This window comes from Podarcis raffonei, chromosome 7, assembly GCF_027172205.1.
Source record: "Podarcis raffonei isolate rPodRaf1 chromosome 7, rPodRaf1.pri, whole genome shotgun sequence".
NCBI lineage: Eukaryota > Metazoa > Chordata > Lepidosauria > Squamata > Lacertidae > Podarcis > Podarcis raffonei.
Window position 1 is genome coordinate 80,657,109 of NC_070608.1, and position 54,486 is coordinate 80,711,594.

General features: G+C 41.5%; 1 protein-coding gene across 4 annotated transcripts; it reads right to left on the bottom strand.

The window, feature by feature from the left end:
* Positions 1-2,933: 2,933 nt before the first annotated feature.
* ANKRD33B (ankyrin repeat domain 33B) lies at positions 2,934-35,552 on the bottom strand. Of its 4 annotated transcripts, none has more exons than XM_053397166.1 (4): positions 34,634-35,552; positions 16,850-16,979; positions 8,847-8,987; positions 2,934-3,885 (listed from the first exon to the last, which is right to left on the bottom strand). In XM_053397166.1, exons 1-4 carry the CDS (start codon positions 35,132-35,134, stop codon positions 3,032-3,034), a joined length of 1,626 nt encoding a protein of 541 aa, XP_053253141.1. In that variant the 5' UTR covers positions 35,135-35,552; the 3' UTR covers positions 2,934-3,031. The 4 variants fall into 4 exon arrangements, with proteins under 4 accessions (XP_053253141.1, XP_053253142.1, XP_053253144.1 ...); XM_053397167.1 differs by having other exon boundaries at positions 2,934-3,864; positions 34,634-35,549; XM_053397169.1 differs by lacking the exon at positions 8,847-8,987 and having other exon boundaries at positions 2,934-3,864.
* Positions 35,553-54,486: the final 18,934 nt, after the last annotated feature.

Sequence of the window (54,486 nt, forward strand, 5' to 3'; positions counted from 1 at the left end):
ATACATTTGGCTTTAAATGAGAACTGAATCAAATCTATACCCTGCCAGCAAGTAAATTCATTGAACTCAGTAGGGTTTATTTCTGAGAATGGCTATGTTTGCACTTTAAGTTCAGTGGTGGTGTTCAACAGAATTTTTGCATGTACTAAAAATGCCTTGAGCTTCTTAGAAGAAGCACCATTCCCCCAATTTCTGGTGTTCAGGAAATGAGTGCAGCTTCTTATAAAGCAAAAATGGCACTGCCCACACGCAAGCTGGGAATGTATCAGCAGGTATAGGGGTCTGCAGAAGAAGAAAACATATTTAGGAAGAAGTCGGGAGGGATTCAATAGATGGTCAAATGTTCAGTGGCCACAGCATGCTGACTGGCTGTTGAGAGTTAAAAAAATAAATAAAAATGGTGTGGCTAAGGAACGTGACAGCTGGATCCTGAACAGGGAGCACATCACGTTGCAAATTTTGCTGCAGATCTGTTTCAGAATACAGAAGTGGGAGAACCTAAAGTTGAGCATAATCTTGAAAAATAACTGGGGAGGATCCTCAGAAATGTTGCATTTTGTGAAATTAACCCAATTCGTAGTATTTACACTTTTTATAAATAAACAGTGAAATCTCATTCAATACAAAATATATAATTTCAGACCATTTTGTTTCTATTAACATATCTTTCAGAAGAAATGCTTTACAAACATTTTATTCATAAAGTTGGTTTTCTACAAAATGCCCTGAGATTTTTGCATCCTTTCAATGTTTTTTTTTTTTTTTTGGTTTTTTAAAATTTCATTACAATGTCCATATTTTCTTAAAAGCAAGCATCAAGCTAAAGCCCTTTACTTTAGTGTGGGGGATGGGGAGATCATAATACACTTGTACAAAATCCGTAGACTTGTCTTTTCACTTATCCCCAAGCCAGTGCTTATGAAATCTATTTTTAATATTAGTTTCCCTTGCAAACATACTCTGTAGCTTAATACTCTTTTATGTATAGAAAAATGTCTGATATCCAGACTAACTCTCCCTTCTTGGAGCTTAATCCCATTACCCCTTTTGTGGGTCATCTGTTTTCCACCCCAAGAAAACTACCTTTTCCATATTTTAAACCTGTTCACAGATTCTCTAAATCTTTCCTTACATTTCTTGACGTATACCGTATTTTTCGCCCTATAGGATGCACCGGCCCATAGGACGCACCTAGATTTGGGGGGGGGGGAATAAAGGGAAAAAAATTATTTCCCCCCCCAAGCGCGGGGCTGGGGCGGGGGAAGCCCGAGCTTCCCCCGACCCCAGCCCCCAGAACGGGTCCCAGAGGGAGGGCGATCACCAGTTTTCATTGCCTCCTCGATCAGGCGAGGGTGACTGGGGAGCCATATTTGCAACTTTGTAGTCCTCATGAACGCGCCCTTTCTCTCTCCCTCTCATCCTCCCCTCCCCAGATGCTGCGAAGCTCAGGCATAGTTTTTGGGAGGGTAGGGGGAGTTTGCATTCAATACAAGGGTTGGAGGATGGGTGGGGGGCTTAAACCCTCCGATATAGCGAAGAGGGCAAGGAAGCTGGCGGCCGAAGCAGCCCCTGATGGAGCCACCATCCTCACACAATCACAAGATACACAAAAAGGCGGGCGAAAGGAAGCGGGGGTTGCTGACTGGTTGAGTTACCCCCCTTTTCCTCGGGGCTGGACTTGGGATGTTGTTCTGCTTCTGCCTCTAAATAAAGCTGAAACTTTGTCCGAGTGAGGAAGACGTTGGAGCTGCATTTTGTAAAGTCTCCCAGCCTCACCCGGGCGATTTCCAGGGCTCCGTTTCCCCCCCTGGTGCCCATTTGCAACAGAAGAAAACACTTCAGCCTGTGTAAGGTTGGGGCGGTGGGGGGAGGGAGAGAACTTGAGGCGCTGCATCCTTCCCGCCCCGTCGCCCAAGGAGAAATGAAGGTTGCCCGTTTCGAAGGCTGGTCTTCGTGGGGATAGATTTGGGCGGCTTCTACTCTGCGTAAAGACGATGGCTAAGGAACCGGAGTGCGAGCTCTCATCTCCCCCTCCCATTCTTTTGCAAGAACTCGCCTGTGTCTGGGGAAGCAAGTGCCCCCCCCACCCTCTTTAAAGATGTTTTCCTCCGCTAACGCGGGGGTGGGGGCATTTACGTAAGGTTTTAAAATCATAACGCAGTTTGGTTCCACCGTGCTGGTGGCAGTAGTGGGGGAAATGGATCTGTCACCTGCCTCCTTTCGCCCCCATCTCCCTTACTGCCCCTGCCTCGGAAGCAGCAGCAGCAGCAGCTGCAGCTCTCTGCAATTTCGGGGCCCTAGACAAGCGCAAGAACCTGACCTGCAGATTTATGTAACGTGCTCTTTAAACTTTAAAAGAAAGAAGTCTGGAAAGGGGGGGGCGCTTTTTATGGCACACACACCGGCGCAGTTCTGCTTCTCCCTCTCCGTCATGGGTGTTGACTAAGGCTTGTGCGGGCAGACGCGTCTCTGGCCGCGGGCGTGTTTGTGTGTGCACTCGTGGGGACGCCGGAGCCGCCTGCTTGTGGGTCGGGAGCTCCGTTGGAAGAGCGCACTCCTCGGTCTCTCTCTCTCTCTCTACCTCCGCCCCGCCTCTCTGCCTAACTTGGGTCTCCTCGCTGGCACTGGCCACACACACTCACTCCGAAGTAGGACACGGCGCCATTTCCCCCCCGCCATCGAACTGCAAAGGAGATAAGAGGCTGGGTTGGGAAGCGGAGCTTGCCGGGCTTGGGGGATAGCTTCCTGAAGCCTGGAGAGTGAGAGGGGTCGGTGCGCACCGACCCCTCTCGCTCTCCAGGCTTCAGCGAAAGCCTGCATTTGCCCCATAGGACGCACACACATTTTCCCTTCATTTTTGGAGGGGGAAAAGTGCGTCCTATAGGGCGAAAAATACAGTATACACTTTACCATATCAGTTGCTCTCTAGATGATTTATTCTCCTTTAAATTGTGTCATTCAGCTGGCCCCAATACAGCAACTTGACTTTTCTATTGATCTCAGTAGTGCTATCATGAGTCTCAGCCTCAGTTCAAGTCTTGCTTTTCACGGGAGACCCTTGCTTCTGTTTCTGAGCTGCTTCTGCTTTTTTCTTTTCTTCTTCCTCTGCCTTCTTTCTTTCTTCCTTCAGCTCTTTATACCTCCACTTAGGAATCTGCAGATAAGCCCCATCACCGGCGCTGCTTTTTCGTCTGACTTTCTCTGGCTGGAAAGTAGGTGGAGGTGCCTTGTTGATTCGGACTTTGGGGATGACAAATCCTGGGCGCACACTGCTCCTTCTCAACAAGTGTAGTGGCAGCAAGCTTGATTTCCTTGGAACCACAATGCTAACCTGAGGTACATTTAGACTGAAAGGCTGGAGGCTGGCTCGCCTTTCCTTCTTTTTGGAGACTAACATAACTCTGGAGTTCTGAAACAGCTTCTCATAGCTGTTAAAATGGTCTTTGCTATCCATAGATTTGATTTCCTTGGCTCTTTGTTTCCTAAAGATCTCTTGTACAGCAGGCCTGCGTTTCCCTATGCCAGGCGGACTTCCAGGGCATACGGTCCTACAAGCTATGGCAACAAAAGAGCTCCTTAGACTTGTCGTCACCCGAACCATATGATCAAGGACACCATCATCTTCAGGGCCTTTGAAACCTCTGGAAGCTATTATTGATCTGACGCCTTCCGAGATCTTTTGCAAACAGGTCTTTGGCTCTGCAGCCTTGGCAAGAAGTTCTTTCAACTTTGGCCATTCTAGCTCATAGTGGTCACAAAATTGCTCAGCACATGGCTTGTCCATAAGTCTTTGCATAAGATAGGCAGATTCTATTCTTCCTGTGAAACATGCCCATTCCTGAGATGTGAATCCACGGCCTGGGTCTGTGGCATAAATGTTTGCCCCTCAAAGGAGAGAGAGAGAGAGAGCGTGTTAGTTTTTTTAAAAAATGCAGCTGACCACATTATATAGGTAAAGCTAAGCATATCCTGAATTTTGTAAGATATTGCGTTAGGAAACTCTAAAACCTTAGCTGCTTGACAACTCTATTTTGACTGTCAGTTAATATTTTGATAAAACAACCCAATTTTACTTTGTTTTTTTAGCTACACAAATTATTTAGATATTTGCTGCTCAGTACAGAATTGTAGTGAGAGCCAGCAGATATTGTTATGACCCCATAGCTACACCATCAGTGATGTTTAACATGTGTCATCATCACAACACAAGTAATAAGTGCTGCTTGACCTTGCATTTCATTGTCTCACTGAGTTGGAGTTTTAAAAAACACTGTATCAGTCTCAAAAGTCTTAATGAAGTACAGTTTTGTGATAATCTCTGAGGTATTTTAAATATTTGTTTAATTCAAATCGCCAGTAAAGAATGTTGTGGAAGTGTGTATTGGGAATGAATGGTTTTTCTAAGTTTTCTTCCTAGAAAAACATGATTCTACCATACATACGCTTCTCACATTAAACTTAAACTTCCATTTATCTTATTTTGTTACAGCCCATGGCAGGGGTGGTAACCTTTTGTAGACTAAGGGCCACATTACTCTGCATAAAACTGTTTGTGGCCCCATATTAGTGGGCATGGCTAGATCCAAGCTATTTCCTGTAGATACAAATACAGTCGTACCTTGGTTCTCAAATGGAATCCATTCCAGAAGTCCATTTGATTTTTGAAAACCAAGGCGCAGCTTCCGATTGGCTGCAGCAGCTTCCTGCATTCCATTGGAAGCCACGTCAGACGTTTGGCTTCCAAAAAATGTTCGCAAACCAGAACACTCATTTCTGGGTTTGTGGCGTTTGGCAGCCAAAACGTTTGAGTCACAAGGCGTTCAAGAACCAAGGTACAACTGTACCATAATTAAATAAGTGTATCTCCACTCAAGTTTCTCCTTTACTTTTCTTCAGCCTTTTATTTTTCAACATTTGTTTTCAGCATTTGTTTTTAACATTTGTTAAATGATATTGCGTACTACATTTTAATCTGTCCTGTCTCTGAAAAAGGCAAAAGGACCTCTGTAATCACAGAAGAATGCAAATAGTGTCAATGCCTAGTTGAACAGCAAAATTTCACATACAGCTATTTAAAACCTCAAACTTCAAAATGCAGTTACATCCCCAAAACTGCATGCATGCTATTGCAAAATGCATGGATTATTATTATTTCTATATTTGCAAGGAACAAAAGTCTGCTGAGAAGTGTTTCCCTCTGTGATGATCTTATTGCAAAGGAACTGCGATTGACATAACATCAAACCCACCCCAGAGGGCCAGATGAAATTTGGCTGTGGTCACATTTGTCTACACATACTCAGTTTTAAATCATTTTATATTACATTTGCACTTGCATTTGAAAGCAGAGTATCTCTAAATGTAGCAAATTACAGGTGTAGGGTTTGCAACAGATAGATATACAATTAATAGAAGGACTGCAATTCAGAAAAAGAATAGTATCTAAGGGAGTCTTGCTCATATGCTCCTTTCCCCCCCCCCCCCGCCTGCCATGTAAACTGTACACCACAGTCAGCTCCAAAAATGGACTGGAAGGGGGAATGGCCAGGAGACTCGGAATATTAGGTCTACAATGGACCTTTCATTTTGCAGATGAAAGCAAAATTACACATACTAAACAGCCAACAAAAAAGTACCAGTAAAAAACAAACAAAAGCTATTGAAAGGACAAATGGAAGAGATGTGAATAGTGTTTGCTGACAATTCCAGCACACCAGATGGCACAGCCAGAAACCCAAATCTGTGGATTTAGGCTAATCTCATGAATGGTTAAGAGGTTAATTTGAGATTACATCTGACCAGAATAAGTCAGTGAAAGGTATATCTATCTGAAACCATCCAATGCCAGACAGGAAACGGAGGAAAGGTGATAGGAAAATGTGGTTTGCTGACCCCTCCTTATCTCTACCCTTATACTGGCAAATACTAAGGCACACTACTCTATATTCTGCTAAATAAAAAAAAGGTTGGCTTTTATGTGCATTTATGGCATTATGTATTCCTCCTCATGTAATTTTCTGCTGTTTTATCTCAGGCAAACGCAAAGTAGTTGACTGCTTTTCCTGCTCTAGGCATTGAAGTTTTGCTACTCCATGTGTGTACATTCCCAGCTGTTCTTAAGATTGTATTTCAGGATCAAGTGCACCAAAATTAGGCTGTTTACCTGTAATGATGGCCATCTGTGCAGTCACACTTGAGTGTAAAACATTTTCAGGAGTTTATAATATGTTAGTCAGGGGGTTAGTATTCCTGTCTCCTCCTTTCAGGGAGAAGGGTTGGCCTGAAACAGGTGAGGCAGATGCCTCCTGTTTGTTCCTTCAGCCTTGCCATGATGATTTTAACGAACTGACGGCACCAGCAGTGAAGAAGCTACATGAGCTGTGACTGCGCAGATGACCAATCAAATAATGCAATTTACTGGTAAGCAATCTCTCTCCAGTTGCACAGATGGGTGACTGGTAAGCTAGCATACCTTGGAGTGTGTGCTGGTACCACCACTGAAAGAGACTCTGAAGATAATATGAACATTTATCCCACGGAACACAAAGATTGAATCAAGTAATAAATAGTACTAATGGAATGAATGGTAGAAAAAATACAGAGCTTAGATAATGTTTTCTGTGTTATTGTTGTCGTAGGGCTAAGAAAAGAAATGAACGGAATACGGTATTCTCAGCTCTTGACTCCAGCATCCTCTCTGCCTAAATGGGGAAATTCTACCAGTAAAGCTCTAGATAGAAAATACTGAAGATTGTCTGTACAGTGACCACAAATAAGTCTTCTCTAATAGCTTGTCAAATTTTTGCTGTATGTTCTTTCTCAGGAAATCTATTTGGGATACAATATTTGCTTTAAACACTACTGAAGTATTGCAGTGACTTCTTTAAAACTAATCCCACATGAACATAAATGAGGTTAGGTACTTTGCTACCTGGGTCACACATGAATATTCAAGTCCTCCTTCCAAGTGTCATGGCATTCTATCAATCATTCTGAATTACATTGAGTCTGAAAATCAGCTTGTAAGAAACGTGTCCATCTCCACTTAGACCTGATTTTCCAGAGAGAAATCTAATATTACAAACAGGGTTTTTTTCAGAATAAGTAACCTGAACATCCCAGTCAGTTTGGAATATTAATATTCCATTAAATTAATACCGCTACACATATTGCAATATTATCTGCAAATGAAATATGCTTGAAGTATCTGAGCTGAGGTTTCCAGCAAAAACATCAGAAAAACTCCAAGTTTATAGGAACTTTTGGGCCCTTCTTTTTTAAAACGGCAATATTAACGTAGATGTTTCATAGCTTCATTTTTCGACTCATTTCAGTATGAGTAAATTGGTCACGTAATAGCCTACTCAGAAGTAAATCTTATTGAATGAATGGGGCTGACTCCCAAGAAAAGTGGGGTTAGGCTCTAGTTTTACAAATATTTCAAACAACTGCGGGAGTCCACAGCAACCTAACTAGCATAGGAGAAATTTGCAGCTGAGAATATTTGTGCAATTGCCTTTAGATGGGTTGAAATTGTGTATCTTACCATTTTACCATATGTTAAACCATATTTAACAAATGGGAGCCTTCAGGTATTTGAATAGAAGAACATATTTGTATCTCGTGTGAATTCCTGTTCTGTAATATTTGCTAAAAACAATGAATAATCACTGTGGTTTGCCCTGGCTTAGAGATACTCTCTCAAAATAAGGCCGCAATAGCTTAGCTCTGTTTCTCCTGAGCCTTTTGGCAATAAATCCATGTTTCATCCTCTTTAGCACTCTACAAGCTCCATTATTTCTTGCAATTGCTGAGCAGTCCTTAATCCATGAATTATTTCTAAATATAATGTCTGGCCAGTAGCTGCCATCCTGACAGCTTCCCTAAAATGAGCAGAAGTAATAGCCCATCTCCACATCACTTTGCTATGAACCCGTTTCCTGATAACCTGAAATACACAAAAAACACACTGGTCTCCATGAACTATTGAAATAACCCTGTGAATAAAAATTGTAAATTTTCAAGAGGTGTGTTTTTAGTTTTTTATTGTTATTGCAGATGTTTAGTAACACTGGCTTAATTATGTTGTATGCCCCCCTCAGCCCCCAGTTGGAAGAGTGATATAGAAATTTTAAAAAATAAGCAAGCGAGCCTGCTGCCAGATAAAGTCAACTTCAGAGGCTCTGCTCCATCCTTATGTAACATCAGAAGATGGGCACTCAATACAGTCTTTTGGTGGAACCAAAACTGTGGAATACCTTCTCTGTAGAGACATGCCAGGGCTCTTCTCTTTTAAGCTTCAGCTGATTGCTGAAGACTTTTCTTTTTTTCTATTTCAGGCTGCTTTTCATATAATTTTAGTATTCCAATTGTTACTCTCTGCTTTTAATTCAGCTGCTTTGTCTGCTTTTCCTATTGTGTTTTATGAAAGTTCTGTACTATGCAAACTTGTTTTTGCAAGGGTTAGTACAAATTCACTGGGTTATGCCTTCCATTTAAACTGAGTATGTAAACCCTGCAGGCACTGAAAGGAAATTTCAGCTGCCCTAGATCGTGTTTGGTACTGCTTTTGCAAAATATGGTAGAATATTCATGTTTATAAATAAATTGATGAATTTAGTTTACTTAATGAGATCCATTTGTAGAAAATTCAGTGGTGGAAAACAACAATAAGCAACAATGGTTTTGCATTTCTCTCTCCTTCTCTCTTTCTTTGTCCAACCTGTAATTAGAGTAGGTAGGGCTGCCAACAGAGTAAATATCAAGAACTGCAGTCCTTCATTTAGAAGTAGTCTTTACAGTAGTTCAAGGGAATGAGGATAATGAAGCATAGGATTTTTCTATACCTGCCAACATTAAAGCTCTGATGCATTCACTTCGGCCTTGCATTGCAGACTTCATGAGTGCAGTAAATCCAAAGACATTCCTTTTCTCAATATCAAGGCCAGGATAATAGTTTAATAAATACTGTGTAATAGTAATATGTCCTACAAAAAAAAAAGAATAAAAATATCAATACAAAAGTGTATTTTTTTCAAACTACTGTGAATTCTACTTGTTTTATTTTAACTCTCATATTCTGAAGCTTCAGGACAGATCACACACACTCCTCAGAGTCAAATAACCACTAAACTATCATCATCATCATCATCATCATCATCATCATCATCATCATCAAATTTATTATTTATACCTCACCCATCTGGCTGGGTTTCCCCAGCCACTCTGGGCGGCTCCCAACTGAATATTAAAAACACAATACAGCATTAAACATTAAAAACTTCCCTAAACAGGGCTGCCTTCAGATGTCTTTTAAAAGTAAGATAGTTGCTTATTGCCTTGACATCTGATGGGAGGGTGTTCCACAGGGCAGGTGCCACTACCGAGAACTATAAAATGCTATGGCTTGGTTCAATCCTAAAACAAGGAAGTTAACAAAATGGGTTTCACCCTCTCCTTCCCATACAGTCACTGGTGCTCCCTGAATATGTCTCTCTGAATGGTTGGCAAATACACATACAGATCAGTTACTTCTTTTCCTTAGAAATGAAAGCTATGCAAAATTTTGTTTGCAGTATATTAACCGAAATTTAATGGAAAGTTGATTTGGTCTATTATCCATATTCCCTATCCCTGCTCAGAAGGATAATTTAAGCTAATCATGGCAGAAGGTGGGTTCTAGGACGTAGTGTTCATACAATTTAGTGCCAAATAGATTAAAGCAGTACCTTTGAGTTATGCCTGGAAAGCTATAGGAAGCTAATTGAAACACTGGATAATGAATCTAGTTTCCTCCTAGCCACTCATTGCCATCACATGCAATTTCCAAATAATTACCAGTGGCAGGCCTACATAGAATGCTTGAGAGTTATAAATATGATTACATTAATGGTAATTTGTGAGAGTCTATGATAAGCGGAAATAATAGTTTAAAGATCTGTTGTTGCCTTGCCAGCCATAGGAGGGTTCAGTTTCCCAACTCTGCTGTAAAACCCTGATCGTTAAGCTTCTGCTATCCTGAACAAGCAACAGGACAGATTATGAACTAAAATGACTGACTGACTGACTGACTGACTAAATAAATAAATAAATAAATAAATAGACAGACACAGTATATATATTCTTAGAAATGCTTTTAGCAGACCATATCAGGCATAATCTCCAGCAGAAGGTCTGCCTGCTTTGCCAGTATCACTGAAATATGTAGAGTGGTAAAAATCTATCACAGGCTAAAATTATAGACGCTAGGGAGCTAACAGTCTGAAGACCAATTAAACCATCAAGCCCTTGTAATTGGACTGACAGAACAAGACAAACATCTAGTGCCATTATTGCTCATTCAGAACATTTCCCCCCACTTGTCATTTGTTGTATGATGGGTTGATGGTTTGTGTAATAATGTAGTCTGTCAGCCAGCTGCAACAACAACAACTTAATTACTGTAAGCTGTATTAAAAAAGTTCCCTCGTCTTATTTTGCAGTCCAGTTAAATATTCTGCAATACATGTCAGTCAGTTAAATTTATCCAAGAATGTTTATGAAGAAGTTTCATACAAGCAATTAAACAAAATCCATAGCAGAACATCTGGTACAGTTTTAATGATCAGTGGCTTCATGGCACCCAAACAAATCTACATATTCTAGAAGGAGGAGAGCTGCATGTTTATCTATTTAAGCAGCTTTAATTACACTCAGGTATTTTATGGACAGCTGTGCTCTTTGGTTGCCTCTTTCCTAACTGGAGCCCTTTTTTGGAGTCCTTCTACCTAGATAGCGACAGGGTACAATAATGCAAAATTATGAAAGAAGTGAAAATGTCAGGCATTCATTTGGAGTGGGTCTACTTGCCTTGTTCTTAGGGACGTTTCTGATTTGAACTTCTGATATTTTCCCGTCCTTATCATGTGCTCATGTCCTTTTAAATTGATCAGCAATGGGCTCTGCTGGAGATCCTTACCATTGTCTGATCACGCAACCCCAAACACTCTTAGGCCTACATAACTTCAGAACACTCCTAGACTTTCTAGGTAATTTAAAGTACAAAAATCAAGACATAGGCATGCCCAACTCCACAAAACCCCGTAGAGCAGATTCAAACAACCACTTTGGAAACTGCTTTTCCATCATTACTAATTTATATCACTGGTGCTCTCTGAGCACCAATGAGTCACTACAAATGGAAAAGCAGCCAAAATGTTTCTGCAGAAACCAGGCACCTGATCCTTACAAATAATAGCCTTTCAAAGGGATGCATTAAGTGCAAAGTCCTACTGCAATCCGTGGAAAATAACTTCATTTCTATAAAATGAATCTAGATTTTCCTTTCAAGGTATCTTTTCCCTCCTATTTCTCAGGTAAAGGGCTTCTGATAATAATTGTTCACAACTGCATTAAAACTATTTCATTACTGAGGTGCCCAGTATTGATGACATTCTGAACGTGCCCCTAACTGCTTAAGCTTCTGTTTACCTGAACTGAGACCTGTGCTAATTTCCTCATGGTAATAAAAGAAAAATCATGCCAAAAAAATTGAAAAAGCATGCCTCAGCAGACTCTCAGCCTTACTTTGCCACCTGCAAAATGGGTGGCAGCCCTTACAGAATTGTTAGAAATAGAATCTCTAACTAACAGAAAAGGCCTCACTATTTTTGAGTAAAACTGAGTAAAAGTTAGTAGCAGCATTTTCATAGTACATGCTTCAACATTAGAATTTGGGGGTTTAGATCACCGTGCCCTTCAGATGTTTTTGGGCTCCCGGCTCGCATCAGTCCCAGCCAACATGGCCATTGGCCAGGGATTATGGAAGCCGTAGTCCAACATCTGAAGGCCACCATTTTGGCCACCGCAGTGCAATTCATACATGTGCACTAAGGACATAAGGCTCAGGCTGTGTACACACCAATCCCTTTGTAGTACCAAAGCATACTTTTTGTCACTCTGGAATTGTTCATGGTTGTCCTCAGCATGCTGCTTTCAATCTTGATTGACTCTAAATCCTGCCATCCAGAAGGGTGGGTGGGTGTGGTTATCGGATAACCATTTGAAAAATCTCCATTGATTAGGTTATCAATGCCTTTCCCTCCCTGCATATGCCCTGGGTGAATGAAGAAGGGAAGGTGTGGAGACACTCCCCCATTGCTGGAACCACCTTCATCTGTTTTCAAATGAACACACTGTGGGGAAATGCAGAATCAATCTGCAATGAACTTTTATTTTGGAATGAACCAACCAGTTTTTCAAAATGCACTTTTCAGGAGCAAAAATATGCACTAGATCTAGATTGTGTGTGGACTACAAAGAAAAAGGAAGTACTCAGACTCTCACTGATTCTAAAATAAAATGTCATTCATATGCAGTCTCAGTCCTCCAGCTCAATATTTCACTTTGGGTAGTATTGAGCTAAACAGTTGTGCTAGAAATAGGATTAGAGCTAGTGCAATGGGATTTCCCTCCTTTTCTCCACCCCTCATGCATACCCCATGCCATACCCAAAGCTGTTCCAGAGGGTTGGGGAAACACCCAGAACAAATTTGGGGCCCAGAGGAAGAGGTTTTTTTCTGTTGCACAAGGATAAATCCTTGCGCTGACAAAACAACCTGCTTAACACTACTTTGAATACAGCCCTGGTAACCTTTTTAAAAAAAAGATTTGTTCTTTAGTCTGAATTCAGACACAAATGGTTGCACTATTCAGACTTGCAATTTCAGGTGCAGTTGCTAATTCAAGTTAATGGCAATCAGTTAACTCCATTTAAAAGCTCTTATAGAAAACATGAGGACACGGGTGGCGCTGTGGGTTAAACCTCAGCACCTAGGACTTGCCGATAGAATGGTCAGCGGTTTGAATCCCCGCTGCGGGGTGCGCTCCCGTTGCTTGGTCCCAGTGCCTGCCAAACTAGCAGTTCGAAAGCACCCCCAGGTGCAAGTAGATAAATAGAGACCGCTTACTAGCGGGAAGGTAAACGACGTTTCCGTGTGCGGCTCTGGCTCGCCAGAGCAGCGATGTCACGCTGGCGACGTGACCCGGAAGTGTCTCCGGACAGCGCTGGCCCCCGGCCTATAGAGTGAGATGAGCGCACAACCCCAGAGTCTGTCAAGACTGGCCCGTACTGGCAGGGGTACCTTTACCTTTACTATAGAAAACATAATCTTTATATAGCCTCACAGTTGAAGCAGCAGGAGAAATGCAAGATGCTAATAAGAATTTCTACTTTTATGAACTCTTAACATAAGCTATCTGGGCTAGGGGAAAAGATTGCCAATACAATGCACAATTAATTCAGAATGTTAATACTCCATGAAAAAGCTTAAACTTACAACTGCTTAGTGCTCTTTCAGTTGTGGGAGCAGTTGTAGACTCCTGAAAGCTGCCAACAAATGTAGCTATCTGGAAAAAGGGCAAGAGCACAGTAACTATAGGATAGAGGGATGGCTCTCCCATGCAACTGTAGCTGGTTAACAGAGAAAAAGTAGGAGGCCAGATCTGGACGTGGACTCAGCTGAAGTGTTCCTTTCATCAATATTGGATTCAAATGAGTTCTAGGTGCCTGTTCAGGAGCTTCTTCTTTATTAAGTTATAATTTAAGGTGGTAACAGTAAGCCTGAAATTATGTGTGCTAGGGATGTGTAACTGTGTGCTGTTTTCAAGACAGTTTAACAGTGGTATTAAGACCAGAGATGCAGAATTAAGTCAACAGAAAATAGCAATGTTAGGATTCTGGTAGATGGGGGAAGCAATCAATGTGACATGGAAATGGAATAGAAGAAACGACAGGCCACCCTCAAATTTTAAAGTGGTATGTTGAAAAAGAATCAGCTCTTAAAATCTATAAATAAATGCAACTTTAATTAAAATGCATAAATTCTTTATAAGGCTGTTTCAAATATATGTCTATTAATTAATAATAGGACTTTGGCAATTGTGAAAACATAGCTCCAATTCTGCCAGTAGTAAACTCTACAGGGCAACAAGATCATGACTGAAAGAAAAGTTTACTGTGAATGCGCCAATTTTTCCCACTTTCCCACATGGGAGAAGCGAACCACAATATGAAGTCAAGGGATGTTCTTGGCTTCCTGGTCATTGCTAATTTGAACAAAACAAACCATGATCGCCAGTTAAGCTAGGGATCATAGTTTGTTTCTAGAACCAAACAACAAAGATGGTGAGAACTCTCAACTGTGGCTTACTGCAGGGATGGGAAAGCTTTTTTCAGCTAAGGGCAATCTTACCTGAATGGAAAGCTGTCAGAGGCCACATTTTTAAAGTGGGCATGGCTTCTCGAGAACCCAGTCCCAGTCCCTTCTTTGCAGACTTCCCTTCCCTTACAGAGAAACATCTGTAACACACACCCATCTCCACTTCTCTTTCTCTCCACTCTTTGCCTGTCTATCTATTTCCTGTCTTTTACACACACTCTCACTGCCTTTTCTCTCGGGGGTCCCTTTCCAGATCCTCTCACCACTGATTAGCCACAACAATCACTTCACCCCAAATATTAAGCAGACAGAAAGCATCCTTTCTGCTTTTGTTCTTCTGCAAACCAGAGACAGCCACGCCTGGCAAGAAGCAGCACCAACCTTCCCCAGCAACAACCCTGAAAAGGCAGGAAGTCCTTAAAAAACAAAAACAAAACCCAACCTTGCTCCAAGGTGGCACCGACATGTCTTAGCAAGTCCATGAACATCCTCCCTCTCACCAGTCATGCTTGGAGCACGTTCAGGGACAATGGCTGTGGAGGACCGTGTGTAATATGTAGCCATTTCTGGATCCACACAGGAGTTAGGGCTGTTACCACAGGGTAGGATGGAACTCTGTCTGGTTGAGGGGCTTTGATTTGTTTGTTTGTTTAGTTTTGCCCCAAATTTACTGGTGGTTAATTGAATTGGGGGCTGGCTAGCCACTTAGGAAGGATTACCACACTACCACAGTCTTTGCTTGACTCTCCGTGCTTTGGTGGGTGGGTGTCGTCCCCCCCCCCCCAAGGAACAATCCTAGTAAATTGGATTGGGGGCTGGCAGGTGACTCTGGAAGGCTTGGTGGACTGGATCATGCATGCAGACCTAGCCCCAGCTTACTCAGTAATATGTGATCAAGGTCAATGTCATTTAGCTTTAGAAAAGAGGAAAATAACTCCATACAATTATAGGAAACTTCTTATATATCCTGTGGTCTACTTAGCCTCATTTTCTTTAGGGAGCAGTATCAGATACTGGCAGACAGTATCAAGCCAATGTCAACACTCTGGATTAATACTGAGCTCATTATAATTAAATATAAAGGTCAGAAAAGAGCAGCCTTAAATCTAATCCGTTAACAGGACAGATATATATCCTGGGTGGACACAACCCAAAGCAGGTTATACAATATCTGAGACCACCTAACTCTTGTTAAAAAGCCGTATCAGGCATTGGTTTTCTATAAAGGCAGCTGTGAAAACACACAAATACTTTTGTAGTAAAGAATTATAGCCACACAGTGCATTTAAAATGAAACAAAACAATTATCAGATAAGGTAAGAGTTTTTCATTTCATTTTTAAAAATGAATACAACTTAGTTAAAACACACATGTTCTGGTAATGGGATTCCAGAAAATAATTATGAATCATTATTCTGTATCAGCTCTAATATTTTTTTACAACAGCATTCAGTGATTCCCAAGAGGGAAGTAACTGCCATGCTTGCATTTCACCAAATATTTATTAAATTCAACATAACACATTTTTCATTACACTGTCTATAGGTTGTCAATAATTAGAATCTGTTGTCATTAATTTAATAATTTTAGCACAAACTATATTTAGTTTATAATTCTAAGCACCTCTTAAATAATATAACTAAAATGAATTTTCCCAGAATTTATCATTTCAAAGCTTCATGCTTCATTCTTTTGCCAATTCTGTATTGCACAGTATGATGAATTGAACATGATTACATTCCTGGTTTTTATTACAAAATAATATTTTAAAGCATCTGTGCTCAACCTAATATTTGTTGCACTCTTTCACTGAATTGAATAGGAAAGCTTTTGTATGCAGGACATAACATGATCTTGGGGGGGCTGAAGAGAGAGAGGGTTCAGAGCAGGGAAGCTGTGCTAGGCACCCTTTTGTGCTCATCAAACGTTTTCACTGATAGGCTTATCTGCAGCCCAAGTGTTGCTATGCTCTCATTACTTCTTCTTTTTCTAAGGCTGCAGCAACACAGTTGCCTTAGACTCTTCTGTATATTTGTCTGAATGCCAATTTTAAATTCTTTTTTTGTCAGCACAGCAATGGAAAAAGTATGATCAGGGTTCAGAGAACTGCTTGGGGTTAGAAAAGAAAAATAGAAAACCAAGAAAAGAGAAATAGAAAACAAAGTTGAATACCCTTCTTTAATGGAATAACTTCCTTAACAAGAATATTAGGAGGATGGATACCCTGCAACACTTTGTTGTAGCTCCCATTTGTAATATTATTACTACTTGGTCAGAAATAAAAGTGGACACTTTTTTTCACTAATATGGTAGCTTTAATGGTATACAGTAATAGAAGTAATAGAGAGTACATCATCTTCTCCCCATGAAAAGTATTAATCACTTCCAGAAGATTTAATCTAGTAAGCAGAGCCTGGTGTGCATTAAATTAATAATAGTGTCACTAATTATAGTGCTGAGCTGCATTAAAAGGGACAAGCTTCTCTGAAATGTACGGAAGAGGACAGAGCAGCAATACTTGCTGGGCTAGCCTAAAGACTCACATGGGGGGGGACCTGGCATTTGTTTGCTCAATGCAATCACAATAAATAAGCATTTACAATCATGAACTGTTGGACAAAAAAAATGAAATGAGGACCAAACCTCCTTACCTGCCTGGGCCGCTGTAATCAGAGCTGTGTTTCCTTCATTGTCCTGCCAGTTTACATCAATGTGAGGGCATTGTGCTAAGGCTATTACAATATCCACAAACCCTTGGTAACAGGCAACAATAAGGCCAGTCTATAAATAAAAAATAAGGTGGTGGTTAAAGGGAAGGAAGCTCAAGCACTTTGAACTCCAAATCTTATTTCACATTTTATTATTTTACATGAGGGCATTAATGTAAACTAAACACTTAGCAGTGGAACCAAGTGAACAAATCAGAATGCATTGATTATTATTATTTCTAATTTACTCCTAACATTTAAAATGTAGATTTCCTACTCCATGGAAGCAGCTAACAAATATATAAGTGCATAAGATTAAATTAATAAAAATAACTGTGGAAACTATTCAATAAAACAATGCAACAAAATGTGCAGAAAACAAAGCACCCAATCAAGGACAGGATAAAGCAGTGCTAGGAGGCAGATCTATAAGTGTCTAGCTCATGAAAGTGTAACTGGTCCCGTGTGTGTCCCCGTCCCCCCGCCACGGCCTTTCTACACTTTTTCTGAATAATTCTGTGTTTGGGCTTCCTAAGGAAGAGAGAAAGTCACATAACTAAAGAGCTTCTACATTTAGATATCCACAAAGTCAGGGCTGCAATAGAAATGTGGGGATGAGAGACTGCAATTCCGCCAAAGCTGATTGAACTATGTGTTTGATTCTGGGGGTAGTTTGCAGCATTTCCTCATGACCAGACAATTTTTGCTAATTACTTGAGGGCTAGTGATTATTATGACAATGATTATATAGTACTAGCACTACATGTCCTATCTTTTGATAATAGTCCTCAGAAGAGCCCTGTAAAAATAGGTGTAGCCTCGGAGAGCTGAGGCTAAAATACAGAGGCTACTTGTGAACTCATAAAGGTAAAGGGACCCCTGACCATTAGGTCCAGCCACAGATGACTCTGGGGTTGCGGCACTCATCTCACTTTACTGGCCAAGGGAGCCGGCGTACAGCTTCCAGGTCATGTGGCCAACATGACTAAGCCGCTTCTGACGAACCAGAGAAGTGCACAGAAACGCCGTTTACCTTCCCACTGCAGCAGTACCTATTTATCTACTTGTACTGGTGTGCTTTTAAACTGCTAGGTTGGCAGGAGCAGGGACCAAGCAACAGAAGCTCACCCTGTTGAAGGATTCAAACTGCCGACCTTCTGATTAGCAAGCCCAAGAGGCTCAGTGGTTTAACCCACAGTGCCACCCGCTTCCCACTGTGAACTCATAGGCCGAAGCAAATTGCTAAATGAGATGAAGGGCACAATCATGGGGAAATTCTCTTGTGCAAACACTTCTAAAATAAATGGGAGCTGCACAAAATACCATTCCCCATCGATTATGCCTGAAATGTGGAGCAATAATATCTTGCTGTGATGCTGTTACCTCCTAAATAATTATCTTCCTTCCCTCAGATGCATTTAGAAGAAGGTATTGGATAATCCACTGCTCTGTTCCACTTATCTCATGTAAGCAAAGGCAGGAGGCAGAAATAGGTCCCAGAAGGGAAGAGCTATAGTATAATGGAAGTTCTGTAACATTTTAGTTTCATCCCTGAAACGGTTCTACCCAACTACTTCTACTTGCACTAAGCACTAAGAATATATTTGCTGATTACTGTAACTCTCAGAAATGCAACTATATGCATTTAATTGATAGGGGACACTTAATCCACCGTGCACATTAGGTACTATTTATGACAGTAATTTATGGTAGCTTAGCTAAGCACTATGGTTTCTCTTTGCTGAGAAATTAATATGAACGTAAGAATAGCCCTGCTGGATTAGGTCAGTGGGCAATATAGTCCCACATCCTAGTCTCACAGTGGGCAACCTGAAAGCAGCACTCTCCCCTCTTGTGCTTTCCAGCTACAAGTATTTCCAAGTATATTGCCTATGGCTGTCATGCAATGTATAGCCATCGTGGACTGTTTGCCTGTGAATGTGTAACTGTCATGCAGCGCACACCCAATGCTCTCCCTACATATGTTATGTGTGCATGATTCTCAGTGCAGAGATAGAATCCATGTTTGGAAGCCTGCTTCTGGATACAGAATCCTCACTTCCAAATTTACATTTTTAAAAAGATATTTCAAAGAAGCAGAGCAGATTTGAAGGAAGTGCAGGGGCACATGGGAGGAAAGCCCCATTGCACTAGCAGAAGCCTTTGTGCTGGTTTCTGCTAGCACAATAGGTTAACTGAATCCAGGTCACTGTCCTTACATTTGAGCTGTATTGGAACAATAAATTAATATGGGGTACTTCCTTAGTTTAATTTACTAAATAAACATGGTAAATTAGATCATTCCCTAGGACATCACAAAATTTTCCACTGCAAAAAAATTTTTTTAAAAAAAATCTGATACAAATTTCCATAGGCAAATCAGTCTAATATGCAGCTTTCCCCTGAGAAAATGTTCCAGTTCATTTTTTTCCAGGAAATCCACATCACTAAAGAGCAGCCAGGTCACTAAATATTATATCACACAATTTAGCTTTTTTAAGGCTTTGTATTTGCTTCTAAAATCCATTAAAGTGGGGTACTGTTTAGAGTGTTTGGTTGGGAGGAGGGCATTGTTGCTGTTATTTAAATTATTCTTTGTATCTTTATTTTAGATCTTATCATGAATGTGGAAATCATTTTGATGTTTTATTTATTTTTATGACGACTTTTGTTATGTTTGTAATTATGCAATTTTGTTCATGTTGTAAACCGCCTTGTGCATGGTTTTAACTATGGAAGGGCTGCATACAAATAAAATGATAAATAATGCAAAAAAAAAAAGGCAAATAGCCTACAGCTGCAAGTGAAGTTTCCATGACAGCTTTTCCTGCTGGCCTTGAATCTGCTGAGATCGGTTAAAGGAGTATAAGCCACCTAGTTGCACCTGGCCAAAAAACATTCCGCTTCACCTTCAGCAGACGCTTTCTGTTAAGATAGGCATTTTTAACATACCTGTGAGAAGCAAAAGTGAACATGTCCTTGCACATAAATTTTGTTGTATGTGATGTCACTTTCCCTAAGAAACGTGGTTTATTTTTGTAGCCCAAAAGTTTCTCCCAAACTGTATATTCTCATACAAATTTTGGAAGGAATCCTTTAAACTTATGCTAATGCTAAAACTAATCACCATATCAGCCATCTTAGCAGATAATGCCATTTCCTGTCATCTGCATGTAGAAGCAACCACTACTCTATTCCTCCAAAATCTATTTTTAGCAAAGATTTAGATTACAGAGGATTAAGTATGAGATTTTCACAGAGAGAACACAGTCCAAAATCAAGCTTTAGTTACACCTGTGCAGACCCACTGATTGAGGGAGGGGAGGTGTTACCAGCACACATGAGGGTAAAATTAAAAAAACCAAAACACAGCAGCCTGGTTTGGATGATTGTTTGAAGTTTCATAAATCTGAATATGATCTTGTTTCATTTTCCTGGTTTGTTGACTCCCCAGTTAAGATGTAATGAGGAACCTGGGCTCGATACAGGCCAGTATCTTCATGCTATAGTCAGCTCACAACTCAAGGTGGGAATATCCTTTCCTGCACTTCTTTCACTTTGACAATATAAGCATCTTGACTTAGGCTGCTATATTGTTGTGCATCAACTACTTTAAAAACAACTTGTCTTGAATCACACACATGATCTGAAAGATTTATACGATCTCAGGAAAGCCAGAGTAGGGAGGGAACGTTCCAATCGAACCTTCACCAAGAGGACAGCAAGGAAAGACGAGTGGGGCGGCCTCGGCGGGATGAAGGAGGCCGCAAAAACCAAAACCTCAAGGAAGCCTGGGCAGAAAAATGGATACAGGAAGTCTGAAGGACCTTATTGGGATATACTGCAGGCTGCGCCCAGTCAGTGTGTCAGACCAAGAATGCTGCATAAAAGTGATCAATACTACAACAGTCAAGGTTCACCCACCAGATGGATACCGAATTTTCCGCAATGGGGAGTATGTATAAGGAGGTTCAATATTCATTCAAAGAGGTTTTTAATGTTGGCGGGTCTCAGAGACATGTGTTTGACGTTGCTAAACCTCTAGCGGATGATCTGATTCATGGGGGAAATGGTCTCCCTTTTACATACGGTGTCACTGGAAGTGGGAAAACCCACACCATGACTGGTTCTCCTGGTGGCGGTGGCCTGCTTCCTTGCTGCTTAGACTTGATCTTCAACAGCATAGGATCTCTGCAGGCCAAACAATATGTGTTCAAGCTGGATGATAAGAATGGGCTTGAGGTGCAGTGTGATGTTGATGCTTTACTTGAATGTCAGAAACTAGAAGCTTTTCAGACTCCAAAAACTCCATCTAGCAACTGGTGGCAAATTGACCCTGAAATAACTGATATGATCAATGTCCAAGACAACTGCAAAGTAGAAGAAGTTGATGAAGATAATGTTTACAGTGTGTTTGTCTCCAACACTGAGATCTGTAACAACTACATCTATGACCTTTTGGATGAAGGCCCATTTGACGCTATCAAACCAAAACTTCCCCAGTCCAAAAATTTCCACAAGGATCAGAAACCACAGCATGTACGTTGCAGGATGCACGGAGGTGGGAGTCAAATCCACGGAGGAAGCTTTTGAAGTCTTCTGAAGAGGCCAAAAGAAGAGGCACATTGCAAACACTCAATTGTGAATCCAGCCGTTTCCATAGTGTGTTCCTGATCAAACTGGCCCACAGGTGCCACTTGATGCCAGTGGGGATAATGTTCTACAGGACAGAGAGCTGATAACCTTGAGCTAGTTATATTTGGTTAACTTAGCAGGGAGTGGGAAAACAAACAGAACCAAAGTGGAAGGGAACAGACTATGGGAAGCACGGAATATTAATCAGTCCCTAATGATGCTGAGGACCTGTATTGAAGCTCTGCGGGAGAATCAAACTTATGGGACCAATAAGATATGGGACCTTACCGAGACTCTAAACTAACCCATCTCTTCAAGAACTACTTTGATGGAGAAGGCAAAGTGTGTATGACAGTCCTCTTGAATCCTTTTAAAATCAGTTTTCAGAGTTAATTTGAATGCACTCACTTTGTTTCTTGTATTTTCCAGAAAACACTTTAATGCTTTTATGAAAGTCATCAGTGTTTCTAATATGAACACGAAAAGGAATAATATTTTTTCTTGTATGGGCTGCCTAAATTATGACTTTATTTCATCCACTTTGTAGCTAATCAGCAAAACTGATCATGCCAGCAAGATTACAGTTCATCAAAAGACATTGATTTATGTTTAAATAAAATTGAATTCCAGTATTCAAAATCAGGTATTAATGTGTAACATTTTTTAATTTACTTAGGGTGGGGCTTACTTCTAAGAACACATATACAAGCGTCTCCTCACTTACACAGGGGTTACAATCCATTGCCCTAAAATCAATGGAAATATGATTTTGCATGTTTATTTGATTTATATTTAGTAAACAAAGCTTAAAAGATATATACAAGTATGCACCTCACCCAGCAGATGGTTGCCACTTTTTTGATGGGGAATAGATCCAAGAGCTCCCCCAGCCTACAGCAGTTGGTGGGCATTGCCAAAAGCTGATAACACTGGAGAAGTTAGTGTACAGAAGTATTTATTAAACCCAGTGTTGTGTATAAGGATTGCTGCAATTAATTTTGTACAGTTTAAATTGAGAATTTTTGTCTTCTTATTTTTCAATTTAAGTTCATCATTGGCCCTGAATTATTGCCTGTGGTCTGTTTATTTGCCAGTGGTACAGAAACAAATTATAATTTCTTCACAAATCTCTATATTTAGTTATATTTATATAAACATTCTTTTTGAAAACACCATACTTATCCAATCCTTTTTTGCATAATAGTAGTATTGTCATCTCAATAGCAGTCAAAATAAAACACTCCAAAATACAATATAAAACTGTTAAGGGTTACAAAAAAAATGTAAATATTGAAATGCTTTTGCATCTCTTAACACTGCTTTTTCAAATCATAAAATACACATGCAACATACCAATTTTGCTATAAAACTGCATGCTTAGTTTCAGATCTTGGTAATCTGCTGTATGTATTTCTTAAAGAGGTACGAATTTCCAAATTACTATATTATCTTACATTGTTCTGATTATTCTCCTGTGAATGATATTACTAATGGACAGAGCTGCTACTTTAAGATATGGTTTAAGCAAAATTTACTGAAATGTTTATTTAAAATCGTGCCAATCACTGAATAGGCGAGGCCAGAATTGTGGCTCAGTAATGGAACAACATGCATAAATGTGCAAAAGGTTCTCTATCTCTGTGAGCTCTCCATTCAATTTAAGGAATGTGGCTATTCTGAAAGTTACATGAACTTTGCATCTTTTACATCAGTGTTTCCCAAACTTGGGTCTCCAGCTGTTTTCAGACTACAGTTCCCATCATCCCTAACCACTGGTCTTGCTATCTAGGGATGATGGGAGTTGTAATTGAAAATCAGCAGGAGACCCAAGTTCAGGAAACACAATTTTAGATGAAAAGCTGGGTGGTAAGTTTAGAAATGTGTAGTATAGCCCTACTCGGATTTACTACTTCATTTTGCAGGTAGGAGTGGGAATCTGTATTTGAATGCTCCCCCTCACTAAAATATCAGCTGAAAGCTAGTTTCTTAGGGAGATGGTTCTAGCCTAGCCTTCCCTATTACGGTAGCTTTACCGAGAGAGGTGGGCAGCATTTGCACCTAAAACACTCTTTCTAAGCGGCATAATCACCCTTACCTGAGGGCAACACTGCATCATATTTTTGAACAGGTCATTTGACTCTATGCAAGCTTAAAACAGTAGACCATAGAGCAGAGCTTTCCAAACTTTTCATGTTGGTGGCACACTTTTCAGACATCCATCATTTCATGACACAGTAATCCAATTTTACAAGCAAACCAGAGGTTAAACTAATCCCTTTCCAGCCCCAGGAGGACCGTGGGGAGCATTCACGCGACACACTTACACACTGCGGCCTACACACTAGTGTGTCGTGACACACAGTTTGGAAAGCTCTGAGTGTAGAGAGCTGCAGGTGGAGAATGTCTGTGTGAGAACAGCAACACCTACCAGACATCTACTAAACAACTCAACTAATTATTACAACTCATTGAGAGAAACCCAGGGCAGTAAAACTTATGACCAGAGGAAAAGAAAAAGGCCCTGTAAGTCTCTTTGGGCTTGTGGGACCCATAGCAACACTTATTTTTCCCACGCAAAGGAGGTTACTTTGCTTCTTGGATGGCCAATTCTGGAATAGTCACCAAGAGAGCTGAAAGGAATCCAATTTAACCTTCTTGCAGAAAAAAAATCAGTAAGCCTTCAAGAGATATCCCTGTAATGCTGTTGCAGTGGAATACGCAGGATGAAACGGTTAAATCTGTAATGATCAAATGGGCACAAGATATTGGTCATAACATTATGTTTGCTGACTGGGAACAGTTGTGGACCACCGGTATGAAATTTACGGCATGTAATGCCTTAAGAGAGAATATTATGAAAATGATATACAGGTGGTACATGACACCAGTCAAGCTTGCAAAAATCTATCATTTGCCCGATAATAAATGTTGGAAGTGTAAGGAAACTGAAGGTACATTCTTTCACCTTTGGTGGACGTGCCCAAGGATTAAGGCCTTTTGGGAGATGATTTATAATGAAATGAAAAAGGTATTTAAATATACCTTCCTTAAGAAACCAGAGGCCTTTCTTCTGGGCATAGTCGGCCAATTGGTGCCAAAGAAGGATAGAACTTTTTTTATGTATGCAACAACAGCAGCAAGAATACTTATAGCAAAGCACTGGAAGACGCAAGATCTACCCACTCTGGAAGAATGGCAGACGAAGCTGATTGACTGTATGGGATTGGCGGAAATGACTGGCAGAATCCGCGACCAGGGAGAAGAGTCGGCAGAAGAAGATTGGAAGAAATTTAAGGACTATTTAAAGAAATATTGTAATATTACTGAATTTTGAAGGGAGTTGGATTGAAACCAATGGTTTTTAGCTGTTATGGTAAAAGAATATGGAAGAAATATGTTTTCTTTTTCTTTTGTTTTAATAAGGTTTAAGTTACAATAATTTAAGAAGCTGAATAGAAAATAAAAGGTTAATTAATTGTGAAGTTAGGAGATTAGGATTTGCTGGATAAATAATTTGATCTAGAAAACAAGAAGGGGAGGTTTGAGGAAGTCAAAGGACGATGGTTTGGAAATTAGGTTTTGGAAATTATGTGTTTTTAATATTGTCTTTTTTTGTGTGTTTTTTTATCTCTTTTTTTCTTTGTTGTTTGTATAAAATGGAAAACCTTAATAAATATTTATAAAAAAAAACACAAGAGATATCCCTGTAAGAGGCTGAAATGATAAGCAACTCCACCCAGGGATAACTGTTCACTCTCATAAGAGTAACAAGAAGGGTACACTGGCAGCGTCTAAATAAATGAGGTTCTGGTGAAAGAGTTCCTTTGGACTCTCGTACACAGGGATGGATGAATCTGTTCATATTGGTTTTCTTTTTAAAAAAAACAAAACACAATTTTCTTCCTCTTGGGTATCTGTCCATTGTGTACGTGGGCAGTGAGAATAGTAAAAACAAGTCATTAATTGTTTTTTAATCACATGATTTTTAACTCCCATATCAGTATCTTTTCAATGATACATCTGAGATACATCTGTGTCAGATGTACACAAAAATATGTTTACTGAACTGTCGGGAGCTACTGTAAGGAAAAGCAGTCCACTGGACTTTGGGAATGATGTTTTAAACATAAAACAGGACTGTTCCTTATGGTGCAAAATATATTGCCCAAGACTTAAATAATAATTTTGGCAGGTGATCCCAAAGCTCACATATATGGATATGTTAATTCTGAGTGTTATGACTAACTCAACAATAACAGGCAAAGGTTCTCCTAAGGGTAAAGTATTATTAAGGTGAAAACCACAGGCTCTGTTGCTACAGCATCTACCTCAACCATTTCCACACCCCCACAGCTTCTGCCACTGTATCTCCCTTTGCATAGCCACTACCCATAACTCCTTTCCTCTGCTCATAGCCGTCCCAGTCCTCCATCACAGTTCTCCCTCCCTCAGCAATCCCTAGGTAGTGAATGTGCTGCTGCAGTTTCTCATTACTGTACTGCCAAGCCTTCAATTCCCACAGACAGTGATTCTGCCAATTATTCATCCCATGTTTTCTTGATTCCAGCATTTAGCGGGGGAAGCAGCAAAGCAAAGACTGTTTTGACATGACATTTTTTGCCTGGAAGCTGCCATTCTTTGGCTACTCCTACACTAAGAAGGAAAATGCTAGAATTTTGCATGGAAAGACATGTTAGAACCTATGTACACAGTGGACCTAATACCCTGTGCTTGTTTTATTTATCTAAGTAATATCATGGGGACTCAACACTGACTACTCTTGCTATAACAGCACAACTGACACAATTACCCAAAGTGGAAATGTTTACAAATTCTTGTATTTTTCTCTTAAGTACAATGATACTACTATGAACTAAGCATAGGATGCTGCTTAATTTCCAGTGGCAAAAAACACTGATAGCAGGTGTAGAGGACCAGGCTATTAAGTACTAAACTATGCATTTTATATTGCTGAGGATTCTGTCAGGATTTATTTTCATACATTTCTTTTAAACACGCTTTTATTTTACTCTTTTAAACACTAATTTCAGTGTCCTCCACCAATTACTTAAAAAAATGATGTGCAATCTAATTGCTTCACAAGGTGTTTATTGCAATCCTGCAGCAAGCCAAAATTTTAGAAGCCAAATTCTGCAGTACAAATGCAGTCAGAACTCCTACTTATTTAAATACAACTTTACTCACATAAATCCTACATCCCTAAAGATACGTATCATCATACACAGCTTTCAGCTTTTCATTCACATGGAGACCTCAGAGACTTCAGTCATGGGTATAATTAAATAGGAGGCATTGTATGGTACATAAACAAAAATTCTAGCATGCCACAATGAAGGTTCATCTGCAGCACATAATATGATTGAATACATTTTGGCTCTTCCCCACAAAATGCATCTGAACTTCAAAGAACTTAGAAATGGTGGGAATTTGCAAAGAAAACTGAATAAGTCTGATTTTCACAGAGTAGTTTTGAATTGTTTCCCATGAGAAAAAACAAAATAACTTGAAAAAATGAATCTTTCCACATTGTGGTTTTAACAATTGATATAATTACTAATTTGCACCCAGATGTGACAACATAAAATGTGCAGCTCTAATCTTCATATGGTTCTTAATTATTCTTTATTATGACGTGGAGTGAACGTTGCAAAAATCTCTTAACTGTTTGGTCTTTAAAAGAGAATGCCAATTTAAATGCAAAGTCTACATTAACAGTGTGTCACATATTGAATTTTTTTTGGGGGGGAGGGATTCCTGAATTAAATTACTGTACACAGTTGTTTCCATTATATTCTACAAAAATAGGTCAGCTATGACAGTGTGCACAAGCGCTAGCTATTTTTTAAACAATGTGTTCTGCTGGAGCAGGTTAATGCCAGTCAAAAAAAGTGTGACATGTGAAACAAGACAGCAAAATTTCCCAAGGGTAATGCAGATAAAAAGCTCTAGGTGAAGTGGAGAGAACCTCAGAATAAACTATTATGAGCCTAGATAATCCAACTATAGAATATAATTCTCACTTCTTGCTTGGGAGACAACACAATTGGTAAAAAACTAGTCTAGTTCCTGTCCACATTTGGGTACTTTATGACATATCTCTACTCCTGGGATGGTATAAAATATTGATTATGTAAAATTTTAGACTAGGGGGGAAACACATATTGATGTTTTATCAATGAATTATCAACACTTGATGATTACCACTGTACAGTGTGTCCTGCCACCATTTGAAAGGTCCTTGGGGTAATGGGAAAATTCTGTCTGTGGTATTTGATCTCTGAGAGCTATTTCATATTTCATTCATTTAAATTTGCACTTATTGGAAGTTGAATTTCCTTGTGTAAATGCATTCTTTTTCTAAGCAAAGTTGTTTGTTTAATCATCTAAACCTTTGCATATAAATCTTCATGCAGTTCAGAACTTGGCCTGGCAAATTGAGGTATTATCCCCCAAACTGGAGAATAGCTTGTTTTTTTCACAAGCCCAATTCCAAAATTTGGACCAACAGAGCTTGGTAGGGACTTTAATACCCCATTAATCCCCCAATCCCCTGTGAGCCCCTGAACTCTGTTCCAGCATTACTTCTCTTCTCAGCAACAGTAAGGAGGTATCACTGTGGACCTATCATCTTATCTGGTGCCTATGTAACTGCAACAACAGTCAGGTGCCAGGTATCCCGGTAAACATAGATTTAAAGGGTGTTTCTGTAACATGGACAGTGGAGTTCCCTGGAAATTACCTGATACACTCTTTCTTCAGAGTTCAAGGTCCAAGGAAAGGAGGGAGGCTCCACAGAATGGTTTCTTCACCATAATTGGGCTAGTGGGAAGTTAAGGTGTGGCAGGGCAGGATCTCTCAGGATAAAGTGAGGCTCTCACTGATTGCATCACAGAAACATGATGGGATCTGAATTTCAGAATTGGGCTCAGGGAAGAACAAGCTAATTTCCATTTTGGGAGTAATAGTTTGCTTTGCTGAACCCAATGAGAGAAATCAAGCCAAGGGGAGTTTAATCACCACTAGTATTGGGCATACTAGAAGATGGGGTTGTAAAATCTGAGGTCTAGATAAGAGAAGGCTTTGAAGATGCTGAAAATTCCCAGTATTTGGTGACAGGTTTTCAGGTACATATTTTGCTAGGGAGATTGCTAGCTGGTTGCTTCCCAAAAATTTCTAACTGGGATAGAAAGGCATATTTTCCCTACTTACTTAATTTGCTATTTTTGAATTGTAGAGTGACAGAGAAAGGGAGGGAGTGCTGCCTTGGGTTTCTGTCAGCTACATAAACATTTTGGGGTATCGGCTGACTCTCTGGAGATCTGATATAGGGCAACAGATTTTGGTGCTGTAATGTTTCAGCTATTTGTCTCCAGCTGTGTTAAACTTATATTTTTGCAAATAAATTCAAATATCATTAAAGGCCAAAAGGCTCAAATGACTACTATACAAAGGAAACCAAGCCTACGTAACTGCCACACCCAAGAAACCTCTCTCACTGCTCAGAGAAGTAGGGTAAGTATAACAGTAGGCTATGTCATGTACATCACTGTGTGAATTAGCCCTCTAGGGTGTATTTTTACGAGGCACTTCAATCCTTGGTCTACTGTGATACTGAACACTTCTTCAATATTATTGGACTTTGCCCACATGAATTAAAAAATAAATAAATCCCAAAAGGGGCATGTTGGTCAATTTAACTAAATCCTTAAGAAAACAGTCTCTATTTACACTCTATTCAGAATGTGGGGGGTTTTTTTAGTATGAGTGCTATAATCAATTTACCAGCAATTAAATCCTACTTATTTTAGATCATGTTTTGGTAGCCGAGGACAATTTCCCCAAGTATAGAATTGCAGATGAGACATAGTCTTGATTATATAATTCAATGTGGAGTACCTTAAACAGTACAGATGGAATATACAAAAAAAGAGATCAGTGTTGCATGCAACAGAGCTTTTCTCTGTTTATTCCAGGGTCTTTACTTTTGAAGCTCTCCAAAAGATTTAATTCCTTTTGAAAATCCTACCGTTTCATCAATAGTTTTGTTCAATAGCTGGAATGAACTTTCATTTCTACAAGAAGCTTGTTGTTTGATGTGTGCTTATAATGGGTTGCAATAGGTTCTTATTTGCTTGGTTAGTGAGCAAAATAATGTATACCTATGAGATTCTGATATTTCTGTGCTCCTCTCTAGTGTATTGCTTCATAGGCTTATGTTTAGCACCCGGCTGCTGAAGCAACTTCACAATTCAGCATTCATGTTTTAAAAAAAAAGCCTAGCAACAACTCTGTGTGTTTTAATACAGAACATACAGCATCACCCTTCAAAGAGTGAATTATTCCCATTTACTATGGGAAAAATTAAAGGCTCAAATGAATGGCCCCAGTATCAGTGAAAAACTATAAACAAGTACTGAGTATAAAAGCAAAACTATATTTCAGCACTAATTTTCTCTTGTATTAAAAATGTTGATGCAATATTAGAGTTTTAAAATTTAAATTATTTATGAATTATTAAATTTACCCAGTCATATTAATAGCCTTTGGACATTGTTATTTTAGATTAGCAATAGAATATACATGTAAGTATATGCTTACCTCTATGCATGAACTTGCATCTGTACCCACAAAATGCATGAATGCACATATATGACACATCCCATTCTAGTGTAAGCAATTTTGGGCACAACTAATTTCAATGATAAGACAGTTAAGCGCACAGTTGATTCTCACAATGAAATCAATGCTTCCAGGTGGAAAAATCAAAATTGGAGACTGAACTGTTAGAATCCAGTACTAGAAACTTGTCAAAAATGTATAACTTGCTGCTGAAATGGAACACACAAGATGAAACGGTTAAATCAAGTATGATTAAATGGGCTCAGGACATTGGTCATAACATTTTGTTTGCTGATTGGGAAAAGTTGTGGACCACCGGGATGAAATTTACGGCATGTAATGCCTTAAGAGAAAATATTATGAAAATGATCTATAGTTGGTACATAACCTCAGTCAAGCTTGCAAAGATTTACCATTTGCCTGATAATAAATGTTGGAAATGTAAGGAAAAGGAAGGTTCATTCTTTCACCTCTGGTGGACGTGCCCGAAGATTAAGGCATTCTGGGAAATGATCTATAATGAACTGAAAAAGGTATTTAAATATACCTTCCCTAAGAAACCAGAGGCCTTTCTCTTGGGTATTGTCGGCCAAGGGGTCTTAAAGAAGGATATAACTTTTTTTATGTATGCTACAACAGCAGCAAGAATACTCATTGCAAAGTACTGGAAGACACAAGATCTACCCACTCTGGAAGAATGGCAGATGAAGGTGATTGACTACATGGGCCTGGCAGAGATGACGAGCAGAATCCGAAACCAGGGAAGAGAAGCAGCGGAAGAAGAATGGAAAAAATTTAAGGACTATTTAAAGAAATATTACAATATTAATGAAAGTTAGAATGATGTTGGATTAGAAAGTAAATGGTTACTATTAGTAACGGTTAAGACAAGGAGAATAAGGAGGATTAAATTAAAATAAAATAAAATAAGGGAAGATTTGCTGATTAATTGATTAGAATCTGGAATACAGAAAAGGGAGGCATGAGGAAGTCGGGGAAGTAAGGTAAAAGAAATTAAGAAATGAAATTGTACTTGTGTTTTTTTTGTTTGTGTTCTTGTTTGTTTATGTATTTGTTGTGTTTATTGTATTGTTATGTTATGTTTTTGTGGTTATAAAAAATTTTCTTAATAAAAATATTATTTAAAAAAAACACACAATGAAATCAATGGCACAGAAATCTCTGGCTGGACTGTACCCATAATATTTAGGTACTTGTATATTTTCAAGACTTTTATACTGCCTTTTCCAAAATAGAGTAGTTTACAGCATTTGAAACAAAACAATAAAATGTCCATGTTCATGATATACATATGTCATAGTTCTGTGTCTCTCAAAAGGGCATTGGGTGACTTTGAGGTGGGCCTCTTTATCACAGCCTGCCCATGGCCTCCTTGCCTGCCTTCCCCGCTCCCTAGTCTTGACAGTCTTTTGGCTGGACCAGTGCCAGCACTAGTGACTCCTTGACCACTGAGTAAAGGTGGCCAAGAAACAGAGTTGTTCAGGGGAAAAGAAGGTCTCCTTCTTCTGAGAGGAAAGGGCCAGAGGAGGTGAAAAAATGAGATAAAAGGTTAATATAATCATCTTTATCAAACAGAGAATGGAAAAGGAGGATAAGAAAGGAAAGCTGTTATAGAAGGAAGATGTGAATTTAAAGTACCAGGAAGGAAGGCTGAAAGAAACTGGCTGGTTGTAGGGATAATGGAATAAAGTACAACCTAAGTGTAAAAGGAGAATATATTATAGGAGATGGGTAAAAATGGTTGAGGGACATATGAGTATGGGAAGGGAAAAATATAAAAGAAAATATTTTCTCCTTAGAGCTTCTAGTAAATTCTGCCAGGAATGGAAAGGCTGAGTCACAATACCTCCACAGCAAATGTCTGCATTTAAGTTGTGGAAGTCTAAGCTATGGTACTCCTTGCCACTAGGAAAATGCTGTAGCAAAGAATTTAGCAATTTCTAAAGATGAATTAGATATCAGTACAAAATTATGTCCTTAAATGCAAGCTGAGTATGTCAAACTCTGCCTCATCTTGGGACTAACTGTGCCTGCACCATCCTTTTGTGACTGGTGGGCCTCAGTAACTTTTAGCTGTCTCAGTTGGGCTCTGGGGACAAAAAGTTTGAGAAGTCCTGCAATAGTTCATATATTAAAATTTGTACTCAAACCTGTAACAAAGCCTGCATTCCTGTCTTTCCAATAATGTGTGTTGCTATCACTTACCAAGAAAGAGAGGAGCAAGGTAGCAGGAGCTTGGTGCGAGTGCAGCACAGGAATATTGGATTAGATCTGCCCCTGGTCCCGACCCCATCAAACCACTGCCTTGCCTCTCCCCCTCATGATATGAGGCATAGATACGTGGGATTGGGAAGGCGGGAGAGCAGTGCAGCTCCACTGGCTGCTACTACAAGAATACATATTATAGGAACACTTAGAAAGTGCTGTCAGGAGTCTTTGATAGGACTTCTGCATGAATAGAGCACAACACCTGAAGTTATTTTAATGCATAGGCTGCAGGTGGAGATGGAGTGAGTATCTGAGGACATGTGGTACAGATGAACAGTAGAACAAAAATTTCCTTGGCAGTAATGGTGGTGTGGAAAGTCTCGTAATAAATGATTATAAGGACTAGGGGTGGCTGGGGACTTTTGTAGTTGCATTCCCTCTCTTTGTCAACATAATCCTTGATGAGTGTATAGGAAAAGAATAGACAGGTATACTATAACATGTATTATATGCCCATGAACACATCCCTCTATAGTATACTCATCATCCGGGGTGGAGGATTAAAGAGTAGTCTAAAAGGTGTGAAATCTGCTGCACGTGCACACATACATACACCTTTACCTGTTCAACTAGGTGTGAAGCATATCTTAATCTACTGTGGTCCAGTTTGCCTATTAATTTTTTTGTGTACTAAAGCCACTACAGATTAGAGGATAATGGTACCTTATCAATTTTATGTGGAAAATATTTGAGAAACATTTCATTACTGATGGCACATAAGATTGACCAAAAAGGGCTAGAGAATCAAGGTGTTCACTTCATACATTATCTTAGAAGCATGATCACCACTAGCAAGTCAAACTGCACTTCTTAGCTAGCTGTTAGTGTAAAACAGCAGGTGTATTCAGGCCAAACTTTATCAAATCAGGAAATCCATTTATGTGATAAATATCAGTTGTTTCAATCATTAAAGCATCTCCTACATTGTAAGGGCCAATCTACATATTATGTTTAACCCGTGGAGATTACTGGAAATTATCCCTTTTACTTCTGTTTTACTTGCTACTTCATCATCCGAACAGCATCAACAGCAATGGAAGATAGTATCTGCATAGAAACACATGCAGTGTCCAAAGTGGGAAAAAGAAAGAGAAGAACAATGTTTCTGAAGAAAGAGGGATATTTTCAAAGCAAAAGAAAATAGGATATGGGATGTTTTTGAAAGTTGTTTCAAAGCGGGAGGAAAAAGCAAGATAGTTTTGAAGGAAGTGAGACGTGTCATAGTAGGGTAAAAAGGAAGTGGGAGATTAGGCCCAACTATTTTCCACCTGAAAAGAACTGAGATGATGATACGTCTGTCTAAAAGTGGGATGATATACCACAGCATTTCAAGCCCCAGCACCAGGAGCTGTCCATACAGAATGTCAAGCATCAAAGGCAAGGAAGTGGGTAAATAAAGTTACAAGAAAAAAGTGCAAAGTATTTAGCAAAATTTGGCAAAATATGATGTAGCTGTGATACCCTTTATTGATGGCCTTTGGGGTGAGGATGTACAAATCAGGGACTGATACTAGACATTATTACAGCCTCAGTGGAAGCTGTCCGCAAAAGCCTTTTCATGATACAGTGGTACCTCAGGTTAAGTACTTAATTCGTTCCGGAGGTCCGTTCTTAACCTGAAACTGTTCTTAACCTGAAGCACCACAATAGCTAATGGGGCCTCCTGCTGCTGCCGCCGCACCGCCGGGGCCCGATTTCTGTTCTCATCCTGAAGCAAAGTTCTTAACCTGAAGCACTATTTCTGGGTTAGTGGAGTCTGTAACCTGAAGCGTATGTAACCTGAGGTACCACTGTATATAAATAATTGTGAATATGCTGACCAAGGCCCCTTTTGGAATCGGAGGCCAGGTCCAAGTGGCCCATATGCCGCGCCCCCCCTCTGTCTGGGCCTGCCCAGAAGCAGGGCTTGATTTGCACAGGAGTGAATGCGAGCAAGGGCAGCAGGCCCATAATAATAATAATAATAATAATAATAATAATAATAATAATAATAATAATAGAAGAAGAAGAGGACACAGGGACAAATGGGCTGCCTGAGGTGAACTGAGGCGTTTGACGCGAGAGCTGAGGGAGCACTTTGAGGCCTACTTTCCCGCCTTTTTTCCTCGCGCTCCGGGCGCGCGTCGCGTGAGGCGCTTCCCCCAACCCCCGCACCCCGCTCACCCTCTTGTTGCGGTCGGTCTCCTTGGCCTCCTTCTCCTCGGGCCCCTGCCGGATGATCGCTCTCAAGGCCACGGCGTTGTTGGTGCAGCAAGCTCGGAAGAGGGTGAGCGCCTCGGGGCTTCCCGTCGACGAGTCCGACTCTCCCAGAGACCAGTCGTCGCCGTCGTCGCTGTCGCCGTCCGCCCGCGGCGGGTAGAAGGAGTCGTCCGAAGCGATGCTGCGCGTGTCCGGGAGGTCCGAGAAGTCCTCGTACTCCTCGTAGTCGCCGCCAGCGTCGTCCTCGTCGCTTCCTCCCTCAGCACCGCCGCCGCCGCCATCGCCTTCGCTGCCCCTTCGCGACCTCTCCGCCCCGGCAGCTGGGCTGGAGCCGACGACCACGCTCCCCTCAGGCGCCGCGGCTCCCGGCCCGGCAGGCTCGGAGGGCGGTACGGGCAGGTGCTTCGCCGCGGCGGGACTCCGGCCCTCCCCGGCCGCTTTGCCGTCTCCAGACAGGAGCACCATCGTCGCCTCCCTTCACGGAGGGAGGTGTTCGGACTTTATTTCTCTCGGGAGCTTTTACCTTCGGGAGCAAAAGGTCGCCCCTGAGGGGCCGCCAGGTCTCCTGCACGCATGCATCCGTGTTCAGACGTGCAAGGCCCGGCGGGATGACCAAGGAGCGAAGAAGAGGGGCCAGGGACCTGCGACATAAAGAGCTGCAACAGGCACCCCTGTTTTGAGAGGGAAATGCAACTCCCTTTTCCAAAATAAAGGGGATGCGTGTGCGCGCACCGTGGGGCAAAGCTGAGCTCTCTAGTATCCAAATCTTTTTATTATTCTTTACAGAATATGGATAGGTATCTTTTCACAGTGAGAGCAAGGGCATACTGAGAACAAGCCACAAATGCTGAGCTCTCTAGAGAACAAATCTTGGCCCCAAGGACAACATCCTCGCACGCCGTGGACCCCACTTCTTCCTTTTTTTTTTACTAAAATACAAAACCCAGTGCAAGTATTTTTTGGGAAGAAAGGGGCCTGCAATGCCCTGACAATGCAACACAGTCCCTCTTCAGGTGCACACGAAAAACTAGGTCTCTCGGTCCCACATCTACTTAACTCGCACCAGAGCGACAAGATCAAGAAGGGATCCACTGAGGATCCCGCTCCCCCGCCCCATAATCTATGCCGTTATCTCAAGAGACCCTGCTCGCGCTTCAGATGCAAAAAATACTACTGCACTCATCCTTTTGCCCTACCTCGACTTCTATGGAGCCAAGCGCAAAGAGTTGGGGGTTTCTTCCCGCATTTTTATCAGGTTAAAAAGAAAAAAACCAGGCATTGGCGACTCCAGGCTAGCCTAGCCGTTGGGATGACAAGGCATTTCTTGACCAGAGGGACTGAGCACCGTCTCACCCCACCTCCTTTCCCGCCGCAGCTTCCTGATGCGCGTGGCTGACACGGCGGTGGAAAGTTTGGGGGAAACACGAGCGGCCGCTCCTGACGCTCTTGCAAAACGGGAAAACCCAGGCTCGCTCCTGCAAAACGCCGAGGCGAACGAGAATGCAACAAACTTTCTTTTCCTCTTGCTTTTCTGGGCAAGGCGCTCGCTGATCTCCAGCAAGAAACCAAAAGCAGCACTTCTCACGCTATCCTGTTTCAACCGAGCACAATACTCCGAAACAGTTTCCAAAGCTCCTGGCTTTTACCAAAAAGGGTGACTTTTGCAACCAGGAGGGTGCTTTTTCCCCCGCCAGAAAGCGAAACCGAAGTTTGTTCGCAGACGGGGCAAAACTGGGAGCAGCTGAACTGAAAGCCTCCCCTCGGGGACCATCCGATTTCCTGAAATTTTATTGTAACGGTCGGATGAGCTAAAGCAAAATTTCTCCGCGCCGCCGGCTGCTTTTCAGAAGGCCAGCCACTCTTTCGTAAGCCCTTGTCGCGAAAACGAGGGAGGGGGGCTGTGCTGGAGAAAAACCACAACAATAAGCAATATTTCCGGCGATAGATCTTGTTCCAAATATGGTCCGGGAAAGACTGCGGGAAGAGACAGAGCGACCGACACGTTTAGAAAACTCCTGGCAGTGACTCTTAATCCGATCACCAGAAGATTGAGGCTCCAGCTTAGCATGTTGACATCAGGGACACATTTGCAAAGCGATTTACATGCAGCTGTCCATGTTGGGGTTTTATGCACCAGCGAAGAAAATTGCTATTGACAGGTGAGTAATTTGAATTCCCTGAGTACCTTCAACTTTATCTCCTGCCGGGCTTCATCTCCTTTTCTTAGTTCAGTAGTTTTGCAGACATGTATGGCTTCGCTAATGTTTTACACGACCCTACCTCCGAGTTTCCTCAGGCTCGTTGTCAGATGTCCCCATACTTTCTGGGCGGCGGGTGTGGAAAATCGGGGTGAGGAATAGTAAATTAAAACATAAATGGAATTGTTACAGTTGCTGAATACGACTATTCGGGAACCCATAACTTTTGCGGGGCGGAGCTTTGAGTTAACATCGCTGCGGAAAAAAGTACAAATCCATTGTATGAAGAGACACAAGTATATTTTATACACGTTTTAGTGGTATATTTTAAGAGTGAAAGATGCGTTTGAAAAGTAATCACACGGAACCTGCTTTCTTGGAATCGCCTATTCCACGTTTGAATGCACGAGCTAGTCAATACAGAGACAATAGTCAATTGAGTTTACGCCAAGGAGGCAGTGGTTCTGTGGCATTTTTTAAAGTAATACCAAGAACAACAACAATCACAGAAGTGGGGGGGGGGGGGCTTTCTCAAAGGGAGCAGTGTAATAAATACGTCAGAGTAAAGACCTTTGTAGGGTTGCAAGGTAGCAGTTTCAAGCATAGCTATTTAATAGGATTATAGTTTTAAATGCCTGTGATCTGTTCCATTCATCTTGTCTTTGAGTGATCTATATTTAGAACTCTCTATTGGATGCTTGTCTGTTGCCAGTGGACCTTTTTTTTCTTGCAAGTTTTTCTGCAAATTGACATAGATTCAATCCTGCTTGCTTTCCCTGCTGCTGCTTGTGAGTGAAGGGAAAGGGAGCAGGTATTTAAAATTCAAGAATTTTAGGATTTTCATAACCATATTAAAAAGCTGTAAGGAAGACATATACATAAATGGATTTACAGGGTAAGTTTAGATCATCCTTGCAAATAATTATTTGCACAACTTGTTCAGGGCAAGTAACAATTCCCTGCAAGCAACTTGCCAGAGCTACTGCCAAATATGACCCATCATTTATTGGTGTGATCAGTACTTTTGTGAAATGGTCAGTTTATACTTATTATCCTCAAGCTTGCCTTGCCTGGAAACAAGGTGTAAGCAACGCGGTGTGCTCTATACTGCTGTTGGGTTACAGCTCCCATCAGCCCCTGCCAACATGGTCATTGGTCAGGGATGATGGGAGTTGTAGTCCCAAAACATGGGAAAGCATCATGTCGGCTATCCCTAACCCCATTAAACACAACGGAAACTAAGTAAACACCAAAGGATTGTTCTGTATCAAAGCAGTCCCAGTGTTGTACTCAACCACAGTTCCCATGTTTTTTTGGAAGAAGCTGTAACAGTAAACCAATTTTAAACTAGTTTGAATCTGTCATTTATGTGTGCTCTAACAAAGCTATCAAGGGAAATTAATTGGAGAGGGAGCAAGGGATAAAGTGGTGAAGAAGAAAAGGTAAAATACGGTAAATACAGTATAGCAAAAAATACAGCAAGGAAAAGCCAAGGAAGAGGGAAAATAATCTAAAAGAAAAGCAGCAAATGTGTGTTGCCTTATACAGTAAACACTTGCCAGCTTTTCCTCACTTGACAGTGAAATATTGTATCCAGATACCTTGTTTGCTTTAATTACTGTTTTCATTGTAACAGTGTGTCTTGAAACAATATGGGCAGTCTCAAAAGTTATTTTGAAAGCATGCTGTATGTCCTACTTTTTGTGACATGGAGTGAGACCTGGTAAAAGACAACTTCCCATGTTGTGCTTACATTTTTCTTTAGGACCATACAAATTGGTTGATGTAGATATGAGCATTTGATAGTGGTGTTGGCAGATTGTGGCAGTAGAAGAAAAGAGTTTTCTCCCTGGTGCCACCGCTAGATCTAGGTAGCCTTTAAAACATGCTTAATTTGTAGTGTGGGATGTGCTTGAGCTGAATCTTGACGTAGAATTCAAAACATTTAACCTAAAAATCCTTCACTAATCCCAGATATGGGTCACGTGGCTGTGGTTACTCAGAGGTGAAAATCACTCTGCATGTGCTCAGAGGTGCTGCCTTTATTGTGATTCATATGCTTCAGGTTTAAGTGTTGAGATTAACTAGTTTATATTAAGATCTGCCATCAATGGAAATTTGTTTTAGCATTATAGTCAGGGTGTGCCAAAAAAAAGCAGCAGGTGAGTATTTTGGAAGCCTGTTTACAGTCTAAAGAAATATATTTGTTATGTTTTATCATTCTCATGGTGTTTTATCTGCACTCCTAAGTTTGAAGTACAGATGATGAAGGAACAACAAAGCCTCAGGCAGCATCAGTTCTTTCACTGAAGGGATTTCCATGTTCCAGGATGCACATGTTTTTCTTGCAGTGTGATGCCAAGCATCATTAAATAAAATTGGAAGTCTAATTACTCCTGCATTCAGTGAAGCTTAGATAGCTTTTTTCATTATCCTTAATGATATGGGCACAATTCACCAGGAACTTCTCCCATACAGATTTCATTAAAATGGATGGAATTCGCAGTATGTATTGATTTTCAATAAAACTTGGAAGAATGCAAAGAGCAATGTGCTTTGTGCAATGGCTCCACCAGTAGGGGATCCTTAGCCTCAGTTCTGCCCTCTTAGACTTTAGATGTATCAATTGCCTGTACAGGGAACTCCGTGTGCAACTAATTACTACACCTCTTAAATTATCCACTGGCATTATGAAATTCCACTTCATCTCTGACACAACCCATTGCCCACTCCCTTCTGTACTATTGATTGAGGTGTGCATCCGGTGAATTAAAAAAGACAAACACAACAGTACTTTTGAAAGTCAACAACATTTGTAACTAGAGCTATCTATTTATGCCACTAGTAAAAGCTTTAGGGTGAGCAGTCAGGGAGGACCATGGAAAATATATAATAGTTGTTTCCCTTGTAAGGTAGCTAATACGTTGGAGTGCACAGAACAGATGTAAGTTACTACTTCTGCCACTCACTTAGTTCTGGATTCATTCCATCCTCTGTAAAATAGCAAAGATAATAATATCTCTTCATCAGTATGGCTTGTCAGACTACATGGTTCCTTTAACCAGGACTTTCCATCTCCTGTGTCTATAGAAAGTATAGCATAATAGTGTTCCATGGTTTCTGGAGCTTCTGAAATGAGCAAGCAGCGGTGAATATAAATGTGGCAAAATGCTGATCTGCTATTATTAGTCTGAAAGCTGCTCTTCTGGTTTTCTCCACCTAAATAGAACTGGCCTTGACTGGTAATTAAATGGGAGGGTGCTTGGAACTCCGTAAATGCTGTCAAGGAAGACACTAATATACTGTAATAGTTAAATGAACCCAATATTACTCATGCCTACATGATCTCTTACAGACAAATAATATTCCTATCATCAAAGATCCCATTTAATAACAAGCTCTGCAAACATTCTTGATGATCAAACATTTAAAAGACTTTATTTTATAAGAATGCTTGGATGTTTTGACATTAATATTATTGGCAGGCAAGAAGCAGGATCCAGCAGAAATTTCATGAACAGCAAGTAGTTTATTTTAGCTGTTGCTAATAGTCTTAAAAGGTATAATGTGCCTGCAAAATGCCTACTTCTTTCTTCCTTTGTTTATATTTGCTATTTATAATTTATAAAGCATATATTTTGTACCATGCACTGAACATTACTTAAAAGAAGTGAACTGTGCTTTCAGAGTAACAATCTAATTTTTTTATTGTATACATAAAACAGTATGTTCCCTTGGGTCCAGTAAGGTTACAACAGCATTGATATTAAATATTGTTGTGGGAGTGTTGTTTGAGCTCTGGGCCTTGGGTATTGTACTGTGGCACAGCTCAGCTGTTCACAACAATCACACACTTCTTGCACAAACTGCAACAGAGAGATTTGCACTACTTGTGGATTATTACATAGTGATTGCTTTCAGGTGCTGTTCATTCAGCAAAAGAGGGGGGTCCCACAAAACAATATACCTTGGATGTCAAAGTCTAGGGTAAAGAAGTGTGTCTTCAGCATATAGTGAAAGCCGTACAGTGAAGCGCCTCTGTGGAGAGGGAGTTCCACAGATAAAGCCCTCTTCTGGACAGCCATGCCCCACACTTCTGAGGGTGTCTCAGAACTACCAATAGAACCCCCTGTGCACATCTTAACACCCAAGAGTATTGGTCGAGATGGAGACAGTCTTTCACATGTTTGGAACCTGTTATTCGGGACTTTAGACACTAATGTGAGCACCTCAAATAGGTCCTAGAAACAAACAGGTAACTAATGTGGCTATTTTAAAATGGGATCATATAAGTTCTAACTGCAGGGGTGGGGAGTCTTTGGCCCACGGGCCAACTTGATCAACCAGGGGTTCCACTTTGGTCCAACAGGCTATTCCACCACCCCCAAAAAAGCCCACACCTACCCACCCACCAGCTGGTGTCACTGCTGTCAGCTGATGGGCAGGAGGACAGGGTTTAATCATGAGTTGGCAATGCTCCCAGCAAGGAACAGGATCTTGCTGCCAGGCAGCAGGATCTAATCTCCGCTTTTCAGCTGATGAGCAGAGATTAAAGTCATTTGTCTTCTCCTTTCAGCAGGTAATGGGGTGGCGCCAATGCTACTGCCTACCTGCTTAAAGGAGAAGCAGAGCAAAGTGCTGTTTGAAATAGCCTCTTCCCTTGGGGTGGAGGCTAGGAAAGAAGTTGCTTCAAACTTCTTTAATCAAATACTCCAAGAACAATGAACATAGTTAGGCTAAGCCTTAGCAGATGAAGCATTGCCAGTTGATTTCAGGGGGGGGGGGGGAAACATCCAGGCATTTTAGAAACCCCTTTTCTGGATTAGTCCAGCAGCATTATTTTAACTGGTAGGAGGACTGTCATTTTTTTGCTCACATACTTTAACAACAGCCCAGCACACACTACTATCCAAAGAACAGCAAGAGGAATTCTGCTCACGCAAAGAGCTTTTGCTGCTCCCTTTCCTGCTTCAACTCTTTACGCCTGCTGAAATCTGTTCCCTGGGTTGGTATACCCTCCTGAACAGCATGACACAGGCTGTAACTGAAGGGTGGTGGGAAGAATCAGCAGGAAATGGTAAACCTCTTCCTCCCACACTACTAGGAGCTCTTTCGATGTAAGCCGCAGGGATTACCGTATTTTTTGCACCATAACACTCACTTTTTTCCTCCTAGAAAGTAAGGGGAAATGTCTGTGCGTGTTATGGAGCGAATGCCTGCGGGTGGCGGGGGGATATGCTGCAGTCGTGAGCATAGGATCCATGGTTCCCCTTCCTTCCCTCCTCCGTGGTTACAAAGCATGGATCCACATGGATCCTCAGGATTTTTGCATTGGGCTACTCCAAACTCACTGTCAGATCACATGTCTGTGGCCACAGCATGAACTACAAAAATCATATATCCACTATTTCGTTTAGAATATTTTTTTTCTTGTTTTCCTCCTCTAAAAACTATGTGCGTGTTATGGTCTGGTGCGTGTTATAGAGCGAAAAATACGGTAGATAATGCTTCTTTCCTTAAAATGTTCACATGTAAGTAAAGCTTTAAAAGGTATGGAATGGAGATAAGTAGAAGGATACCTGAAAAAACTCAGCTGTTTGGTGAATTTTTGTATAGGGGCTTGTAGTTAAAACCACAGGAGCAGGAGCAGTTTTTCCTTTTTTTAAAAAGAAGAAGAAGAAGTGATAAGTCTGACTGGTGGGCAGAAAAGCCAAGGTAGAGAAAGTCTTGGAAAAACCTATGAGCCACTTAGCAACAAAAATTACATAGTGATAATAATTAGCAACTGCCATGATCAGCAGGTATGCTAAATGTAACCATAAATGAGCCTAGTCAAGAATTCAAATAATTTATGTCTCATAGGAAATGGGAGCTGTTAAATGTTTGGAAAATGAGAAACTGAGTGAAAGAGCTGAATGGTCACTGTCTTCCCCCCACATTTGCACATATTATGTCATGTCATAGTTTATTTCTATACCACTTTTTAGGCAAAGGTCCCTGAAGTGCCTAACAAAAATTAAAACACGGATTGCATAGTAAAATACAAATCATGACAAATTAATATATGTTGTATTTTAATATACTGCTACCATCACAGATTTCTAAAAGACTGAAAATGCACAACACCAAGGCTCAGTTACAGGGATACCTCTGGTTACGTACTTAATTCATTCTGGAGGTCCGTTCTTAACCTGAAACTGTTCTTAACCGGAAGCACCACTTTAGCTAATGGGGCCTCCTGCTGCTGCCACACCGCTGCGGCGCTATTTCTGTTCTCATCCTGAAGCAAAGTTCTTAACCCGAGGTACTAATTCTCGGTTAGCGGAGTCTGTAACCTAAAGCGTATGTAACCCGAGGTATCATAAAAGGCTTAACATCTGCCATGAAGAGGAGAATGAATAAATCAAATGTGTTTCCTAAGGAATGCAATTCCAAAGTCACCATGGAGAAAGTCTAGTCTCACATACCCACCAGCCTAATGGTAGGATACAGAACAGTGCCCCGCCCCCTCCAAAGATCTCAAGAAGTGAGCAGGCACAGAAAGTGAACTGCTCCTACTTGATCCAAGTGTCTCCATCACACAGATCAGCATTCTAATTCAAGATCAAGCCCTGGTTGGCCAAGGTCCATTTATTGACCAGGAATTCAACAGTAGGCTAGGAGGGAAGTCACCATAGGTTGGGAGAAGAATTGGAAAGGGAAATTCTCTTACATTCTTAACCTTTGCTCCCCTGGAAGAGCCTAACTTTTTACTGCCATCTCCTTCAGACCACTACACTCATAATTGCGAGGCCTAGTCCCTCTTACCCACTAAACATATCCCCCCTCTACCATCTAAAAATAGTATAAAATATCCAGAAAATGCAAAACAGGCAGGAATTAATACAGAAAAAAGGCTTTAAGTCTATGAACCATTTTTCAAAGTGGAGCAGTGAGAAGAGGAACCAGAATTGCAGGTGGCAACTGAGAAAGCCCCTCTCTTTCCAATGTAATATAAAATGTAAGGTGCCGGGTAGTGTTAATAATGTGACCCTTTCATATAGATTGGTTTTGGTGTTGTTGCCGTTGTTGTTCTTTTGAGATCCTTCCAACTCTACAATTTAATAATAATAATAAATAATAATAATAATAATAATAATAATAATAATAATAATAATATATTTATTTATTTATTATTATTTATTACTTATACATCACCCGTCTGGCTGGGTTTCCCCAGCTACTCTGGGCAGCTCCCAACAGAATATTAATAATAAAAAAGTGCCATCAAACATTAAAAACTTCCCTAAACAGGGCTGCCTTCAGATGTCTTCTAAAAGTCAGATAGTTGTTTATTTCCTTGACATGTGATGGGAGGGCATTCCACAGGGCAGGTGCCACTACCAAGAAGGCCCTCTGCCTAGGTCTCTGTAGCTTCACTTCTCGCAGTGAGGGAACCTCCAGAAGGCCCTCGGAGCTGGACCTCAGTGTCTGGGCTGGACGATTGGGGTGGAGATGTTCCTTCAGGTATAGACTCAATATAGATTCTATATTGTAATCAACATCCCAAGGACCTTTATAGGTATGGTATGGTATGGTATGGTATGGTATGGTATGGTATGGTATGGTATATGTCCTCCAAGTACTCCAAGCCCACAACAATGGAAAGAGCGGAAGCAGGACCAGCAGTAAGAACATAAGAAGATGGAACATTTATTGAAGGAAATATTCTCCTTTCCCCCTTAGCCAGCCTAGGACCCAGACCTAGAATGGAGACAGCGTGAGTTATTGAGAATCTCTGCCTCTGGGATGTTGCACCAGTTATGCTCTTGCCCAATTTTATAATGAGACAGAATTTTACTGATAATATATCCAATGCAGATGGAGCTGTCTGAGTTCATTATTTCTGCAAGCAGGAGAGTGTTTTAAAAATAAACCCTAGAGCATAAGAAAACCTTTGTCTCATTCCAAGACAATATGGTGAGACTGTGCCCTAGAGAGGCAGTCTTGGATGCACTCCACCACGGAACTTCAAGGGGTGTCGGATAACACCAAAAGACTCAGTAGTAAGACAAAGTTTAACATTAATTAAAATAATTACTGCAAAATATGTTTATTTCATGAATATCCAGCTGCTTCTACAAACTGTTTTTGCTTTGTAAAATTGGCCTGAATAGTTAATGGCGGGACAAGGGGATACAGTCAACAACAGGTGTAGCAAAGGCAATTTTCAAAAACCCAAACTTATTTCCATCAAAGTTAGAATGCAAACTACTGGGCATCAAAGCTGATTTGATAACTGCACACTTACATGGTTTTGTCTTTAAAATGTTATTTAAAAAAATATGATTGGAGAGGTAAAATGTGCTTTGCAAATATTGAATTAATTAAAATAAATTAAATTAGAGTACAGTATCCCACACATTCTGTTATATCCATGATACAGGCAGCTAACCAGGCAAACCTCAACCATACCTGAACGGAATCCTTGAAGTTCCAGAGGTTGTGAAACCCATTTTGTTCCTGGAACAGATTTTGTTGCTGTACTGCCAATTCACGGTCACAAAAAACCCTAAACCAGAAATATAATTTTTTTGTTTAGAGTATACAAAATATGTATACTTTGTGTAGTTTTCATATTTTCTAGACAGGACAAGTAAAATATCTAAACAATAAAATAAAAGCCAAATCACATAGTTACCTGGAAGTAAGATACACTGATTTCGAGGTGAGCCTTTGATTTTTGCAGCTGATGGGTCTCAAACCCTCAGTGGGTTAGGGACTTCCCCTGCATACAAAGACAGGCTCCAGTGGATTGAGCATATGAGACCAATAGTGGGTCCAATGGTCAAGAAGATGGTTTCTGCATGGGCTGTAGAGGGAAGTGAGGCGCAGATGGGACTCACCCACCTGGGAAGGTAGCCCGTCTAGGAGAAGGAAAACTCACCCTAAACCTCTACTGTCTTGCGGCATATCTTCAGGAGAAGAAAAGGCTAAGGAATAAACCCTACACAAATCCAGAATGGATGGTGCCTTGTATGCCTCCTTCTGGTAACTCCTGCAGCCAAGCTAGCGCCAAACGTATTCTGGGAAGAGGGTCTTCTTGTCTGGCCAGCCCATGACCTCCATACACACTGCTCAGGCTTGCATCCTGGGGAGGTCATTTTTGGTGCTGCTAATGCAGCAGTTTGACTTCACTCGTGGAGGCGCACTCCATTGTCTCGAGACAGATGGATGCCAACAAAATGTACAATATTCTCATGGAGTTCCTATTGATTTAACTGGGAATTGTGCAGAATGTCCTGCTGAACTGTGTCATTTTTACAGCAGGTTCTCCGTCTCTTAAGCATTTGGAACCTTATCTACACCTGGATGGCTGCCAGCAGGAGTCCTTATGCAGATCACTGCTTTGAGGAAAGAAATCCCCTGTCAGGTGTGGGTGTACCATTTCCAGACGTGGTCGAATCTGTCCATCCGCCAACTGCCTTCACCTACATCTGCTACATCCCCATCTGGGAAATTACAAGACTGAAAACATTATGTTGAAATAGCGAGACCTCCTTCATATGTTTCATATTGGCTACCGTAATAAAATTAAAGAAGAACAGAAACAGCCTCATGAGGAATTAATCCTGAAACAAGTATAATACTTAATTACTTCTCCGGCAGAAGGGTCAACACTATGCATACATATACGTACACACACACACACATATGTATAAACAACAAACAGATTGTTCTCACTTATAGATGGGACTAAAAAACGGTTAAACGTTGGGAATTTGACATGATTGAGCTAATTATCCTTAACAGATTAATCTGACAAGTACAAATATATTGGTTGGGTATACTTTAACTCAACATAGTGTGTTCTTGCTTAATTTAGGAGCTAGAGTGGATTATTTTTACCTGCTTTCTAGTTAGATCATTCTATAATTAGTTACTGCTTTTCTATCAATTAAAACCAGACCTGGTTCACTAACTCCCCCCGCCCCCAGTCTTAATGCTATAGCCAAGAGGACCCTGCTCCATATACCTACCAACCCTGTCTCTGCTGGCAGAGGGATGTGAAGCAAGGCCACTGTCAAAGATCTAAATGGGTAGGCAGAATCATGTGGGAGAATTAGGTCTTTTGAAAATCCTGTTTGCAACCCATTTAGGGATTCAAAGGTTAGGGACACAGGAAGCTGCCTTACACTGACTCAGAACAATGGCCCATGTAGCTCTGTATTGCCCACACTACGGTAAATGGCCATGACTTTCCAAAGTTTCAGACAGGACACTCCCAGCTGGGAATGTGCTTCAGGACACATGGAGATGCTGGGAAATTGAGCTTGGGACCTTCTGTTTACAACACAGATGCTCTACCACTGAGTTACCGAAATGGACCAGAAGCCAATCTTGGGAGTATAATATTGAAATATTGTACTCTGAAAAACCAGCCCTCATTGCCATTCTAATTGGAGTATTTAAAAGTACTTGAAGTTTATGAATACTTTTCAGAGGTACTGTGTGGTACTAATCTAGTCTGCCTGGTAGTAGCCAGATCTGTCATCTCTAGCAAAAGTGGGCAGCTGGTGCATTAGCAGACGCTCAGCAAATATACTCCTGGCTACAGTGGTCAATGGATCATCCATTAACAAGACTAGACCTAGGCCTATTCCCAAGATGTGAACTGGATCCTTCAAGAGGAGAGCAACCCTGTCCAGAACAGATTGTACACCTAATCCAAGATCAGCTTTCCTACTGACCTAAAGCACTTCTGTCTTATCTGGATTACGTTTTATCTTGTTAGTTCACATCTAGTCAATCACTGACAGACAACAGTTCAGGACCTCCATTGCCTCCCTAAAATCTAATTGACAAGAAAGACAGAGTTGGATATCATTAGCATTCTGATGACACAAGAACCACTGCAACATTGTGCTCCCTAGCCCCACCCTGGCAAGGCATTGCAGAAGAAAACCACAGTCAAGATCCCAGGCCAGCGTGAAAAATACAGATTAAGCTTCCTTTCCAGGCCAGAGCCTCACCTGGGATGAGGTGTGGATGGTCCATCACAGATAAATCATTGGGTCTTTGCCAATAGAGGTTGCCAAAATTACGCTGAGCAATGATATAGGCTACAGGAAAAATTGACACCTTTTAAAAGTAGGTGTGGAATAGTGGGTATGGGGGGGGAGCAGACAGAAGGGGAGGAGTTGTTTTGCAAAGGCTTTTCTGGGAAGGAGGAGGAAGTAGGCAGAACTCCATGTGGGAGCTGAAGATCAGATCCATCTTGTCAGGCTGGGACAAAGCCACGAAGATGGCATTTGAGAAGCCTTGAGTATCTAATGCTGTGCTATTGGGTGAACAAGCCCCTATTGAGATGTGAATGCTATAAATGCTGCACTCCCTCCATTGAAAGCTTCTGGTGTAAATATGCGAAAAATAAACTGTATCATAAAGTCACGACAGTCTCCGCCACATCTTGATTGCCTACAGAAACATGACCCTGGGTAAGACGCCTCGAATCTCAGCAGAGATTGGACATGGCATGCAACCTTTGTAACACTATGATCGGACTTACTTCCAGGTAAGTATGTATAGGATAGCAGCCTTCAAGTGTGAGCAGGACTGCTTTTAATAGTCACCTAAACATTAACAGGGATGCGGGTGGCGCTGTGGGTAAACCCTCAGTGCCTAGGAGTTGCCGATCGTATGGTCGGCGGTTTGAATCCCCGCGGCAGGGTGAGCTCCCGTCTTTCGGTCCCAGCTCCTGCCCACCTAGCAGTTCGAAAGCACCCCTAAGTGCAAGTAGATAAATAGGGACCGCTTTATAGCGGGAAGGTACAGTGGTGCCTCGCAAGACGAAATTAATTTGTTCCGCAAGTTTTTTCTTCTTGCGAGTTTTTCGTCTTGCGAAACACGGTTTCCCATAGGAATGCATTGAAAATCAATTAATGCGTTCCTATGGAGACCGCCTTCAGACCAGGTCCGGGGACAGTCTGTCCCCGGACCTCTTCTGAAGGCTGGCGGGGGGAGAAGGACTTTTCTCCCCACCGCCAGCCTTCAGAACAGCCTTCTGAAGGCTGGCGCTGGGAAGAAAAGCCCTTCTCCCCCCGCCAGCCTTCAGAAGAGTTCCCGCAGGGCTGCCTAGGCTGCGGATAGCAGCCTGCTGCCCGGCGCGAGGGGCGCTCTGAAGCAGAGCGCCCCTCACGCGGGGCAGACATCTGCAGCTTGGGGAGCCCTGCAGGAGTTCCCTGCAGGGCTCTCCAAGCTGCGGATAGCAGCCTGCTGCCCCACACGAGGGGCGCTCTTAAGCAGAGCGCCCGTCGCGCGGGGCAGACATCTGCAGCTTGGGGAGCCCTGCAGGACTTCCCCGCAGGGCTCTCCAAGCTGCGGATAGCAGCCTGCTGCCCCGCACGAAGGGGCGCTCTGCTTCAGAGCGCCCCTCGCGCCGGGCAGACACCCGCAGCTTGGGGAGCCCTGCAGGACTTCCCCGCAGGGCTCTCCAAGCTGCGGATAGCAGCCTGCTGCCCCGCGCGAGGGGCGCTCTGCTTGCGGGTTTTTCATTTAGCGAGGCATTCGTCTTGCAGGGCACCACTGTAAATGGCGTTTCCATGTGCTGCACTGATGCTGGCTCGCCAGAGCAGCTTCATCACGCTGGCCACGTGAACCGGAAGTGTCTCCGGACAGCGCTGGCCCCCGGCCTCTTAAGTGAGATGGGCGCACAACCCTAGAGTCGGACACGACTGGCCCGTAAGGGCAGGGGTACCTTTATCTTTAAACATTAACACTGAGAGTGAAAACTAGGAAACTATGTAAGGTATTCTGAGCATTGTCTTTCTTTTTTCACCTCCGGATTCCCTGGCCTTGACAAACACTTATTTATCCCTACGGGCGTGTAGCTAAGTGCAGTTTAAACTAAATAAATGTAAATCAGATAGCAGTGTTTATTTTTAAAAAAATGCACTTTCTGACTCTCACTTGTTTTGTTTTTTAGTTGAATGTAATATAACAAAATGCATTTTTCCCCATAAAATTATGCATGAAAATTATTCATGCACACTTGCTTAGCGAAGATAATGTTATCTGCCTCAGAAGTCTGAAAGAAAACATTAATATTTGACTTTTCAGGATATCTTTGTATGCTTTTGATTCTTAATGTCTAAAGAAAATGAAAATCAGGGAGTGGGCAAACCTGCATTGGTGTACCTTAGCTATTTGGCTACTCTGTAAAGACTCTTCCTGTAAAGGGTCCTCTTCAAATCCCAGTAGCCACACAGAAAATGCCACTGACCTAACACCATAGCTTCTTACATTTTTGACAAGCTGATAATTTGTTATCCTGGCTGTGCTGGAAAATTGTAGTGAGGTGAAGTTGCAAATATTCTGGAGTCACCTGCAGTACCTCATCCTGCCAGCAGAACGTCTAGCTTTTTCTGTCTTGCGGGTCTACTGGGGAAGCCACAGGTATCTCAAGACTTCGCTACCTGCTAAAAAAATAGCAATTACCTTGATTGAGTTGTAGTGGCTGCTGATTAATTTATTTGAAACCTTTTGAGACTATATGAACTAGTTTTCACTCTGTTATTGCATGAAACTCAGGAACTAGGACGTTGTTTTGCCAGGAGCAAAAAATGGTATCACTTCACAAAATTATCCATCCAGAACAAACAGAAGGGAGGCTGTACCTACTAAGCATTGCTGCTGGTACAGGGACCCCCGAGAAAAAAATGCCCGTTTCCTTTGCTGTGTGACTTGGAAATCCAGGTTTCCTACCAAGAGGTTTATCATCATTGTGGCATCCATTCACCTTCACTTTTTTTATAGCAGGGAGGGGAAACCTCTGGTCCTTCAGATGCTAATGACCTCCAACTCTTAGCAGCCTCACTCAGCACAGCCAGCAGTCAGGCATGATGCGAATTGCAGTCTAATGTCAAAAGTGCTACAAGTTCCCCATCCTTCTTAGGCATTAGAGATTCAGCAGGGCAAAATTTGATTCAGTTTGCATTAAAGGTGAACATACGTTAATTGGAACACGATCATCCTTTGAAATTCTCACTTCTCCAAATTTTGCAATGTAGTTTTCCGGCTAAGTAATATGTGCAAAAATGCATATACTGAGGTAAACTGCGCGTGTATGCATAAAAATAGCATTCAAACATAGTTACATATGGGGAAATTGCATACAGAAATGTGTATATTAGGAGAAATTCAAAATATTTTACTGGCAATACATTTAGAGAGATACAGTGGTAGCTCTAGATACGCACACCTCTGGTTGCGTATCCTTCAGGATGCGAATGCGGCAAACCCGTATTTTTCCAGGTTTTGCCATGTGCGCGTGTGCAGAAGCAGTCCCTCCAGTTGCAGAAACCTTGGGATCCGACCGGAGCTCCAGAACGGATCCCGTCCACAACCAGAGGTACCACTGTATAGATATAATCACAAACAGATGAAGAAATGTGTGCTGGTCCCGGGGGTTAATCAAGAGGAAAGGTCTAAGTCCACCCTGTGGTCGATGAAACAATATGAAGGCAGTTCGTAAAAGTCGAAGCTGGGGGCTGGGCAGGGTTCAGGCAGGGACTCAGAACCACCAACGTTGCTCCCACAACTTGGTACTGGGGCTGGCTGGCTTTTATATGCCCCGAGGCATAGGGCGGCCCCGGTCCTCAGGTGACTCGCCTCTCCCGGCCTGGAGGCGAGCACTCCTCCTGCGGGAACTTAGTTCCCTCCGCTTCTCTGCCCTGAGCCTCTGCAGCTCAGGAGAGGCTGGAGGGTTACTGGACCCAGAGGCAACCCCCGTTTCCTCTGATGGGGCTGAGAGTGGAGCACCTGCAGGCAATGGGGCCTCCACCACCTCAGGAGCGAGCAGACTCAGCTGGTGCCTGCACCTGAGCATCCAGCACAGGTGAGGACCCTTCAGGCTCAGGCCGCAACCCCGGCTCAGCTGGTTCTGGAGGTGGGGGAACCTGTACAGGCTGGGATTCCTCAGGTTCAGCATCTGAGTCCGAATCCCAAGCCATCACAAAATGTGGAGAACTGAAGACTGGAAAAATGAGGTAAGGATAAACCCAAGCTGGCATACCTGTCCATTCCTAGCTCTGACCCACGGGCCAAGTCTGCCATCATGATGTCATATGTGATGCCAGCTGTGAGACAAGTAGAGATGCAGCTGAATCAACGGGGAAGTCAATCACACTGCTGATTCCTGCAGAAAGAGGCTTTGGCAGCTCTATGCTAGATGCTTTGCCAAGAGCCTGACATCCAGCTGACTTGTGACTGACAGGTGGGCCCACCTATCAGTTGGCCCACAGGGGTGGGGATAAACAACAATCTGGCCCACCTGGCTTTAAAGGTTCACTGCCCCCTGCATTAAGGTATGCAAAGGAGAATTTGTCTCCTCTACTGCTGTTGTGTAGGAGTTTCAGTAGGTGCAGCTTTTATGAAGCCCTAAATTATGTTGTGCATCTACCAAAACCTTGAGGCCATGCACCAATTTCAAATGTTGTAAAACTCCCCATAACTTGTCAAACTTCACATGGTTGGGGAGATAAGGATCTAACCTGGCCGGATCGTTTCCCATCCCCAAGTCATAGGAATTGGTTAGTAAGCAGACTTGTTAAAAAAAGGAAAAAAGAATTTCAAAATAGATAATTGGCTGAACTCAAAATTAATTAGTTTCTTGATGTTTTAAAACATGGTTGGGTCATAGTTTAACAGCAAAAATTTAACCATGTCTAAGTTCTATTGAATCAATGGACCTTCCTCTCCAGGTAAGTGGAATTAGGATTGTAGCCTAAATTGCCTTGGTCTAAATAAATCTTATGTTCTTCATGACTCTCTGGTTTGGAACACTCGTTTGTTTTGATCATTTGCATGCTTCATGGGCTTATTCCTCCCTACCACTTGAATGTCCACAAAACCATGTTACATCTGTGACCTAACACAAATATTGCAATTTATGATGTATCCTTGCAGAAACAAAGAAACAGAGGTCAAGATCCCAGCTGACAGACAATGAGTGATCGCTTTGCAGATTTGGCAGCAAAAGTCAACTAAGGTCTGAAGAAAATTGTTACAGCTGTACTGTGTGATATTTGAAAATCACAAAACATATGAAATGATTTGGTAATCTTGCTGAGGCACCCTCATCCCCTCCCTCCTATCTTGAATTACTCCACCCTTTCCCCCACTCCACATATTGCTTTGTGCATGATGACACCCTTTGATTAAAGACTATGTAAAGCTAGCAAAAAGGTGGAAGCCTATGTTTGCATGTTTTAAGTCGCATTACAATTATTGGGATTTGGCTGCTCTGGGCTGAATTACAGCCAGTGGACATTGCAATTATGCAGTTATCTAGTCACCTATGATGAGAAGAAACTGCTTTCAGGCCTGGTTCCATTGCTAAGAAGTTGTAGCATTGTGCTACAAGTCCCACCTGTGAACACTTACCCTGATGTAATGGCAGTATAAACTGTGGCCCTATGCTGATCTTAGCCAATGCTATTTTTCACCCAGCATGCACACACACACACACACACACAGTGGTACCTCGGGTTAAGTACTTAATTCATTCCAGAGGTCCGTTCTTAACCTGAAACTGTTCTTAACCTGAAGCACCACTTTAGCTAATGGGGCCTCCTGCTGCTGCCGTGCCGCTGGAGCACAATTTCTGTTCTCATCCTGAAGCAAAGTTCTTAACCTGAAGCACTATTTCTAGGTTAGCGGAGTCTGCAACCTGAAGCGTATGTAACCCGAGGAACCACTGTATATAAGAACATCTTTGGTTTTCGTGTTTTCAGATGATGGTCAGAAAGGTCCAAAGTCGCATCTGGAAATTATTTTACAGATACAGGATTATTAAAAGATGGCGGCAGCCCTGCAGAGTTAAGAATGTTCATATTACCAAACAACAACTACTACTACTACTACAACATTCAGGTGAGTTCTGAGTAGCTTGGAAGAATGTAAATTCTTGCGGGACTCAAAACATAAAACTTGCATGTATTAACTCAAGTATATTTGCAGGAACATTTGAGAGCCACTTCTTCCTTCCAAGACAGATGGTAGTTTCTTAAATTTGATGAAGCAGTCTGTCAGTTTGCCCTGTGGCAGCAGAGGGAGAGGGTAGCTGGATGGGCAACCACAGGAGGGGCTGAGCAGAAATGTGAAGAACTGATTAAGATTTGAAAAATGAAAAACCAAAATTGGCAACATTCACAGACGTCTTACCTGTAGCAAACTAGAGTTTGCAATTTGAGAAAACCAGCAAACTGGCTTGCACTTGCACACAAATCCCATGATGATCCTGGAAGTTGTGGAGGGTGGGAGACTAGAGTATATGAGGCCAGAGGCCCTTTCACAGGGCACCCATCCTCTCTTACTAACAAAATAGAAGGTTTTTTTTTTGGGGGGGGGGAATCAGCTCTGCTACTCCTGCTCCACCATTCTATGAATGTCTTTTTATGTCTCTTTGGATGCTAATGTTTCCAGGGGTGCCACATATGATCTTAACAAAAAAAAAATTTTTTTTTCAGAATTTCAGAAATAGACTGGAAAGAGAAGCTGCTGAATTGCAACTCATTACCAAACTTAAAACCATGGAGAGACCTGGTCTGAACAAAGACATTGGATTCTTATCTCATTATA

Bases quoted from the DNA above. Each gene is read 5' to 3' on its own strand.
- ANKRD33B (XM_053397166.1), bottom strand. From the start codon at position 35,134: ATGGTGCTCCTGTCTGGAGACGGCAAAGCGGCCGGGGAGGGCCGGAGT. The intron at 16,980-34,633 runs GTGAGCGGGGTG...TTTTATTTATAG, and splicing joins AGACCGACCGCAACAAGAGG to ACTGGCCTTATTGTTGCCTG. The intron at 8,988-16,849 runs GTAAGGAGGTTT...TTTTTTTTGTAG, and splicing joins GATTACAGCGGCCCAGGCAG to GACATATTACTATTACACAG.